A 72089-nucleotide genomic window follows, 5' to 3' on the forward strand; every position below is an offset into this window, starting at 1 on the left:
CTGCTCCCCCGGCATGCCAACTGGACACTATTCTTCCTGGGTTTTCCAGGGCGTCTACTTCCGTTCGTTTGGTTAACCCACTCCTCTTCCTCATACTGGGAGGGGCAGATGGCCACTGTGTGCCCCAACTCATAACAGCCAGGGCACCACTCATCTACAACATAGAGTGGGAAGGTGTCCTGCGGCTGCCACTGCTGTTGTTGCTACTGCACAACACGCGCAAACAAAAATGTTAAAAATGTTTAACAGCGACACGCTGCTGCTGTTTCCTGCAGCTTTTCCTTTCCATTTTCCACACACAACAACTACAAAAAATGTTCTTCAAAAAAATATTCACCCTCAGTACCGTTCCTAGCCTGCATCTGTGGAAGCGCTGTTATCCCATGTGTGGCAAGCTGGCCTGAGTGGTGACATCAAACCCGGAAGAAACACACACACAGCACTGCGAGTGAAATGTGAATGCGCTGGTTGCGGGTTTTAATAAATAAAAAGATTTAACAAAACAAAAACACTTAACAAATAGAATGGCACAATGGCCAAACGAACAGACACTAACAAACAGTGGACAAAAACAAACAGCGATTGTTTATATCTTTCGATTTTAATTCTTTTCTCCCCTCTCTCTCATACCTACTCACTGTACAACCAACCCTGTGTGCGTAAAAACTATCTACCTAGCTATGCTGAGATTCAATTACTAATTAATCCTTCACTTGAATCCCAGCACGTGGACTAATTTGTGCACTCCTCGTGCTCACATACTATTACATATTTTATCTGCATGTGAAGTGATTGTGCAACCTGTGCCTAAATACAACTTTATATTTAAAATCACTTGTTCCATTATATCTCGTGCACCAATACATATACACCAACATTAACACACCACACACAACATAAAACATTCATAGGGAGCACCCCACCCCACTTAGTTTGAAACTACTGTATCTTTATTCTGTTGTAAGTTACTTTAGCTTATGTGATGGGTTAGATTTGAGTCAGTCCAGAAACCAGATATTTATACACTTGGACCTACTCTAACTTTGTCAACTGTTATTTCATAAAAAAAACAAAAGTACTGCTTTAGTCTTTTAGCTTTTTAGAAGGCAAATCTTTGCCCCATTGAAATCTTTATTACGGTACTGTTTGGTCCTATTCTCAAAACTTTTAAGGAATGCTTTGGTCAGAACTGTTTTTTAAAAGTTTACAGTTCACAAAACTTTTTTTTTTTTTTTTTAGGAAAAGGGATTGCATAAACTATTTGGATGTGGTTATCTTAAAAAGAAGATGTTTATACTGTAAAATACAAATATATACAGCTGTGATTTCTCCTTATAGGGTTTTCATCTGTTTTGTCAAAGGTATTTTAAGCTTGTACCTTGGATGAATAATTTTTCACATCCAAGTCCAAATACACATGGACATAGGTCTTTATTTAACCCTTACAAAATATACAATGAATGCTATGGGTTCAGATTTATACAATTCTTCTCTTTTTTCAAAGACAAATCTTACAAGATGTCTTGTAAAATATATAGATTTTGAAATGCCTATTGCCTTTCCAATGTCTATCGTAAAAAAATCTATATCTAAAAAAACAGGATGCACAATCTCGATTATCATTTTAAATAAATTAATATTAAAACACTCATGGTCATTACCTCCCAAATTAATTGGAATCAAAGACTTCTAGTACCCAATGTTTCCGGTACATTTACAGAGCAAGGCAGTCAACACAGAGAATAGTACACAGATGAGGCAGAGCATGACATCAACTTATTTATTCAAGTTTATCCCGTTTCTACAGTGTCGATCATATTTCTGCATTATTAGTCTACAGAGAGCATTATACAAGTGTCTTATACAGCGTGTAAGTTCAACTGAATAGCACCTTGAGCTATTTTAGTTTTTATTTTTTCATTAACGAAATTCGAAAAACAGCACGTTATGTATGGACTGGCTAACTAAGCTCAAAACTAAAATAGGACTATAGTTGCCATGAATATGAAAGTGCTATGCTAGTCTTAAAAAGAATGAATTAAAAAAAAAAAAAAAAAACACACCATCTAAGATTTTTTTTTTCCCTGAAACGAATGAATGAAGCAACCCGCTCATATGATTCAAAGATAAATGAGTGAACCCACGTCGGGATCCTCAGTCCTCAAAGAAGTGTGAGGACTCCGAAGTTACCTGACCATTTCTGGTCTCGATGGTTTTGATGAACATAGCTGAGGGGTGCTGCTCTGGAGAGGTCCAGGCTTCGGGGCTGCACCAGGCCATCTACGTAAGCAGGGCACACAGGGGGTTTAGAAATCTGAGAGAAAAATTAAACAAGATATGTTTAGCAGGGTTTCCTTTTAGAAGCCTGAAGTTACACACAATGATTACTACACACTAAAATATAAGTAGTATTCACAATACACAATGTTATTCAATAGAGGAGTCTAATGTTAAAATGAGACTGTAGTAAATGTAAATGCTTTAGAAGTGGACTGATTAACTGCATTAATCTGTGCTTATAATGTTGCTTGGCACTAGTTTTGAGCTGTAATGCAAGCTGTTCAGTTTATTTTAAGAGATGAAGTGTTAAACAATTTGAATCAATTGTGTAGTATTGTTAGCATTGTTATTATTACAAAATATGTCTACATATCCAAAATCAAGCTTTTACTCTGCATTACTGACACCTCACAGAGTGGTGTTGTTCAATGCATGTTTTTGTACAGTAACAGTTTAACTAGAATTAATACAGGGATGCATGCTGTATATAAAATGGTGAAGTCACATTTAGTATTCTTACAGTCTCATGTATTACAACTTTTACAGACTTGTCATTCACTTTTTTAATAGTTTTTAATTTAATAGTGTTAAAAAGAGTACTTGCCAAGGCTTTAAATCTATTTAATTATTTCTTATTTTTGCTAGTATTTTTTACTTCAATTTGCAATATGTACGTATTTCATATCCTGAATTAATGTAGAAAACTAAATAAATGGAGGACTGTGACAGGGTGGCTGGGTGGACAGTGACTCGGAGACAGTTAAACTGCATTTAAAAACAGCTCACAAAGCAAAATAAAGGCTGTAACAAAACAATCACGTACCACAAAAAAAGAACAAACAAAAGAACCCTCACCCAAGCAGTGCTAGCCCGGTGAGGTGTTCAAACAAACATTTCAGGAGCATATGTCTCTCTCCCAGACTCTCTCTCCAAATTGAGTTTGTTAGCTCCCTTAAATACCATGTGGTTAGGGTTGATTGAGAACTAATAATTCAATCAACACCTGGCTACATTCTGCACATGTATTTGGCAAGGATAGGAATTAACCCTATCTCTGCCAACCACCACCACGAGCATACTCAAAACAAGCAGGGCTGGAATCTTAATTTCAGGCCCTGCCATATCTAACACACACTGTTTCATAGTTACACTTTATTTATACATTTACATGTGCAGGGCTTTTAGCACAATAACACCAGGTCAATATGAGGCTGAAAAAAAAGATGAAATCGTGAATTACATAGACCGGGATGCTACTTTGGTCTTTATTTTGTATTTTTATACAATAGAAAAAAAAAAAAAGTAATTGCAGGCTAGAATTTGAGTGAATGGCATTCATACTGTCTTCTTGGTACTGCCTTATCTCCCAGAAGCCACTGCAAGCAACAAGTAACTGCTCTGTCTGCTGTGAATCACAAGGGTATGTGGCTCTCTCATGATTGCAGCTACCAAGAAATGATGCAGGTAAAGCATGGGGCAAGTTGAAAACAGTTCCTCACATGAAGACAAATAATTCAGAAGAACAATTATGAATGTACCTAGCTGGTCAATAGCACTGAGTTGAGAGTCCTGGCGGGGCCCTTCTCGCTGGTGGGTTCCCAGTCTAAATCCATAACAAAAAAGGTGTATCAGCAACAGACTGTAAACAGTGAATTACCACAGCATGGACAACAGCATATCAAAATACATGCTCATATAGACGCTCAATAAAATAATGTCCATGCAAATGGGTAAGTGGTTCTGTAGAGCTATGTAAAAATTGAATTGTGAACAACATACTTACAAGCTCGTTTATATATACAAACACAAGAACTTGGCTTTTTCCTCACCAAGTTTAGATATTTTTTGTCACCAAATGAAATGTATTAGCCTGATGTGCCACCTAGCCCGCCTTTCTTCACCATATTATGTACCTGCTCTCCTCCCCTTCTAGGAGCTTCCTGTAGGTGGCGATCTCAATGTCCAAGGCCAGCTTGAGGTTCATGAGGTCCTGGTATTCGCGCACCTGCTTGGCCATGGCTTGCTTGGCACTCTTCAGGGCTGCCTCCAGCTCACTCACACGGTTCTTGGCATCTGACACTGCAAGCTGTCCCCGCTCCTCCGCCTCTCCAATGGCCATCTCAAGATTGGCTCGCTGGCAGACAGACACAAACAGGGTTGTTAAGAAAGTTTACACTTTTCCAGGGTTTAGGGCCACCATGGGGAGGAAGCAAGGTCTGAAGCGTTTAAAATTGTTGTTGAGGAATAAATTACCATCCTGTTTCATTACCACCTAAAAACAGTCAAGGGAAGGTGCGGTAAAACTGAAAGCCTGTTTTTAATAAATGAAATAAGGTTTGGTATTCATAAAACCTTTTTGTGTCTGTTTTTAACAGACCTGGGATAAATACAGCTATAAATAAGGTTTGCGAAAAGTAACTATTATTTGAAAATAATTAAATACAGATTGCAGAAAGTAATTATTATTTGAAAATATTTAAATATGAGTAATTGAAATACATTGAAATAATTTAAACTCCTCATAAATATGTAACTAACATACTGCAGCCTAATTATTATCCTGCATTCTAAGCAGGTTAAGCCGTGTTCTTGTTAACCACTCAGTTATCTATTTTGGAAACTGCTCTATTTTGATTAAATTTAATTAGATCAATTCATTGAAATAGTTGAATATTTTATTTCAATGGGTAAATATCTGAAAACAATGTCGTGGAATACTTCTATGGAATGGTAATATCTTAAAACAGGGGGGGTGAAATATCTTTACATATACATATACATACATACACACACACACATATATATATATATATATATATAATACAATTGAATATATACGGTGATACCAATATATATATATATAAATTATATATATATATTATAATTTATATAACTTACATATTATTTTAATATTTTCAAATAGTATTTGTTTTCTGCAAAACAAATTTAATATTTTCAAATTTAAAAACAAAATTGATTTATTCAAGCAAAAATATTTCAATATTTCAATTTGAAATAGTTGGTGTTTACAAACAAAATATCAAATACAACTATATTTGTCCCAGGTAATTTTTTTTAAAGAGGTTTTTACCTTTAAACACTCTTAACAGGTCTAACTATGACAAACTTGTTAAAGACGTCCTAATCCATCTGGTTTTAAAAGCGTTTTTACATATTAAAAAAGGTGGTTGGTTACTGTCCCTTTAAAAGTTCTTGGTGAAATGGTCAACTGAAAAGGTGTTGTATTGTTTAATCTAAATAACACCATCCAATTTGGTAAAGAAAATTTGCTGTAGGCTTGTGTTGTGAATGCTAAAACTACTTTGCAGAAACAAAAAAAGTGGACAATAAATATATGTTAAAGTGAAGTGCATAGAAGTCTTCTTGAAAAAAACTACAGTAACCAACAGTGTAAGACTGAAACTGCTTGACAGCGACTGACAGTTACTATTAACAAAGTACTCTGTGTAAAGTGGCTTCCCAGGAACAAGCAGTGCTTCCCAGTTCTTTTTCCAGGCAGGTGGGTTTGAAGTGGTGTTGGGGGTATTTTCAGGGTGTGGGTGTAGACAGCTCTTTCACACTCACTTGATTCTTCAAGCCCTCAGTCTCAGAGTTGAGTCTCTGGATGAGACGAATCATTTCTGCAATCTCGTTCTTCACTTCCTTCAAGTCCTGGTTGTACTTCCCAGCCTCGGCTGCCATGTTATCCACCTGGAGACAATGAAGGAAATGCCAGTTTACCAAATGACCAAAATCTGTAAAACAGACTTGAGATGGATAGTATGTGAGAATGTTCCAAGTGTATAGCTACCATGTAGAGCAAAAATAATTGAATCAGCACATAAAATGTAATAATATTTCCATTTTCGTGGGATAATTATCACATTTTAATGTAATCATTCTCGTGTAAATAGAAAATAGCATAACTACACTGTAAAAAAAATGAAATTACACCATAACGTAATTATCTTGTGAAAACAGTAATTATATATAATGTTTTTCCTTCTTTATGCAAGTCAAGGTTGTTATATTAGTAGAAAATACTAGTAGAGGCTACATATGCAACATATCTAAGAATTTTGCACACAGTGTGTCCGTGTGTGTATATATATATATATATATATATATAAAATATATATATAGATATATATATTAGATAATTTTATAATATTTTGCTGTACATGGCAGCTATACGCTTCTGTACTATTGCACTTGACCTCTCTGACATTGCTGACCTTGTTTTTGTACCACTGCTCAGCTTCGTCTCGGCCTCGCGCTGCGATCCCCTCATACTGGGCCTTCACCTCCTCCACGATTTGCTTCATATCCAGACCACGGTTGTTGTCCATCTCCACGGTAACCGCTGTGTTGTTAATCTGAGACTTCAGCTCGCGGATTTCCTAAACCAACACCGGAGGACCAACACATTCAGCATTTCAAATATCATGATTTAATTAATGACTCACTGATGTGGTTAGTCCAAGATTTTACTCTATTTTACTGTTTTCAGTGTCTCTTTTTATGTGTCCCTCTTTTTAATGAAAATAGTACACTAAGTAAAGGTTCATTATGAATAGAAAAGCATATAGTCGGATTTTGTGACAATCATTAAAAGTAAAGCAGTATACAACAGATTTTTAACAGGGCGACCACACAAAACTCAGGCCTGCACTGTTGATGCTATTCCATCATACAGACATTGTATAACACTATATCATGAACTACAGTCCTACAACACTATATCACGAGCTACAATCCTACAACACTGTATCATGAAACTTCAATCCAGGCAAATATATATAATATATATTATATATATATATATATATATATATATATATATATATATATATATATATATATATATATATAATGGGGATTGAGTTTATTCTTAATACAAGGCTGGTAAAGCGCAACTGACATGTATCTGGGTAACGGTTAACTGAGTGCTGACTATAGTGTTGTAGGATTGTAGTTTATGATTATTGTATGTTGTCATGATATTTTATTAGGATTGTACTGCATTAATAAGTGTTATCTGGATTGTAGTTTCATGATACAGTGTTATAAGGATTGTATGGTCATGATATAGTGTTTAGGATTGTAGTTCCTGATACAGTGTTATAAGGATTGTTAAGTTCAGATACAGTGTGTAAGATTGCATAAGGTTTAGGATTGCCAAATCCCCCCAGTACATCTGTCGTCAGCATTAACACAGTGCTTCCAACAGTTGTCACCTGTACAAAAATACAGTCCAAACAAACAAACGGATACAAGCTAGGGTATGTACTTCTGTGTATGTATTTTTTTTTGTTTTTTTCATGATATTTGTTATAGTGCATTGTCATTTGCAATGAACTGTGACATTAGTGTTATCAAGGATTGTAGTCTGCAATTTTGATACTGAATACTACTGTTTTATTTCTGGAAACTTGTTTTTTTTTATCTTTTGGTTTTGCTAAATTGCACTGACTTTTATGTTTTACACAGTTCTGTGCATGAATAACATTTATATTTCATTTTGCTGGTATAGTGCTGTACCAATAAAACCAATACAATACATCTAAATGGACGTGTACTTATTTTAAAAGTCCTTTTCAGCTATGAATTTTTTATATTGTTGTGGCAGGCTGGCGAGTGGATAGAGGCCCAGAGACAGACTGCAATTCAAAAAATATAACTATTTTATTATAAATAAACAAAAATAAAGTGCACAATTGTAGTTCATGATATAGTGTTATAGGATTGTAGTTCATGACCATAGTGTTATAGGATTGTAGTTCATGATAGCAGAGTGTTATAGGATTGCTAGTTGATCGTTAATCAACCTAATCATCTATCAACCCCAGCCACCTGAACATAATAAACCCAGGCAGGTAGGGGAAGTTAACCCCATCCCTGCCAGTGTTATAGGCCAGAGCTTTGCTCTGCCACACACCTCCCCCCATGTACAAAGTACACTGGCCGCAATCGGCCAACTCCCCTCTTTCCCCCCCCCCCACCCTCCTCCCCCGAGTCACAGTATTCCTTGGTGGGCTGTGATTTGTAGTCATCGATGGTGGGCGGGTTGGTTGTCGGAGCCCCCAGCCTTCTATGAGGTTAGGGGGCCCCGAATCTCCAATGTTAGCACTATACGGCCCCGTCGTAACTCTGGTGGGAGAGGTCTGCGAATCGGCCCGCTCCCTATAGGTTGTGGGAGGACGGCGGCCCGGCTCCCTCTGGTGGCGGAGGCGGCGGCCCCGGCTCCCTCTGGTGGCCGAGGCGGCGGCGGCCCGGCTCCCTCTGGTGGCGGAGTGGCCGGGCGGCGTCGCGGCTCCTCTGGTTGCGGGGATGGGCGGCGGGGCCCGGCGTCAGGCGACTCGCCGCCCGGTCTCCTCTCGTTGGCGGGAGGCGGACCCCTCCGTCTCGGGCCTCTATGGCACAGGCTCGACTCACGCCCTTCCTCGGGCTATGAGGTTGACGTGGCTCCTCCTCCCTCTCGGTTCTGCTGGAGCGTTGACGGTGTGCTAGTCTGCTCGTGCTAGGTTCTGAGACAGTGGCTCCTCCCTCTCGGGCTCAGTTCTCTGGCTCTGGGACTGGCTCTGGGAGCGGCGGCTGGCTCCTCCCTCTCGGGCTCTGGGAGCGGCGACGGATCCTCCTCCCTCTCGGGCTCTGAGAGCGGCAGCGGCGGCTCCTCCCTCTCGGGCTCTGAGAGCGGCGAGCGACGGCAGCTCCTCCTCCCTCTCTGGCTCTGGGAGCGACGGCGGATTCTCCTCCCTCTCTGGCTCTGGGAGCGACGGCAGCTCCTCCTCCCTCTCTGGCTCTGGGAGCGACGGCAGATCCTCCTCCCTCTCTTGCTCTGGGAGCGACGGCAGATCCTCCTCCCTCTCTGGCTCTGGGAGCGAGTGCAGATCCTCCTCCCTCTCTGGCAGATCCTCCTCCCTCTCTGGCTCTGGGAGCGACGGCAGATCCTCCTCCCTCTCTGGCTCTGGCTCCTCCTCTTCCGTCTCTGGCTCTGGGAGCGACGGCAGCTTCTCCTCCATCTCTGGCTCTGGGAGCGACATCAGATCCTCCTCCCTCTCTCTCTCTGAGAGCGACTGCTGATCCTCCTCCCTCTCTGGCTCTGGGAACGACGGCGGCTCCTCCTCCCTCTCTGGTTCTGGGAGCGACGGCAGCTCCTCACCCCTCTCTGGCTCTGGGAGCGACGGCAGCCCCCCACCCCTCTCTGGCTCTGGGAACGGCAGCAGCTCCTCACCCCTCTCTGGCTCTCGGGACGAGGCGGCTCCTCCTCCCTCTCTGGCTCTGGGGAAGGCGGCTCACCTCTCTCGCCCCTCTCGGGAAGGCCACACGGGCAACCTCTTACGTGAGGGGATGGCCGGTGGCTGTCACCGCCCCCCCTCTCTGGCTCTGGGAGCGACGGCAGCTCCTCCTCCCTCTCTGGCTCTGGGAGCGACGGCAGCTCCTCACCCCTCTCTGGCTCTGGGAGGACGGCAGCTCCTCGCCCCTCTCTGGCTCTTGGGAAGGCGGCTCACCCCTCTCTTGCTCTGGGACCGGTGGCTCACCCCTCTTTATTGGAGTGACTGGGGCATCTCCCATGTCTACCGCCAGGTAATTAACCACCATGAGGGCAACCTCTGGGAAGGAGGCCGGGTGGTGCTGTTCCTCCCACTGTTCCCACCTCTCCCCATCTCGACGCCACAGCGTGTTGATAACTATGGGGAGATCGTGGACGAGGTCTGCCTCAGGGTGCATCAACCAGTCCCAGATCTCCTGGGACGGTGGTGAAGGTGGTGGTGCTGGAGGTAGTGGGGTGGCCCCTGATTGAAAACTGCACCTCTTCCTGGGCCTGGTTGTAGGGGCATCCTGCCCAGTTGTGGCCGTCCTCCTCACACCGGCCACACCAGTTTGCCGGTGGCACATCTGGGCAGGACCGCCAACGATGGTCCTCCTTCCCACACCAGGAACACCAGGGGAAGAGGCTGGCCGGGTCCTCCAGTGGTGGCTGCAGCAGCTTACATTTCTTCAGCTATGCTTGTCCTGCCTTTTCCACTGTCTGCTCTTTTTTCCCATTTTTTTTTTTTTTTCTCAAAAAAAAAAAAAAAATAAATACTGCTCTGAGCCTCTAGGTGGCGCTATCCCACTTCTGACACCAAATGTGGCAGGCTGGTGAGTGGATAGAGGCCCAGAGACAGACTGCAATTCAAAAAAATAACTATTTTATTATAAATAAACAAAAATAAAGTGCACAAGGGCAAAATAACAGATACTCAAACACAAATAAAGCAAAAACAAAAACTCACAAAAATAAAGTTTCCAGGCTGGGCAATGCCTTCACTGGATTTAGAAAATTCAAAAACCACAAAACAAACACCAACCTGCTTCCTCAGCTCCCTCTCTCCAAATGAGAAGCAGAGGCCTCCTTTTATATCAGGTGGCTGGGCGCTGATTGATCGTTAATCAACCTAATCAACTAATCAACCCCAGCCACCTGAACATAATAAACCCAGGCAGGTAGGGGAAGTTAACCCCATCCCTGCCAATTTAAAGGGCAGAGCTTTGCTCTGCCACAATTGTATTTTTTTTTTTTGGTGTTCTCTGAAGAACAGGACAAAATGAAATAATCAAATCTGAGTCACATGCGTTTAACCGTCACCGAATTCTAAATTTTATAGGCTCGGATGTGAGTGCTGACTGTATATTATGAACTACAATCCTATAACACTATATGATGAACTACAATCCTATAAGACTATATGATGAACTACAATCCTATAACACTATATGATGAACTACAATCCTATAAGACTATATGATGAACTACAATCCTATAACACTATATGATGAACTACAATCCTATAAACACTATATGATGAACTACAATCCTATAACACTATATGATGAACTACAATCCTATAAGACTATATGATGAACTACAATCCTATAAGACTATATGATGAACTACAATCCTATAAGACTATATGATGAACTACAATCCTATAAGACTATATGATGAACTACAATCCTATAAGACTATATGATGAACTACAATCCTATAACACTATATGATGAACTACAATCCTATAAGACTATATGATGAACTACAATCCTATAAGACTACATCATGAAATACAATCCAGGAATTTGAACAGGCAACAAATCAGCTGACACCATACCTCATCATAGAGCTGTTTCAGGAAATCCAGCTCATCCATCAGGCTCTCCACAGTATTCTCCAGCTCCACCTTCTGGAGGTAGCCATCATCTACATCCTGAAAGACACAGGCAATATAGTTTCATTGTACATCAATGAGATAGGATAAAAGAAACAATACAAAAATACAACTGCTCCAATTCAGATTCACTAGTCTGATAAAATAAGAGCTTCATCAAGCGAATGTTTTTTACAAATTGAGTTATGATCAAGAGGCCTCCTGCTGCAGTTTCCTATTTTGAGACAGATCTATTACAGTGATGCATGATCCTGCAATAGTTTAATAGGTGAAGTCTGAAAAAGCCTAGTAACATCTAAACCACTAGGAACATAGAAATAGACCATTAGATTCTCGCCTATTAACTTAGATCCTCTTAGTAGTGGCACATGAAGGGATGAGGAAGGGAGGAGCCTTTTGTCGGGAAAAACGGCCTTTTGTCGTTCCCAGACTTTGAATTTGTTCCTTTGAAGACATAGCCAAACCCTAAAACCACAGTAAATTTGCAGGGTCATTTTGCAGTTCTCATGCTTTTCCTATGGTTATATAGTATACATTTATGACACACTTTGTTTATTACAAACTACTTATTACACAGTTTACGACTGAGAGTTTGAATGAATTAAATTTATTTCCCAGACGCTCACTGCCCTTGTGCATGTGGTGTTCCCATACGAGCAGGTGGCTGCACTGTACTGGAATTTAATGCAATAGGATGGAAAGCTCCTTACCTTCTTGCTGAGCACAAACTCATTCTCTAACTGAGTGCGCCTGTTGATCTCATCCTCAAACCTGTACATTTAAAAGGTAAATAAGTCTGTTGTAGTCTTATAGAGAAGAAGCAAACACTTGTATTAAACGTCAGTATCTTCCTAAACAAGCAACTAACAATTGTAAAACGACAATGATTACTACTAGTGCAATAAACAAACAACACATACTATTGATTGATGTAAAGTGTCTGTTAAAACCAGACAAGCTGACAAACATCTGTGTTATCCATGGAAAGCCTCTTCTAACAATGTTTAATGGAAACATTAAGGGCTGACTTTGCAAGGTCACTTGGGACTTCACCGCGCCTTTGTCACTCTTATACTGCAGTTACCAAAGTGAAACATGGCTTTGACAATGCTTTACCCCACATATCTGTGTGTTACCATGACCTGTTTTGACTCGATGTTTGGCTAGGTTTGCTTTACTCAAATTGTAAACCCTACTGCATTTAAACAAGCCAATCCCTCTGACCCACAGAGCGCACCCACTTGTTTTTGTTGTCCTCCACCAGTGCCTGAGTGCGAGCCAGCTCCTTCTCCAGTTTGTCCCTGTCATTGCGTAGCCTGTCTCTCTGGCTCATCAGGTTGTTGGCAAATGTGGCCACGACTTGGTCGATGTTGGACTTGTAGTTGCCCTTCTCCAACATGATCTTCAGTCTGGTCTCCAGAGCCTTGTTCTGCTGCTCCAGGTGACGCACCTGAGGGAAACAAAGCAACTCAGCAACTCTCTTTACCTGGTCACCAGACATTGATTTGGAAAGGTATGGAGCTATTTGGAAAGGACGTGTCACAAAGCCAGCTGAGATAGACAATAACAACTTCATTATAGTAAGGGTAGCATGGAATAGTTTACCAGTGGAGAAGAACGATGACAGTCGACCTCAGACACTGGTAATCGACTAATCGCACATCACGTGATAGTGAAGTAATTGCAAAGCCTGCATTTTCAGAAGGACGGAAGTGCAGTTGCATTTGCAATCAATTAACATTGTTTTTAAAAGCAGTTTTATAATAAAGAACAAAAACAGTATGTTCACAAAAAGAGCACCAGACATTATCAAATACACAATTTATAAATATATATTTGTAAAGATTAATCGACCTATTCGACTGTTTTTACCTCAACTCTTTGTTTAATTAGTAGTCGTTCTAATGTTAATGAATCGATGTAGTTATTGAACGGAATATGTGTAAACAAGGCCTTTTTTTTTGGCCCACGACTGACTTGAAAATATGTGTATTGATTGTTCTGGCATATTAGGCAATAAGCAATTTCTTACGGGGGCAGGGGCACTACAAGACAGGAATATTAATTGAGTACCTGGAGGGTGATAATTATTTGGGCAATATTAGGAGTAAAATAGGTTTCTAGAAGAGCCGATTGTGTCCCTGTACAATTATGCGTAGGACAGGTGTACTTTACTTCACTGAATGTATGGTATTAATGTTGGGTGGAATTTCATTTCTAGTATTGTATTTCAAACCTGGCTTGCCAGCCTGGCTTTACATTATTTATACAGGAAACATGGCATAAGTTTGAGATAAGATGACACACTTGATTCTTTATGTAGAATTGCAATATATATTATGCTCTGTGCATTCTATTGTAAGTCTCTTAAGCTAGGGCTATTTGTAAACTTAAATACAGTTGGCTACATCAACATGGCTCAAATAAATTCCAGTAGCGCACAAGGTTGATCATTGATGTCTATTTAGTTCTGGAAGCAAAAATGTTGTTCATTTTTCCTAATTATATATTTTTTGAGCTGATAACATTTTACAGGAAAACAATTAAGATAATAACCTTCTGAAATATGGGGCTCAAAGTATAATAACTGTTTCTGAAGCAAAACCTCCCACAATAATAACACCGTGTAACAATTTTTATTTTTGTAAATCTCGAAAAACTACTCATTTCTAAATCTTTTGTAGTCATTTTTGTATTACTTTAGTATAAATACATGTTAATTTGGATTCATATGTTGTTTTTTTTTCTGACTTTATGTGAACAAAAAGACACACATTTGCCCGTTTTCCCATTGGAAATGGTGATATTTTGAAATATCACTGTCCTGGTCACAAAAGCAAAGTTTGTGGGGAATAATAGCCATTTTCTATACTTTTGAGGCATAAGCAATTTGGAAATAACACTTACTACCCAGGAACAAAAATTGTGTTACATAGTGTAATCACTGTGGCCACATTGTCAAGTAGGGCACACCTGTCTGGAAATTAGGGCCCCTTTGAATGAGGAAATCCTAGTTTGGGTGGGCTGCACTGCACAGCACTGTAAATAACAATTATAGAATGTGGCAGACCATGACACCTTCAACAAACAGGGGCCACCCCTGTACCATTCACACAAAACCTACAGTAATATGAAATATTCCTAGTGTAAATAATTAACAGCAGTAAATGTTACAGTTGGTAATTTTGCAGTTTTCTTATGAGTTTCCCCATGGTTATACTATGCATTTACCACAGTTAACCATAGTTGGCTATGCTTTTTTTTTTTTTAAATATGCTTCACTATACTTCTCTGGGCTTTACAATACTTACCTATGCTTTATTAACCATGATAAACATTTGTAAGAGCCAGACAAACTTCTCTCTCTGTCCACGAGATGGCGCTGCAAGACCACAAACCATGCAGATTCTAAGGTGTGGCAGGCGTAGTGCGGATTTTCCCCTTTTTAATAAACACTGGCATTTCATGAAAATGTTAGAATCTGTTTTCTTTTGTTGTTTCTTGATGAGAAAGAGCAGAGCAGTTTATAATGTTGTTGTACAAAGTAGGAAATGCATGCCTTTGGATATAAACACGTTCTTCTCTGTTGGAATCAAATAACCCGATTGAGACAGTCAAGGTAAACAATCCCACAGTCAGCACATTCTGCAGGCTCCATCTCTACAAAGTGAGATGTTATTATGCAACTATACGTTTCCTTAAGGGAAGATGGGAGCGGCCAAGCCCTTGGACTTAGTTTGTTGTTAATCAGACAGTCAAATTTTAGGCAAATCCTTGTTATCTTTGTATATCTGACTGGCATGTATACCTATTTTACCCTACAACTATCACAGGGTAAAAGATGCAATATGCAGCACACACATCTGTGTAACCGTACTGTATCTCTTATAAGTGAATACTCTGTTATGCTAACAGAATACTAGAATACATTATAAACGATCCTCACACTCACGGAGTTCGTTGCCCCATTAAGACCAGACCCAGGACACGGAAAAGGATTTTGAAGCGCTGACGCGCACTTTTAATAAACACCAATCAAATAAATTAAACAAAACAAACAAATACCGAGCTCCTTCTTTGGAACACTAACTAAACATAAACAGGAACCTAACTATCACGCAGGACGGAAAAACCGTTTACCTGCCACAAACATTCAAAAACACACCCTCACACAATACCTCGCTACGACTGCTCACTCACACAGTCGGGCTCTTCTCTTAGCAGCCTCGAACAGACTGGCTGCCTCTCTTAAATACCCTGCACCTGTCTCCAATTTATGACCAGGTGCAGAGGATTAACTAAATCATTAAAACAATTACACAATTAAACCCCATAACACCCAAATGTGCATTCTCACAAGGTTTTTAGCAGGGAAGGATTTTAACCCCCTCCCTGGTACCTTACAACATAAACAAGATGTGTCTCTCAGTTAGTTTCAGTTACGATATTCAAGACAATAGAGGGTATTATGGTAGAGGTATTTAATTATTGTAATTATTGAGACCAAAATTACAGACAACAACATTCTACAAAAAGAAATAAAACCAAGTACAATACATGTGACAGAAGACAGATTAATCGTTGACCACCAATAACACAATAGTTAATGGTCCCTGTTGAGAGAACAGGGATGAGCGAGGCGTGAAATAACACAAGCCTGCACTTCTCTCCAACTCCGCAAGATGGTGCTGTAAGAACCCATACCTTGCAGATTATATCGTGAGATCCTCAAATGGGAAACTCTAAGAAGTTGTTTAAAATGAATGTACTTCCTACAAAACCTTTTTTAGCCACTTCAATTTACAAAATGTATGACTGACATGAGCACATTTGTGGCCTCAGGGGCCAAATAGGATAATTGTGATGCAGAGAGTAAAAACAGAATCAAATCTGCTGATGTTCCTCGAAGTGCTTTAACACAATGGGTGGTTGATGGCTGATTGTTCCAGCTGTGCGCTACCAATTCACATAACCCTAAAACTGTTCAAACAGTATTTGCGCTTTCAAGTAATCCCACTCTAATGTTGCAGTTTTGTGCAACTACAATAGGTGTCCTAAAATACCCCAGATTGAATGACAGGTAGAGCAGGTGTGCACGTAGCATTTGAATACCTTTCCCATAGACAAACAAGTATTTGATAACATCACAGTACCGAGGAAGTAATAGTGATAACAAGGATGAGTTTGAAGTGCAAGAACAACATATACAACACCTTCTTTGTGAAGTCAGAGCTGTATGGCTTTTTGACTTTTTTGCAATAGACACAGTATTAAAAAGGCTCTATGAATACGTTAACTATAGTAGCAACGTTGATAGTATAAATATTTAAGAGTGTTGGTTTATCGTGGGGTCACTGCGTTTAATATGTACACTGATGGATGGATGGATAGATAGATAGATAGATAGATAGATAGATAGATAGATAGATAGATAGATAGATAGATAGATAGATAGATAGATAGATAGATAGAGCTTTTTGCTTGACTTGCCTTATTAATGAAATCTGCAAATTTGTTGTTCAGTCCTTTTATCTCCTCCTTCTCCTGGGTTTTAATCTGGTGGAAACGGGGGTCTATTTCGGTGTTAGGGGGGTTGGAGAGCAGGATACCAGCAGAGGAGACTGGGGTAGACCACGAAGCACTGATTCCAGACGGTCTAGTCCTGATGCCTGGGAAGTTTGCGCTGTTGACTCGGGAAACACTCGTTTTGTTGCATGGAGAACTATAGGAACGGCTGCTGAAGGTCCTGGCACCAGAGTTTCTATTGTAGGCCATTTTGTGTCAGTCTGTGTGCTAGAGCAAAGACATACGCATCTACTGAAAGGATTCTGACAAAAGTGTGACTGTACCGTAGTGGCTGAAGACACCTGGTTATTTAAAGTCTTTTCAGCCACCCCTCCCATGAATTATTCATATTATCCTTCCCACAGATCCCCTCCCATAATACTCTCCAGTCGTGAGACTTCGTTGGCGGGGCTCCACCACGCCTGTTACAAGAAATTTAGCCAGGACGGTCTTCCTCCCCTTTGATGAAATATTGATCAGTACACTTTAAACGATTGGATACAAGTTCCGGCTTATATGGAATGTGTTATAGGATGTGTTTATTAAATTGCTTATACTGCATATGTTTATGGTATAAATATATATCAACATAACTTGAACATATTCTTCTGTCTTATGATTGAGAAAGATACAAATATGTGCGTGCGTGCGTGTATGTATAGTATAGCATACTATTATATGTATGTATGTATGTATAGTATAGTATAGTATAGTATAGTATTATATGTATGTATGTATGTATGTATAGTATTGTATAATCTTTAACATCATCATTAGTAACGCAGAGTGGTTTACCCTGGAACATGCTTTATGTTTTGTTTTGATTAACCTGTGTAACAAACTAATTCAAGACTGTAGTATTTTCCGAATTTACAGTATATTTGAATATGATTAAATGTTTGAAAGGCAACTTTAAACATGCGTTCTGACTGATTGAATACCCTTTCAATACATGGGTGGCAGCTCCTTGATTTTCTGAAGCCAGATGGTTTAACCGATAAAAAGGGGAGTTTGATTCTTATTCCTGGTATTTTTATTTTTTTTTTTATTTGTATTTTTATCTTTTGATAATCTATCCTTTTAGGTTTGCTTTTAATTTATTTATTTTTTTTTTTTTTTAAGATTTCCTTATGAATTGCTTATAAAAAGCGCTATCTAGGCGTGTACTTTTGCAATTTACACCATTCCTTCCTCCCTTGAGTTCGGCACTTTACAGGTCTATCAATCAAATATTACTACTACTACGACTACTACTACTACTACTACTAATAATAATAATAATAATAATAATAATAATAAATAATAATAATAATAATAATAATAATAATAATAATAACGTTTTATGGGAATGAAGTTTAAACGTGAAAGCAAAATGCGGTACTACTATTACCTACTGTCCTCCATCAGTGCGCTCAAAGTTTGACTAATATTTTTGGTAACTGTTGTCTTATCACCTGCACAGGTAAAGCGACCAACATTACATGTATGCTATACACAAGACTTTTAACATCCAACATCTGTGATCTCATCTCTACAGTCTGCTTTGGGGGCGTCTCCGACTCTCTGATTTGTTGAGTGCTGTCGCATATTCATCATGGTTACAGGTGTACAGGTGTATATAAGCGGTAGCAGAACGCTTAGGCAGCTCCACACCTGTGTAGGTAACCCTGATCTATCTTCATACTCTCCAGAGCTTTACCACTTTAAGAAAATTCATTCTTCCAAATTCAACATGTCCTTCACAGTGCGATCCTCAGTCGCCCCCCGCTCATTCTCCAGTATGAGCATCTCCTCCGGGATTTCAATCCAGAGTGCCCTTCGCTCCGGCGCCGCCAGCATGTTCACTGGGGCCGATGGAAGGGGTTCCCGGATCTCGGTGCCCATTATCCGGGCAGTTAGCAACAGTCTGAGCAGCTGTCTGGATCTCAACGCTGGGAGCTCTGCTCTTCTCTGCAATAATGAAAAGGAAACCATGCAGGGTCTCAATGGGCGCCTGGCTGGCTACCTTTCCAAGGTGCGAGGACTGGAGGAAGCCAACAGCAGACTGGAGGAGCAGATCAAGGAGGTCATGTCGAGGAGAGCACCCACCGAAAGGGACTGGAGCGCCTACGAGAAACCGCTGACAGACCTCAGGAAACAGGTACATATTTGATTGTGTCACCTACCAGCCCTGACTGCTACCTCCGTCCACGCTACAGTATAAAGTGGAAATTACAATTCCCGCTCTGAATATTTTTTCAGAAATATTTGTAAATGTATTTCATTTTTTTTACGCACAGATTGAGAGCTGAAACAGAATTAAATATTATTTGAAACTGGCACGCGGAATGTGCAGCTGTGCAGTTAAAGAAAACTAAGCAGACATTTGTTTATTTTTTTTTAATCAGAGGCAAGTAATATATTGATCGAGGTTTGTTTATGACACATTAATCAAAACATTTTTTTTTTAAAAAAAAAGCGTGAATTTTGCATTTCAGTGAGTAAGACTTGCATTTTTTACCATCACTTGTATTACCGTTAGTTATTTTCTTAAACCTTTAAATTAAAGTAATTGTTTCTTTTTTAAAAAAAAAAAAAAGTATATCAGTGTGTGTTAAAAATGGTGTGCAATCTGAAATGATCAGTTTTCACGCTGACGGACCCAAATTTTAGTGCCGTAAAATGAGCAATTTGCAGTATGTTTTATTTTTAAGAAGAAACGCTGCCACTGTTTTTTTTTGTTGTTGTTGTTTTTTTTAAAGAGGGAAGCGTGTTAGTATTACTGTTATGAGAAAAAATGAACTAGGGTAATATTAGAGGTGTTGATAAGGTAGGGAAAAGCCACTCCCTCGCATAGATACATCGGCAATCTGAGTTCTCAAAACATTTTCCTATCGTGAACAAGTACGAGGTTTAATACCTAATGAGACCTGTTTCCCTGCTATAGCAAATTTTGTTATGCATTTATTTATTTATGGATACACGCCGCTTCTATATTGTAAATCAACAGCATAAGAAACAAACACAGAACTACGTTATTATATTAAACATAAAATATACTGCTTTTTTATTCGTTTTTTGAACGTATGAAAAAAAAGCAAACAAACAAATAATTACATTCTTAAAACATTGTTTTTTCATAGTAGACCTACCACACAGAGTTAAACATCTGAAGTGTGGTTTCTGACAAATATCACACCTGGACAAAATGCAGTAGGCTACAGCTTTCTGCTTTTGTCAAATACAATAATACATAGTGGATAGTTAATAACAAACTATTGCCTTTGGGGGCAGTGTTATGTTACCATATAAGTATTACTGTACATACTTTGGATTATGTTTTATAAGACCAAAACATAAGCAAGACCCCACTTAAAAGAACAACTGTTGCATTGTTCCAATGCCTGTAGCTGGATGTAACTGGCCTCCTCTTCCCCTGCAGGTCAGCGACATGGCTCTGGACAATGCCAGGCTGGTCCTGCAGATTGACAATGCCAGGCTGGCAGCTGATGACTTCAAAGTAAAGTGAGTTTGATTTGAATCTTTTTGATCGATTTGTTTTACAAAACAACCTTTACGAGGCTGTGCTTCAGTAGGTGTGTAGTGAATGCAGGGTGAATTAAGCTTACAATATCAATTGGTACAGCTTGAGCAGATTCAGAGCTGGCTTGAGACACTGGGTTTGGCGTCTGTTAGACGCTGTGTAGATCGTCTAGTCACGGCATGTATTGCAGTCTTGAATGAATTATTTTTGCATTCAAACCCCAAATGCACTTTTTATTACCAGGATATATCATGTGAAAAATTAATCCTTACAAAATATATACTGTAAACATTATGGGTTACATTTATTTAAGTTTTTTTAGAGGATTGTGCAGCACCAATGAATCACCATGAATTACATAAACCACATATTCTTGGTTTAAAAAAGTTGTTGATGCAATCAGTGGTTGATTTATCCTGGTATAGGTTGATAAAACCAGGCCTTTAGCGTCTATAATCTCCCTGATGCATTTGCTCCCCCTGCAGGTGGGAGGCGGAACTGGCCATGAGGCAGGGGGTGGAGCAGGACATCGGTGGACTGCGCAAGATCATTGATGACACAAGCATTGGCCGCATGCAGTTGGAGAACCAGATTGAGTCCCTGAATGAGGAACTGACCTTCCTCAAGAGGAACCACGAGGAGGTAATGCTCTAAATATGACTCCTGTTTCAGTGCATTCAGAATTAGTTCCTTTTCATATCTGGATTCCTTATAGAATCCAAATGGATTGTTTTTCAGTATTCCAATTGCATTCATTAAACATTCTTTCAAGATAATTGGCATATTTTGTTTCCGTGGCAGGTTTTCTTAATGTCAAAACAAATCCTTCTGGTATCTATTCTGAATTCAGTTTGAATACAGTAGTAGTCCTTTTGAATGAATGCTGTTCAAATAGTTTTGTGGAGTTACACCAAAGTGTCCTCGGCTCACCGAGCACCAGCGACTCCTGTGGTCTGTCCTCCAACGCTGTAGCTCTGAGGTAGCTGCATGGTTTTTCTCAAAATATATTTTATTGTTACACCAGAGACAGTTTTGTAGCTTTTAGGATAACACAATTTTATCCTGTCTGAAGTGTTATGAACGAACTTATAAGGGACATTCATGTATTCAAATCAGTTACTAACCATTTCCTGTCGCTCTTGCCCCTCTCACAGGAAGTGGCCAGCATCCAAGCCCAGATCTTGGACTCCAGTGTCTCTGTGGAGGTGGACGCCCCCAAGGGTGTGGACCTCGGTGAGACGATCGCAGAGATCCGCAGCCAGTATGAGATGGCTGTGCAGAAGAGCCGCGAGGAAACTGAGGTCTGGTACAAGAACAAGGTAAGAGAGCACAAGACCTGGCTATGAAACTGGGGCCAAAATGGGAGAGACGGAGTCACTTGTAAAGATCCATATAAGTTTACCATGGTAAATTTAGGCCAGGGGTGGCCAAAGTTGGCCCTTCCAGTCATTGTCTTTGTTCCAACTCTGGTCTAAATTGTTTAATTGAACCAATTAAATTAAACCTCCATCCAAACATTAAAGTAGTTAATTGTCTCATATTTATCTTGCAATCTCGATATAATAATTTTTTTTTATTGTAAATTAGCCACCATAAATGTTACCAAAAATGCTTCTGATGAACCTTTGATCAAGGCATTTTATTGGAACTTTGCCAGTGCTTTCATCACGCTGGCGTTTGTGGTCATAGTTGAATTTCCCATCATTTGACCCTTCTGCATTAATACAATATGTTATGCTTTAACAATGGTAAAATGCAGTTTTACAGCAATTAGACAATGTTATCCAAGGTAAAAGAAAAAGTTTGTGTTAATAATATGAAAACACCATTGAAATGGCAGTGATTAAATGCATTACAGGTGGAAAAGAAATACAGAGTGTGTAGCCTGACAATTGTAACTGAATTATATAGAGTAGCATAATACAGTTCTAGTAAAGTTATTATTGTTAGAAAAAGCTGTAGAATACTTCAATGCTGTGTTTCTTTGTGAAGCTTACGAAATACATTGTAAAAGTGCTGCACGTATTCAGAGTTACCTCTGTTTGTGATGCAGTTTGAGGAGCTGTCCACAGAGGTCACCCAGAACACAGAGGCTCTGCAGTCAGCCAAGATCGAACTGAATGACCTACTCCGGCAGAAACAGGGGCTGGAGATCGAACTGCAGACATTGCATAACACGGTGCGATTTACCTACGTCTTACATTCTACTGATAGCTAAGAGACTGAGCAGATCAGAGTTAGTGGTGGTCTAACCCCTATTTCTTGATTTTTGTGTGCTTTTTTTAAAATAGTGTGACAATTTAAGATTTAAGAATCTAAAAGAAGATACATTATTAAACATAATTTGACTCGCACTTCAAAGTACTCAGTAAGCCTGTAACAACAAAATACAACCTTTCTGAGGAATACAGTGTTAGTAGAATTCTAAAATCTATTGGGCAGTCAAATAGTAGTGAAAAATTGTAAAAATTATGGGGAGGTAAAAATGGCTGCAGTTTTAAGTTCAAATCAAAAACAAACTGCAAATGATACAGAATTAGCAAAAAGATGCATGTAGGAGTTCACTGATTACCCCCCTGAGCTGTATACTGTGGCTCGTGGTGTGATCTCTCTCTAACCCTTGTTCTTCCAGAACTGCTCGCTGGAGGACACACTGCACGATGTAGAGAACCGCTACAACATGGAAGTGAGCAAGCTGAATGAGGCTATCAGGCGGCTAGAGGATGAGCTTGGGCAGGTGCGCACCACCACGGAACGCCAAGCCAACGACTACGCCATCCTGCTCAACATGAAGATGAAACTGGAGGCCGAGATTGCTACCTACCGGCGCCTCCTAGAGGGCGAGGAAGAGAGGTGAGAGGCAGGCAGTTCTCTAAGTCACAACCTAAGATACAGTCAACACATCACTAAAATGGAAGTACAGTTCTCAAGCTCTCTTTTTAAAGACTAAAGCAAATACATTTATTATTGCTATTTGCTATACTTGTTTCGAATACCTAGTTAGGAATGAACCACACTTCATGAAAGTAAGCTATTTAAACTGTAGCTTGCCCCATGTTTTTCATGTGGTTTCCTAGATGCGGATGCTGTAATTATGGGTACTGGAATTCACCCCTTCGCTAGTTTAAGTTCTAACAAGTACATTGTTGGAAAATGCTGGAATAGCTTTGGCATTAGCAGGTCATGAAAAGGAACAGAATCTAAGAAAGTTTTGTAAAGAGAAATGGCTGTTGGGCTCATCAAGGCTCTTCCCTTGTTTGCACACCATTCACTGCTACTTAGCGGATATAATTGAATAAGGTAGTGTTTTAGATCCCGCCAAGTCACTCGGTTGGCCATGCAGAAGGACAATCCATTCCTTGTTATCTGATAAACTGTCATATTTACATTGACAGAGTAGGGTTCTACAGAACTGTAGTCAATCATAGCCAGTAGCACACCACTACAGCCAAACTGCTAAACTCATAAACATTTTCATTGTCAGACAATGGTATAATGTTTTTACTGAAAGTCCATTGTGGTTGATTTGCCATTTTGCAGTACTCTTGGTGGTGGCTGCTGTCTGCACTCTGATCAAATGACATTCCATAATTTCCTTTCACTATTTCTTCGCCTACTGGATAATTCTTTGCACAAACTCTCATTTTGGTGTTTTTTCACTGTATTTCTGCTGAAATATTTACATATTTACAGTATTTAAATAAAAAATGTGATAAACATTTAAGCAGTAATGATCACAATTTTTGATTGTTGTATTACATGGCACATGTTTAAAGCAGATTTTTTTACATGTTCGTGTTAATCTTACTCTTTCACCTTAGAGATCACAGCGTCTTCTTGTCTATAACTGACAAGAAGTACCCAGATGTTTAGCCATTGCTGTTCTTTCCCTACTGGTATTCTGCTCCTATATCTTTTGGTTTTCTTGTAATGCAGGAAAAGCTTACATACTGTGGAAAAAACTAGAAGATATAATATCAACACTATGCCATCCCTTAGAAATGACAGCACTGTCGTTATACATTAGTTACACAGTCAGAGCACATGCTTCACCTTTTCTTGCAGAAGGCATGTTAATCAATCAGTCAATCTTTATTTTATATAGTGACTTTCATAGTGGACCACCATCACAAAGCGCTGTACAAGATGCAGTATCAACAAGAAAATCCACAATACTTTAAATACAAAGAAATACATAATACCTGATATACAGTAAAACAAAAAAAGGAAAAAAAAAACAAAACAATACATAATACATTAACTACAGTGGAAAGTGCATAATACGTGATAGTAGCATAATACATGAAATAGTACATTAAATACAGTGGAAAGTACATAATACATGACTGTAGCAAAATACATAAAATAGTACATTAAATACAGTGGAAAGTGCATAATACATGTAATAGTAGCAGCAACACAGCAGCTAATAGCAGATATCAGGCTTAAAGAGCATGGAAAGCAAGAGAGAACAGGTGGGTCTTGAGAGTTGATTTAAAGCGAGCGACGATGGGAGCATCACGCACCAAAGCTGGAAGAGAGTTCCAAAGAGTCAGAGATATGAAGCTAAACATCATTCCATTCAACCAAACATATTTTTTGTTTGTTTGTTGTTCTGCAGAGCTGAGCCACTGCTGCCAGTGAATGCGGGTGAGTGTCTTGAGAAAACGGTTTGTTTCTTTATTGAAGTAACAGTTGCTAACAAAACTGTTCCATTCATTTTCTCCACCATGCGCACCCATTAGTTATAGCAGTCTCAAATGTGAAGTTGTGAAAGAAAAGTGTTTTATCAAACTTGTATTTTCATTTTAAATCATGGTTACAGAAACCTCACGTTTTTGTGGTTCATTTCACCATGAGGGTACAATTATCCCACACCTTTACTGATTTCTTTCCTGTCAATAGTCATTCAGCTGCTTCCCCATGTGAATGACCTGCTTTCAGTGAGCCAAAAGACTGGGGTGAAGGAGGCAGTAACAGACTTCCTGGAAAGCAAGGCAAGCAAACTGGGATATTAGTGTTGTACCAGGGTGTCTGTTTTAAAATAAAATGCGTGTTTGCTATAACACTAATCCATTAAAAACCACATATTTGAGACCTACATTGCCACGGAAGTGCAAAATAGCTGAGATGTATGGAATTATTTTGTTAGCTACAATTAGTTTAAGAGATTTACATTTGATTTTATTCAGCCCAGTCAGAAAGCTGTGGATAAGTTAAGTGTCTGTTAAGTGCCTGTCAGTCAAATTTTATCTATATGAAAAGTTGTGTTATTCAAAAGTTTACATGCTTTATTATAAACTTAAATGGATATGACTAAATATCAACGTCAGGCAGTAGGATGTGCTTTTCTTCTTGGGGACTGTGGCAAAGTGGCAATTAGTAGCAGGTGCGATGCTGGTGCAGTAATCCCAAGAAACAAACAGACAACAAAGTACAGGTGAAATGGTTTGATTAATGGTTATTAATCCAATGGTCTGATGACCAACCAGCAAATAATAGAGCTGGCAATATACAACAGTGTATATTGCACAGTAGTGAAAAGGGTTGCAGTCCCATAAACAATAAGCACGGAACTAAACACACACAATTAGACACACACACATGATCAAAAGCGAGTGCTCTCAGTGCTTGTGGTGAAGTACAATATAATGCGTGCTATATTTGTGAACAAATGGTGATAACAGTGTTAACCGTGACTATAGTGCAGTGTTGATCTGGTTTTGTGCTGGCCCATGGTGACAGCTCCGGATTTGGCCGTCTGTTGATTTAACAAACAAGACAATTACTAACAACACGGAAAACACAAAATACTTTTACAATGCTTTCTCTGCATCTCACAAGGCCCTTCGTTTCTCAGTATGAACCAAGTGAAGGAAAAGATTTATGATCTCTATTGCTTACAGCTGCTATCTTGTGTACCTTCCGGGTCAATACTGTAGCGATCTCGGTTGCCGCAGGCAGGCGCATCACATAGGGCGAGGGAATCAACACAAAGACGGAGGGCGGGCGCGAACCTGAGACCTCTTGCACTAAAGCACAACGCCGATACCACTGTACAAAAGAGCCAGCTCCTTTGCAAGGAGTGTATATCAGGCTTATGTCATTGTATGTGATTACGTCACCTACCAGCCCTGCTGCTGCCTTCCCCCGTGCACGCTACAATACGTTCCTGCAACGAAGTCTCACCTTCTTCCAGGCTGACCGACTTCCCAACCCAGGAAATGAACTTTCAGCCCAGCCTATCCAAAGACTTCCCCTTTCGCTACTTAGCAACCTCACAGGTCGGGAGGGAGAATTCCAACCAGAACTCATTATATTTCTGTCACAGGGACCTTAAAGGTTTATTACTACAGACATGCATGTGAGAGGAAATTTTAGCAGCCACTCATCTAACAGAAAGGAACATTATCATGGATTCTGATTATGGGAACTATCACTTCTAATGTTTTTCAACTCTCGCTTACTTGGAGTCTCTAACCTGTGTTTTGAAGTTTCTGTGAAATGTATCTGGGAAAAAATAGCAGCAAAATGATATTGTATAATGCAGTTGTATGAAAATAATAGAGGCCATTATAAAGCCAGGGTCAAAAGCAGCACACTAGTATAAATTAGAGAACAATAATCCTGATCATTGCATGAACACGTGGGGACAATTTCACTGTCTGGGTGAAATGACAAAAGAATACCTGAAATACGCTACTTAAACCTTGAGTAGAACCTAATGGATAATGAAAATACTGCACAATTGAGACCTGCATAACCAATTGAGGTGCACAAGTGAGATTTATGGAATTAAACAACTACTTTAATATATACCCTATCCTGTTAGAAAACATTTCTGTCCATTCACCATCTTGGTAGCTGGCTAACTAGTTTTCCGCATATGGGATTCAATAATAAAGCTATGGGATAAATACATCTAAAGTACATATAGAACAAGATTTATGCTTCATTTAAAATTTATTCGGTTGACTACTATACATTTACCACTCAAAAACTCTTGACATCCCCAAATTGCACTATTCCACACACCCTACAATGGCCTCAACCATTGACACGAGAAGATGTTTGCCAACAACAGAACAGCATCTCCTTATGTCAGTGGTGGTCCTGGTATTCTTTCTGCCATGTAAATGAAATGCAATACTCACATTTCCTTTCCTTGTATTTGTTTCAGAGCCTCAACAGCACACTATTAGGAGGGTGGTGGTGATAAACCAGGAGCTTGTGGATGGGAAGGTTGTTTCTCAGAAAGAGGAGGAGATCGAGCAGTAAACTAACACAAGCCCTGCTCCTTCTATGATTAACCTCACATGGGTTTATTTATTTTTTTAATAAATGCTTTTTACTGCCTCTGCGCAAGGCTAATGTTATGCTTAAACGGTAGTGTTTGCCTTTTTTAAAATAACATAAGTTTGATATGGTCATGTTTCAGGTGTTTTTATTCATGTGTGCCGTGTTCTTAGCAATAAAGATGGGGTTCAACTGATACATGTCTGTCTTCCTTTCATTATTCTCTAAATAGTGCACAGCTCATGCTGTATTTTAAAGCCACAGCATCTCAAAAATGAAATTCCTTTGGGTGTGTTTACATTTACTACACTGTTTACTGCTTTGTGTGCAGTCCTGTTTGTTTACATTCCCCCAAGGTAGTTTTGAGTTTAGAGACATAAGCTTACTCCCCCTTACCACTGTAGCAGCTTATACTGTAAGCCAGACAGACCTGCTCTTGTGATTACTTGCAGCAATAGTAGGTTATGAATTACATATTCAAGCACAGAAGGCAAAACTAACTAGAATGCAGTCTTTTTCAGAACAAAAATCAAGTATTCCTGAAGTGAAAATGTAAGAGGAATGATATCTTTGACACAACGGTTTATACATCTCAAAGTGTGTGGTCTGTATCATTGGTGGAGTTTCCATGCGTGTTTTCTTTTACCTCGAGGCATCTGCTCGTGAAAAATGTCTTGTGTAAAATGTTTTTGGGTTTCCGTTCGCTCAGTTTATTTTACTCGAGTAAACCGGGCTTTTCACACAACGTCATGCAAGTGAAGGGGAAAGGTGGGGGGTTAATATGTAAATTAGCTTTGTGTAAAGTACTCGTGCTGTTTTTGAAGATTACTAGTGAAATTTTGTGAAAATGTGGTTTCCATGCACAGAGAACTGGTACACGAGTGAATCTAAACCAGCGGTGTCAAACTCAGTTCCTGGAGGGCTGCACTGTCTTCTGGCTTTCGTTCCAACAGAGCTCTCAGTTACCTAATTTTTATAACTGCACAAATTTAACACTTCTCTCAGGCCATAAAATGTTTCATAGGTAGTACATTGAATCGTGCCATGAAGTGAATTTTTAAATCCATCAACTGTAAAAGAATTTGAAAAATATTACATATGTCAAATTCAACATATAATTAGATCAATTCTGTTAATGGAGAGCTTAAGTTGGAATGAAAACCAGAAGACCCTGCGGCCCTCGAGGACTGGAGTATGATACCTCATGCCTGGTTGTTTAATAATGTGTTTTACTGCTCTTGTCCAAATTGTTTTTCAAATGTCATTAGTGGGGTGTCATGTCGTTAGTAGTGAATACTGTTTCAACTCATTTATCTTACGACTCATTAATTAAAAATTAACTCAGAGGTATAAAATGAAACTGACCAACAGGTACTGCAGAACACCATGGCTGAAAACCGGGGGATATATATATATATATATATATTTCCCTTTCATTCAGGCAATAAAGCATATAGGGGATCAGGTGATGCTGCGTATACTACCCTGGCTTAGAAACCCTACCAGTCCGGATGGCTGACAGCTGCTGAGGAAGCATTCACTACGCCTGGGCAAATATGGGTAGTGGGCACTTGAATGGGAGGTGGTGGATACTGATGAAACGGACTGAAGTGCACCATTAGTTTGTTCCCAAAATTTCCACTGCCTGCTGTATCCTGCACAAACTCTTGTCAACAACAAAATGAGGTGTTCAGGAATCAGTGGCTGCCTGCAAGACAGATGGGGAAGGTTATCAGTGTTGCCAAGTCTCTCTAGAAAGAAGTGGTACTGCCTTTCAAAACAAGCCCAAAACAACCACAACCCATGTTAAAGTGGGTGTTTATGCAAATTACAACTCTCATAAAAACAAGCCCAATTCCGCTTATTATAAGAGGACTTGGCAACTTTGAAGGTTACCTCAGCCGCCAGTTTCAATTGGACAGCAGCGATCTGAGGAAGTCTGTCCTGTCAGAGATCCTCTTCTTTCTTTTAAGTTCTGTTGGATTTACTGTTGTGCCAAATATTAATGATGCAAACAAATAAAACACAATCAATATGTTAATTTGCAATTTGATTTGGTCTGTTCTGAGAGGGCATCAACAACTCATTGGTATATATGTTGCACTGTTTTGGGCGATCGAGCTAGCTCATGACATCCAGTTCACCAACTATATTTCAGGAGTTCGGGACAAACACCAATCACAGAATGTTTTAGTACAAATATTTATTGTGGAAAATGCGGAGTATGTGATTTTACAGAGAAGTATGCTGTATGTACACATTCATTTGGCGTCAAATCTAACTTGGTTTGAGGGCTCGCTGCTTGGCCGACTGGACGAGACCCCATAAAGAACACTGGATATAGCCCACTTGAAGATTTAGCCAAACCTTTAACAAGGCTCGGCGGTGCGCAGAGGAGGAAAACAAAACCCAAGTTTGGGAAATAAACCTCTGGGAATCCATGGCTGATTCGATTGCCCTTCCCCCTGCAGGCTACTAACACTTAAGAGCACATTTTTGTAAAAGCATTTTGAGGATCCGTAATATTTGTTCTAATGTAAACTTGGAGGACCAATAACTTGATAAGGTTTTTGATAAGGGAGTCTGGAACTCCATGGCGAGAAGCTGCTACGATTCTGAAGGAATGACCGGTGAAATGCTCAGCTGCGAATCCGGACCTGGAAAGAATCTGGCTAAGGTGAAAGAAGAACCAACGTCGGGTGACGATTTCTGTTTATGTTAATAAACAGCGGGTCTGAGGGTGATGTGCGATTAAAGCCCTTTCAGGATTAGTGAAATTTGTGAGTTGCTGAGTGTAGAGCTGGATGCTCTGAAAATGAGTTTGTGGAAAAACTAGATGTCAGAAATTGAAATTTTGATGGAGAAAACTCTTATAGCTATATTGTTAAGGGACATAATATGGGATGATTCTACGGGCATTGAAAATGAAGGGAATGTTGAATGCAATGTGAACATTTTTAAAGCAATTCCAAGCTGACCGGTACAGTTGCAGTGAACGGGGAGCGATGCTGAGAAGAGTTGTTTCTTGAGCCTGCAGTATTAGGGAATGCAGTGGATGGCTCACATAAATGTCAGGTCTGAAAAGGGAGGTTGGCTTCACTAGCTAATGCTCTGAATCTCTGAATTTGGAAATGAGAAAAAGAATTAGCGATTACATTCGGGTGGCCAAGAATGTGTTGAGCTCTGAGAATGAATTGATGAGTAATTACCAGGTAATCCTTCTGAATAGTCTCATTATATGGTGAGAGAATGAATGACTTTAGCTAAATTGTCTGTGCGCAGAAGAATGGATTTTTGAGCCCAGGAAAATCCCCAAAAAGGAATGCAGCAACTGGGTACATTTTGTACAATGACAAGGAGTGATCGGGTATATGAATGGTGCACGTAGTGGCCAGAGAGGGGAGTGCAGAGGCCTGCTGGATGCCTGCAGTGAGAGGGGGGGGGGTTAACCTGAAAGGTTACAGTTGCTTGTTGGACATGGATTGCGGGAGCAGCTGCACCTAACTGTAAGAACAGTTTTGGATCCAAATGCTCAAAACTGCTGTAAGAGCATTGTAATAAGCGGAATTGGGATTGTTTTTTGGAGAGTCGCGGGGTGGAATTTGTGTAAACACCCATTCTGACATTGGTTGGGCTTGTTTTGTTGTGAGACTTGGCAACACTGGTGACGAGCTGTAAAGCAACGATCTGTGCTGACGTCATAGCACCTGCGATGGGAAGGATGCTGCAGAGTGGAGAGGAATAAAGTAAACAAATTCTCCTTATGTGCTGTAGATTTAAATGGGATGTTGTTGCTACGAAGATAATGCTGGAGCCTGGGGATCGTCCAGTCTGTGATGTCAGGAGTTGAGGAGGAAAGAGTGGCCAGGCGGGAGCTACGGCTGACAAGAGAAGCAGACATCTGGGTAGAGAAGTTTGGAGTGGTAAATAAGCTGACCAAAGCTGTTGTGGAATTGGCCTGAGAGGGGCTGGTTGAACTGACTGAGTGGATCTTGGCCCCGGGAAAACGGCAAACAGATCATCATCCGACGAAACTGAATAATCTAGAATTTTGACCATGATGCATACATTTATGATGAAATCGAAATGCAACTGAAAGGTAAGTAAAGAGGGTATTTATTTAATTAGCGAATGTGTAACTTGAATGTTTCAATTTGGTGACCCAGAGATTGGTAACTGACCCTCCTCCCGAACTTTAGGTAAGAACTTAATTTATTAACATGGAGGGCGGAAAAGTGTTGTCTTTGGACACAGCTGGGATAAAAAAAAACAAAAAAAACATTGGGAATTAATTCAGTTAGACATTTAAGCAGCTCATTTCCTCTTTGTGTTTAACTTCAGCGTAGTTTTTATAGCAAGGGTATTCTCAAACAGCTGCTTTAATACTATAACAAAGACATAACGCAGTTCATGGTAAGTGGTTTTATACAGAGCTGTAAACCCACAAGAGATATACAACATGACAGGACATACACAGAAAAAGAAAACAATAATAAAAAAAGCCGTCCGCATTATCACTAAGGTGAACTACACCACTAACCATAAAACATTAGGTTACTTACCATAACCCTGGTTCCCTGAAAGAAAAGATGACCACAAACGAACATTATGTATGGGATATGCCTGCTCATTGGGTAGGTATCGCTGAGCTCTCTATGGCAGAGCTGCCGATAGGCCCCTTCCTAGGAGCAGCATGTGAGATACTTCCTGTGCTCCAAATGAATGAGAACATGAAAGTACGTGTCCCATGAGTCCATGGTGGTGAACCAGTCGCCCAGCCAACAGCAGGGAGTCCTGGGACAGATCATGGAAGAGGGGCACTATGTGCACCGTATACCGTGCAGCGCTGTGTCTGTACACTAACACTGTGGTGCTGAGCACCGTGTGTTGTATGCATTGAGCACCTTGCGCACCGAGATACCGAAGTACGAAGTACCAAGTACCGGGAGGGCAGCTACGCAATTGTGCCTACCCTAACCGCACTGTCACACACACCTGGTCAGCACATGGTGTGTACCAGGGGGACACAAGGGCTGAAGCTGTGGTGGGCAAGTTGAAGCACAGCAAAAAAAACACGGTAGACAGATTGTGTACAACAATATATATGTATTCATGCCAACAGTCCCAATTTCCTAGCAAATGTCCTGCGTCCCGATGCATAGGAAGACAGTCACGATATTTACCCATAGAAAAAAAATGCATTTATTCTACACAGTAGAGTTAGTGAAAACCACACGCTGTGCTTTTCGTGCGGCTCACACATCTGCTGATCACTACCTTATACAAAGGTAAGAATGCTTCATTATGTCTATTTTTACTATCATGATGATCGTATCATGTTGAGTTGGGGTGGATACGTCTATTTTATGCTAATGAGTGCTTTTTGTGTATGACCCCTGTGCATCATGTGTATGACCCAACCCCCCACCCCCAGGAACAAGCATCCTGCTGAACTGTTTCCAAATGTTGGCAAGTATGTATATGTGCCATCTATATACAGCAGACACCTGCAATGTTAAATGACGGATATGAGGCTTTAGCTGTGCGCGTCGGTAGATTTATAAAATGACTGCAACAAAAGGTTTAATACTCATGATAAAGCTTCATCTAAGGCATTAAAGAATACAGCTGTACACTGAAGTGCTGTCTTAAATATAATGAAAACCTGTTAACCAATGTGTTATTCAGCCACAGTTGTTTTTACCTTTCCACTGGCTTTTAATAAACTCTCTAAGGACCAATTACAATTAAGGACTGGATAAACCAGCACAGGATAAACCAGAAAATTAGTCACATTACTAATTTTCTTTTACACAGTCAACAAGTCCTGTGTTTCTCAAATGCAGCCACCATGCTGACTTTATGTGCACAAGCTTTGTCAACCTTACAGTGTGTGCAGCTTACATTCAGTCCATCCCACTGTTATGGTTTAGGCTTGCACTCTGATTCATCCTATTGGCCAGCCGTAATGTCTATTGATATTTAATCTGTGCAGCCAAAAGTCTTGAGAAACACTGAACCAGTTCACTGATAAACTACTGCACGGAGGCAACCATTTTGTATTGATGTACAAATGGATGGATACTGGCAAATCAAGATAATCATATATAGCCTTGTAACAGAAGCCATTTAAAGTTTACTTTCAGTCTCCTGCACCGACTCTTCTTGCACCAAGAAACCAGATATCATCTCATTTCAGTATAAAAGTGGAGCTCTACTCTGCAGTATGAAATCGACTATGCAACTGGACTTTACACATGGCCTATAACTTAATTCTCTTTTTCTAACAATAATTTCCAGCCACCTGTTCCTATTCAAAAGATTGGGGGGACCCTTAAGCTCTGATTGTATCTGTCCATCTGCTTTCTTTTATCTTACACTCCCAGTCTATAGATGCTTTGGATTGCAAACAATAAATTCCTGATGTTATACAAATATGCTTTTCAGATACTATGTGATTATTACAAGATTATCAGGTCTGTCTGTATGTGATACTAGTAAATCAGTTGCTTTTGTTAATTAATGATGGTGACTAAGCGGCTTCTACAATTTACGTAGACTTGATGTTTTATATAATTGGTGAGGTAGATTTTGCTTGAACACATTGGAAAATTATTGAAAGAAGATGTGTATAGATGTGTATCCAGGGAGGCAACATTATTAAATTGAGCACTTGGATAGAAAACAAATTATTAAAAAAAAAAACAGTATGTGCTTTAAGATCACAAGATTTCAGATTTCACCATTTTCAAATGCATTGTATTTGTTACAGGATATTAAATGTGTTAGTGCTTTTACATTAACTGCTTCTTGCTAGTTCAGAAAAAATACCACCCAACATTAAATTATCAGGAACAAGTGAGCCATGCTAATTTCTACTGAATATGAACATTGTCACTAGGCTACCAGTACACATGCAAGTAGTGCCAGATCCATGTCCCTGGAGTTAATCAAGGCTCATTAACCCTACACAGCATCATAATGAATGGATGGAAGCAAATCTAAGACTAATAACGAATAAAACCCCCAAAGTCTGAATGCCATGATTCATTTAACAAAGGTATTAATTTACTTTCACTCAAATACTCTCAGGATCAGGTTAATAAACAGCTTAAAATGGAGAACTACATACCTGCTGTCCTTTCACAAGAGCATTTATGTTTTGTAGGCGTAGTTATTTCCACCCCCAAACCACGAAAACAAATTGAAGATTGGAAACAAAGTCCACGACACAGCACCTTTTTGTGGCAGCAGTATTATGTATTATAATGCAATGCTATTAAGATCATTTTTTACATACAAGTAGAAACCAAAACAAAAAACATAAGATAAACAAAGCATTTTTACACTACAGTCACAAGGTTACAGACCCATATTTGGACTGGCAACAGTCCATTTTGTTTATTCACTCCAACAAACTTGTGTAAATATTCATATTGTTTCAGTACAAAAACTCATTTAAAATGTTACAGCATACAGTGTGTAAAAAAGACATAGTACAAATGGTTTTAAGAAAGATTTATTTTGTCACCTTTTGACTCATCAATGGTACATACATTTCATCACTTGTCCGAGGCAGAGATGTGAGAGAGAAAGGGGATACTGCATTCTTATAGCGAACACTTAATTATCAGCAAGGATAAGCTGCAAGGCAAAACATCAAATGTCTAAAGATCACATTGTATCATTTTTTTTGTTTAAGGTTTTTATTTTCACGATGCAAAAGCAAGAACAGCTTTTTTTTTCCTTTAGTATTTTTCTTTTTTTCAAATTTCCACAACTTCTCCTACGAAATGGAATTTACTGGCCAACTGGAGGCTTTTGTACTGGACCAGAATAGTGTAGAGCGCTTGTGCTTGGTGACATGGCAGATCCAGCTGTTTGAGCGCTGTCTTCTTAACGAGATGCAAAAGTCTTCCCCCTGGATACCAAAGAAACACAGTAAGTCACACTTAAATACCCTACAGCCATATCAGTATTGGATTATTAGGGTTCCCCATTACTATGACTAACTATTACATGACATTTTACAGGTTAAATTACACCCTCTAATCTGCCTCACACTTTAAATGAAACCTCTAACGTAACCAGGAAATGAAGAACTAGGACATGTAGCTCTGGCTCTGTTGCTCTGCAGGATACCTGGCAATCACCAACTAATGTATTCAACTTCTATCTGCGAACATTACAGTACGATTCAAAGACAACATTTTGAATAAACAGCACATTTATATATATATATATATATATATATATATATATATATATATATATATATATATATATATATATATATATATAAAGCAGCCTTATTCTGAGAGATGAGTAAATTAATGATTTGAACATCAACAATAGTTCATATGCAATCTCTTCAAAAGAGAAAATGCCACTTTTTTCAAAACAGGTTATGCACTGTGAGAATTTTATGGTTCCAGGGAATCCCCCAGCACCTCCTGCAATCCCAGTACCCATGCACGCCTCCTGCAATCCCAGTACCCATGCACGCCTCCTGCAATCCCAGTACCCATGCACGCCTCCTGCAATCCCAGTACCCATGCACGCCTCCTGCAATCCCATTACCCATGCACGCCTCCTGCAATCCCAGTACCCATGCACGCCTCCTGCAATCCCAGTACCTATGCACGCCTCCTGCAATCCCAGTACCCATGCACGCCTCCTGCAATCCCAGTACCCATGCACGCCTCCTGCAATCCCAGTACCCATGCACGCCTCCAGTACAGTATGTGCCTGTACAGAAGTGGTCTGGTCTTAATGGATCCAACCACTTGCAGCCCAAAAAGATTAGGTAGGGGAAGAGGTGAATGAGCAATATGAATAACAGGGTGTACTAGGAACAGCTTGCTGTTAAAATACTGGCATTGTGCCGCATCAGCAGCAAAAAGGGTCAGTAAATTTATAGCTAAAAAAGATAAGCATCAAAGTGTTTAATGGTGTAAATTAAAAGGTTTTACATATTTAGAAAGGTTGTTACTTTACAAAAAATGCATCTCTAAAAACATTTCCTGTAAAAAAAATAAAAATAAAATAAAAACAACAACAACAATAATAATAATAATAATAATAATCATCATCATCAACAACTATAGGAAAATAAGATGATCTTCTTTTGAAACATCTTTGTTTCTGGCTGAGCAGTAACAGAATTTAAAAGGGGTCATCTATAACCTACTTATTTGTATTTGTAAATTGGCAGCATGTACAATTGGCTCACACAGTGATGTTGTGCCAAGCAGGTTTCAAGCCAACCTGACGCATGTGACCCCATGGTTAATTACAATCTACAGTAAAGCTACGTGTTTAAATTAAGCACATTTAGACTAACGCTTCCTCTGTGAAATGGTGGTATTAATGCAATGATATATATTTTCTGTTACAGATAATGAGAACATATCAACTGAAGTTTGAAGCTCTTTGTTTCTCAATTGTTGAACAAGCTATTGGTTGCACCACAGGGCATACAAAGGACTACACTGCCTTCCTTTGTGCAAGTTCACTAGGGCAGCAGGGAGAAGTGGGAAGTCTGTTTAATATGGACACATTTCAAAAGGGATTTTGAATGCTTCCCTAATTTGTATCTGCATACCTCCACCCATAGACACGCAATAAAAACTAGTTTGTGTTAACAATTTGAATAACGTTATTACCGTGCATTGCACCTGTGGATTATTTAACCTTGACCCTTTTTAAAATCAATTTATATGCCTGACGCTGGGCAAAATGGAGACACCTTTTAGACACACCTTCAAGACCGTTAGAAGTGCAAAACTGTAAAATCATTCAATGGATAGAAACATGTGTTCCAACAAATGTATTAAGAGAATGTGAACTATTTTCTGTGGGTTCCGTGTACATTGAGAGCAGCCTCTTAATAGAAACCATATGGTGCTTCCGCTTCAAATACTGCATGGGCTCTTACGTGATAGTCTTCATCTCCTTCTTCTCTGCGTCAGGACGGGCTCTGTTCAGTACTTTCAGAAAGTCTGAAGTCTTGGACCTCATGCGAGTGTGAATGTAAGCCTGGAAATGCAAGGCAAACGTTATTGAGGAAGCCGTAAATGAAGTTAGTCAAAACTAAATACTTTAATGTTAGTTAGACAGACAGTCTACAGTGATGGCCAAAAGTTTTGCATCATCCGGATAGAATTAACAAATTTTGCTTCATAAAGTCGAACGAAACTTGCTGAATAAAGTTATGTTAACATATTAATTACATACCACTTTGTAGTTTTCCATATACATAAACGACAAACCTGTCAAATTGAAAAATGAGACATTTTGAAATCTAATATGAAATACAGCACTATTACTGTGGCTTCCGGTACACTTTTGAGATTTTAATTTTGTAATTTTGATTACATGATGTTAAATAAAAGACCTAGAATTATTTTCATATAGTTTTTCTCAATCCTAAAATTATAAGTGATACAAAACTTTTGCCATCGCTGTACACTTATTTGAGCTTCGGTGTTTTACTCTCTCCCTGATAGAGGAAGAGAGTATGAAACACCTAGGGTATATAAATGCCTTGATATTTTTTTTTAAACAATCACTTGCTAAATGTGAATTACAAATAAATGCAACTGTAATTATAAGCACCCAGAACATTTTTGATCAAATTAATTTAATTACCACATGCCTAAAAAGTGAGTTTCACTTAAAAACAACAAGATACAAAATATACAAGAACATACAAAAGTTTATAAACGAGAGGAGGCCATTCAGCCCATCTTGCTCGTTTGGTTGTTAGTAGCTTATTGATCCCAGGATCTCATCAAGCAGCTTCTTGAAGGATCCCCGAGTATCAGCTTCAACATTACAGGGGAGTTGGTACCAGACCCTCACAATTCTGTGTGTAAAAAAGTGCCTATTTTCAGTTCTGAAAGCCCCTTTATCTAAATTTCCATTTGTGACCCCTAGTCCTTGTTTCTTTTTTCAGGTCGAAAAAGTCCCTTGAATCGACATTGTCAAGATATACAGTATATAACCAGAATATGTTTTCTGCAGTCATGTAATTTGGTCACCATACCAAGTTTCATCATAATCAATTCTCTAGTGTAAATTGTACTTGGGTCATTACACATACAGTAGTTGTCACTGCCTGACAACTACAAAGTTTGTATTAACCTATTTAAACAAGTTATTACAAATTAGCCAGTGTAAAATTATACATATTTCCATTGCTTCATGGTTGTCTCCTTAAGCTTAGTAATGTAATGTGATCAGGAGCACTGGTGTTCTTGTATCTTTTTTTAGGACACTGATATGACTGGAGTGGTACAACATTCAATGTGATAGTCACATTCAACATAGCAGAAACATGTTTTTGGGGGAACGCACATGACACCCAGCCATGCTGTATTCATAGTAAAGGAATAAGATTTAGGGTGCCACTAGACATATTTTTGAAGTGGGGCACAATACATTATTCCGGGATACCAAGATACTTTGTAAACAATGGGTCTGAGTGGGGTTAATTTGCAACAGTGCTGAACAATTTCACATATACATTGACAGACAATGTTCAGAAAGCGTGTAGAACAGGGCTTCTCAAATTCTGTCCTGGGGATCTCCTGTGGCTGCTGGTATTCATTCCAACCAAGCTCTCAATTACTTAACTAGACACTTAATTGAACTAATAATTTGCTTAATTAGACCATTTTACTTGTTTTCAGCTCTTAAAACAGTTGCAGTTCAAGTTACTTATAAAATGTTATAGCTAACTTGAAATCTGCAACTGTTCAAGAGGTGTCTGTGCTGTGTTTCAGAAAAGCGTGTCCTTTTAAATACACACGGTACGCTAGAAGTGCTTTTTAAACGCTATAGCATGTTTTTTATCAGCAAACTTTTCAAAACAAACAAAAACACAAAAACAAAACCTAGCCCTTCTTTGGGCACTAGCTAAACAGGCTCGCAGTTGTCCTGTCTAATGCAGGGCAGGGTAAGCTTGTTCCTCCATTTAAACAAAATCAGAAAATAACCAAATCCACATCAACAGCCACAACTTTCGTTGTCAAAACCATTACCTTTGTTTGTTACCACCCCTTCCCCCAATCACAGAACACACAAAAAGTATGACCTTTTTATTCCCTAAGCCAATCAGTCGCAGCTGATCAGCATTTATCCCATTAATTAGTCAATTAACCCAGAGTTACCTTTGCTAAGATGGCGTGTGTGTGGCCGGCCAACACCAGTGTCGTAAAGACTTACATCACCACAACATGAACACTGTATTTACAGCAGATTTATTTGGAACAGAGTTTAAACACACTTTGAACAATGACATTTGAGGTCCTTCATCAATAATTAAGGACCTCATATTGACCAGTCAGGTTAAAGGAATTTTACTAAAATTTAAACCAATACTGGGTGCAGTGAAATTATCCAGCCCTGCTGCTATCTATGAGGGGTAGTTAAACTACAGAGCAATTTTTATACATTCTAAACCATTTTATTCAACTGTTTTATTCAACATATTGGGTGCTCTTGACTTAGGAGTGGTAACATTCCCTCCCTACATATCAAGTGCTTCTCTAAGCACCCCCCACCCCTTACCTTGGAGCACTTTATGTGGTAGTGCAGGTAGTCCCTAAAGGTGTGGATGAGGTTGATGGTGTTGTCTCTGGCATTTGTACTGGTGTGGCGAGGGAACAGAACTAAAAGAGGAAGCACACAATTTTAAAAAAAACACAAAACATAAAAAAACAAAAAACACACATTTATTGATGCCTGCCTTTTAGGACTAGCTAACTCACACACTTTTCCACCACTAATTATTCAGTACAGGTTCACAAATATGTCTGTTACCTTACAAGAACTCGCTAGACTTTACACCACTGAAAATATATGTAAAAAGAAATCAATCAGCAAAAAGTCTGCGGTTGAAATAAGTTTCTTGCTCTGAATAGGAACCACATATGACTAGGATAGGGTTGGGACTTCAATTAACACAGCAGACGTTGAGGAAATCCACAAATCATCCTTTTAGATGGATAGTTTATTCTTTAAAAATAAAGCTAACTGGTTACCAGCTGCACTAGAACAGCACCCCAATGTGCAGCTGGAGTTTATTGTTACTCCCCGTGGCACGCAATCCCGTTCAATCCATGTTATAGTCAATACAGTATGAAACCCGATAGCCTGAGGCCATGGCTCCTTTCATGTCATGGCCATGGAGCTGTCAGCATGTGTGTATTACATAAACATTACACCTTCCAACAAGGGACATCAATAATTGATACCTTCCTTTTAAGACTAGCTAACTACCTGTGTGAAGCGAATCTGTTGTCTGAAGAAACCAGACAGATGGGAGAGAGAATAATAGTTTATCATCAAAAAAAAAAAAAAAAAAAAAAAAAAACATTTGTTTAACTATTGGTGGTCAAAAGACAGACAGACATCCACCTGAACATTGAATATGTGGCATATTCTAACATTACAATTCACATTTTAAACAAACATCAGACATTGCAAGACAAAGGGTTAATGGGCATAGACTGATGGTAAAAAAAGGAAGTGATCCTTCTCAGCTTTTCAATAGAATGAATGAAAAACACTGTTTGATCTTTTAACTACTAACAATCGTTTTAGGAATGACCACTTTGTGTTCCTTCTATTTAACTTCCATTTCAAATCGACTTCTCTTTTCAACTTGGGTGCTTACCTTAAGTTTAATCTTTCACTCAGAAAAATTAATTTGTCACTGATATATTTAGCTTTCTTTCTTTCTGTATTCTACTTAGTGGAGGACTACTATTTTTAATAATCACCATTATACAAAAGACAAAAGGGGAACTCTTCACACATTTGGTCTCGGAAGGACAAACAGGCATGTTTGTGGTACAAGATTCCATGCTATAAAACAAATACATTTTAAAATGTCAACATAGAAGGAAATCTTTCAGAAAACCTGTTTATGACACCTTTGATTATTCACACTGCAACAGAGTACTGTATACTTCCAAACATTAAAATCTTGCTGAAAGAAGCTCTGTACATGAAATGGTCAGTTTATTTGGAAATCTAGTTCTCTTTATAAACAGAACCTTAGTTTATCTGTAAAAAAAAGTTATGCCAGCAAATGAATTGCTCCTCTATACATTTTACTTAGTACTTCATCTATTAGATACAACTATCAAAAACAGCAACTTGGTACCGGTATGTAATATCAGTTATCTGAACAAATGCATTTTTCATTCATCACATCCTGATGACTTTTTAAAAGAAGTTTAATGCACCTAGTGTGTAACCATTAACCTGTCCCCTTGCAACACCCTGTCTCTAGAGGGTGGAAGAAATACAAAATTCACATAGAACAAAACTGATATTTCCTACATTCATGGAAATGGTATACAAAGTGAATCTAAACAAGAATACATTAGTTAAGATAACCAATATTTCAAACCCATACCAAGTTTTATACAGTACAGTGTTCACAAAGTTCCATACCAAAGGTGATGTACCCAATGTTGTCTCCGACAGCAGCGTCAGTGTCCTTCAGCTCAAGGGGAGGCTCTCTGTGACTGAACAGGACCTGAGGAGCTGTGTGGCTGGCACGCCTACCCTCCTTAAACTCCTTTATTAGGGAAACAAACAAAAACATTTCTACAGTAATATAGGCCCACTGTGCAAAGGAAAACCGGCAACACAAATAATTTAAATTCACTTCATTGTGTACACAATGGTTATCTTTACACTGTATTTGTAACTTTACAAAAATATTTAGTGGCTACTTGCATCTTCATCTTTGCTTGACTGGTATCTGAACTACTGTATTCTGTTTTATTGTTCAGCTTTCTTGCAATACTGTATGCTACGAAACATTTGTATGTCATTTTGGTTTGCTATGAAACTTACAAAGGGAATCATAAAATGCAGCCATATGTAAAGCCAATTTTGCTGGAGGATTTTCAAAACAATGAAATATGAAGCTGGCATCTAAAATTTAGAGGTTGAAAAGCAGTGGCCGAGAATTAACAAAAGAATATAAGCTCCCTGAACAAGGATGCTCAATTGTAATTGTTAGGTACTCATGTCAACCACTCCATGCTACCAGAACTGAAACTACAGTATATTTAAATAAGCAGCTGGCAAGGACTTGTTCTTGTGTTATCAGATTTCTGATGCTACCAGTCAGATTGATTTGCACTGTAAACTGATCGTGCTTGGCATGCTACATCAAAGTGCAGAAAAACACTGCTTCCATAAATTCATAAATCAGCCTGGCAGCTAGACATAAGAGGAACTGGGAACTAAACCAGAGAGGTGAGGAAATGTTTTTTTTTTTTTTTAATTTGTAACTTGCTCTAGTGTTTGTGGAGCAGCAAGATGCCAACTACAACTGAAAAAAAAGACAAGAATGAAACAGCCAATAACAAACTGAGGTTCTGGGGTTGAACAACACAAATAAAGGTGTTCAAGATGATCCATTCTAGGCTTTACTCATCAGGTAATGGATCAAAATCAAATCTCAACGACGAAGGAGATTTGAGATTTGAAAGGAGGTGGGCCAAATTAAGCTTGCAGTAAAACCTTGAATGGCTCAATTTGTGTGCATCTCTTGTTTCAGTCCTACACAGCTGTAAAACACCATTGAAAACAGCGCTGGAACATCTCAAATCTGCCGTACCTGCATGAACACCTTCCCAATTATTACATCATCATCATCCTTGAACACTGTGCTGAAAACCACGGTTACCCTGTCCTTCTTCGCTTCAAGATACCTGCCAGGAATAGATTGTTAGCTTTACTGAAACAGCCACTGAGCTTTAAGAATAATTACCAAATGTTTATGCCAATTTAGGCAAATCCCACTGTATAGTGACCCTGAAGGGACACATACATGTGGGGACAAGCTGTAATTTCAACAGTTGTGTACTGATTATTCTATTTACCAGACTAGAAATGTGCTGTAAACAGCAGTTCTACAGAAAATGACTACAGTTTCACAGTTGTGTTCTGTATTGCTGTACATCCAATTTGTTTGTTAAACTGTTTGTCATCATTTTGTGAAACAAAATAGTATTTTTGTTTCTTATAAGGTATTCATATTTAAAAAGTGTTAAACTGTGCAAGTATATAATAACTATACAATAAAACTGCCTCTCGTGTCATACTAACATTTCCAAGCACCCACACATGCAGAAACTTAACAGTTATTAAGCAGGAGGTACACCAGCAAAACAATGATTAATTGAACACAGTCTCTCATTTAAAGGCACAAAAATGCAGTTCAAATAAAATAAAACCTTACAGCATTCTATACATTTATGTACAATCCAAAAGATTCAACTAAAAGATCAGACTATAAAATGCAGGCAAAAACCTATTATCCTGCTGATCTGATTGTGTTAGACTGCCTCCACTGTACACATACATTGTCTCATCCTCTCTGTAGTGGACGACGGCCCTCTTCTCGCCCTCCCGGCCCTCCTCCTGGAATTTGAAGTACTTCTCAAACACAGAGGCAAAGCAGTTGCGTTTCAGAATGCCAGCCTGGTGGATCACTTCTTCTTTATTTGCAGGGATATTGTCCAGGTCATACAGAAGAGAAACGTTGTAACCTAAAAATAAAATGGGGGGGGGGGGGGTAGCGATAAATCCAACTTAACTGTAGATTGTGCTGCTAAAAAAGACAACGCAACGCAATAGAATGGATCTTATTTTGTTTATTGTAAACCTCTTGTATGACTCTTGATGCATTGTCTTATTTACAAGGGGGTCCTGGAGGATAGAATACACATAATTAATACACTTGGGCTTAAAACTGCCTAGTCAAGGTTGATAACAACTGCAGTAATTAAGATGTATTTATTAATACCAGCGTAACAAAGGTGTGCAGAGGTATCACAATTAAATATATACCTCCTTTCAGCTGGAAATGTAGATGCTCCCATGAAGTATTAAAGTTAACAGAATAAAATGACGTGAAATACAGCTGTGCTGTCTAAGCACTTACAAAATTATATTATATTAATATATACATTTCACCCAGATGTTTCATTGGCATTTAAAATTATTTTTAAACAAACATTCAGAGAATGGCTCCAAGTCACAAGCTCTTACCTGCTTCAGGCGACACCATGAAATTCCCATAGACTCTCTTCAGCAGCTGTTAGTCAAAAAACAATATCAGAATTAGATTTTGCATGCCAAACAAATCAAGTCATTGTCATCTTAGAAAATCTACTGGAGCCATGAGAGCTTAGAAACTGGGCTGAGGAATAAAGATGGGCTAGAGAAGCAAAATGAAACTGACAGACAGAATGTTTGACTGATGAAAGTGCTTTATTATTTTATATGAACATTTTACATTAAGCTTTGATACGTTACAGACTGACATGCCCAAGTTATTCAGTCATGTGTCTATCCCCCCCCACAGTATGTGCTACATACTGTAGGCGTGTCTCTTTTTGCCCAACCATTATGTAAATTAATTTGCATCATATTTATATATGATTTGCATCAATAAGGAGTGGTGAAATCTAGGGCTCAGAACAGAGGAAGACAATTTGAATTTCCAGTTGGGGGATTAAAGTGGTATGGAAATGATGAGATCATTCATGTTCCTAGTCGAATAGAATATTAAATAAAACATGCACAGGATTTGGGATTTAACCTGCCTACACCTGTGACTAGTTAGAGTAAAAAACACATATTTGCATGTCATGAATTAATTTATAATTATTTATTTATTTGATATATATAAGAAGCAAGAACCAAAAAATAACAACATAAAAGGGGGACTAGCAATAATGTTAACACTACTCTAACAAGAGGTAAGAAATAGTTTTATCATTGGTTTACAACATCTGCTTCCATTACAGGCCTTTGTAGCTAAGTGTATTTGCTCTATCCTGAGTAAACACTGCAAAGCTGTTTATGATAGGGATTAACAAAATCTGCAAACAACCAATTTAAGGATGACCACAGACCACCTTCAAAAAACAAAAAAAAAAAAAAACATCCTTTATACAAAGCATGTTTAACTATGGGCCAGTCCAGCTTAAACTTTCTACCAGACATGACTCAGACTGAACTTCCTGTTTCATGCACAAACCACAGTCGTCATTCTCTTCCATAAAAGGCATCTTTGTGAAACAGCAGCGACCTTCCATGCAGAAGTAATGCATTAAAAACAAGTGAGAGCCAACCCTCTTTGTAGTGCCAAAGAGCTCTCTCTGAAGTTTCTGATGGGCTGGGAACTACATCTGAAAACAAGTCAACTGGTGACTACAGGGATGGGTATCACAGAATGTTGCAGTAACCATTGCTGAAGCAGAGGGTAAAATGATATGGGGGAACCTTAATTCAGTGGGACTGATTTGATCAACACATAGCAGAATTATTATTATTTTATTTTTTTATTATTATTTCTTAGCAGATGTCCCTATCCAGGGCAACTTACAGTTGTTACAAAGTATCACTTTACACAGCATCACCTTACAGATAAGAACACTTACAACAGTAAAATCAGTAGAATATAAGACAAAATTCAAGTAAGAGCATAATAAAGAATACAGTAAATAATTGCATTTAAGAGCGAATTCTACTAAGAACAGTGTAAACTTATAGGAATGATATTTGCTTACAAGAGTAAATTCCATTAACAGCATGTAGCAAGTATGATAAATGGATAACAGCGATTTTAAATAACAGCAATTACAAAAAGCGTGGATCTGGATAAGTTTAACAGTAAAATCAACTACAAGCCACACAAAATAGTTAGAATTAAGAGTAGTCGTAGTAGAATACAGCAAAATATGGGGCAATTCTGTTCAAGAACAAGAAAATGCAAGTACTGATACAATTGGGTGTCATCTAGCCCAGTATAGTCCAAGGTTGTGAGGTTTACAGAAATTACATCGGTTTTTAAAAACAGCATTTTACTAGGGATGCAAGTCAGTTATAACCAGCTAGTTTTTATGTGTTTTTTTTTTTTTTTTTTTAAATCAACTCTTTCAGCTGTCTGGATGTCTAACTGGTTTTACTGAAATTAAAGTTTAAAACAAAAAAAACTGTCAAGAGAATGGGACATTATACATTAGGGATGGGCTGGTATAAAATTTGTTAAGATAACTGTAAAAACCATTGTATAATGTCATTTTTTTTGTAATCTGTTTTTAAACTGCATTTAAAGAAATACACTGTGGTCAAGTCATTTTTTAACAACAACAAAAAAAAAAAAAAAAAAAAACCCGAAAAACTAAAGTTTTAAAACAGATCTTAATGTTAAATTGCTGTAGTTAAATTTCTACAACAAGACTTGAGAAAAAGTTTCCATTAATTTGAAAAACAAAATATTACAGCAGAATGTCTGCATTTAATTATACCACAATAATGAACTGGTCTGGCTTTGAAATCTCCATTTGCAAATGAAAAAGCTGCTATACATTTTACACCGAATCAAATTACAAATGCAGGGGATTGTTTTAATAAATTTGCACATACCTAACATACATAATGGAATATTGAACATGTAAATAAATACATATCTTAATGCATTTACAGCAAGTTATTTTAACAAAAAAATGGAGGAGAAATACCATTGTAAATTGCTTTAATTCACAAAATCTAAAGAAAACACACTTCCTTTAGGATTTATCTTTGGCATTTTATATTTTTTATGCCAAAAAGCTGAAAAGGGGGTGTGTGTGTGTGTGTGTGTGTGTGTATATATATATTATATATATAGATATATATATATATATATATATATATATTAATAGATAATATGAATTTTTACAACTTTAAACTTAAAATGGTACAAGTTGTTCAATAATATATATTCAATATATATATATATATATGGGTCATACTACCATAGTATGCATTATTCTATTAATAAGATCCATCATTTGCTCACAACAACGTTGAGCTGCAGTTTGTTTGTTAAACAAATTCTAACGTATAAAATAACTTTGTTCCGCTGACAGTAAACAGAATATTGCTTAAAATCTTGCTTGCAAAATTACAAAGATTTAAACAAACAAAAAAAAAAAACTGCTGCAAACGGTCGGAACGCCTTTTAAAGAAAGTTGAAGTTAACTACTTCTGTATTTGTGTTGCAAACAAAGTAGACACTTTGTTTGCACTGCGCTATCTAGAGTTCATCCAATGTGATTTTTGTAATTACTGCTGCTGTTTGTGAGCCTCCAGGCCAGGATGTCATTTAAAATCTGAATTCGTTCATTCATAAATAGTTGAATGACTTTTGCTGATATATTAATTCTCAGTTCATGCATATTTTGATGATGAAAAGCACATATGACAATACCTGGCGCTCCACTTTAATGAAAGCAACAGCCAGAGCTAAATTTACTCTGCTTATCCAGGGATTTTGCTTCAAGCACTAGCAGTAACCTGTACTCATTTGCTAGCTCTTGTTGGAAATGAGTCCTTCCCCTTCCATTATTAGTACCAAGTAGATCAATTATGCTGGGAAGACACTTTACACAGTAACATGCAGTTCTCATATATAAGGCTCTGTGAAAACTGCGATTTTACGGGTTGCACGAAAATTGTGAAATTAGCCCAACACCACAATTTTTACAATATTCTGAAGAAATAAAAGTAATTTCATAATTTGTATCATACAAATAAAAAAAATAAAAAATCACATTAACAGAACTGTACAGCTCTGCCATGTGCCTGTGTGTAATATTTGCCGTGCACACAGTGCTGCGCAGTGATGATGTCATGTGACTATATGCAATCTAAGCAGGAAAAAGGCTAAAAAAATCTCCACTCCGATGGACCTCTTCTGAGGGCAACTAAGATAGCGAAAGGGGAAGTCTTTGGATGGGCTGGCCTGACAGTTCAAACAGTGGGTCGGGAAGTCGTCAGCCTGGAAGAAGGCGAGACTCCGTTGCAGGAATGTATTGACCCAGAACGTAAACGAGGTAGCAGCTGTAAGCAATAGAGACAGCTGCAAACGCTTACCAAGGGGTCATGCGCGATAGCATAAAGGGGCCGGAGAATCGTAAATCTTTTCCTTCTCTTGGTTTATATTGAGAAACTGGAAGGACCGTGTGAGACGCAGAGAAAGCGTTATAAAAGTATTTCATGACTGTTTGTTTGTTTTTCGTGTTGTTTGTAATCGTCTTGTTTGTTAAATCACCAGAACACGAATCCGGAGCTGTCGCCATGGGTCAGCACAAAACCGGATCAACACTGCACTGTACTACAGTCAAAGTTAACAATGTTATCACCACTTGTTCACAAATATAGCACATATTATACTGTACTTCACCACAAGCACTGTCAGCACTCGCTTTGGACTTGTGATCGTGTGTGTGTGTTTAGTACTGTGCTTATTGTTTATGGGACTGCAACCCTTTTCATTACTATGCAATACACATTGTTGTGTTATTGTACCCTGCTTGAGTAACTTTGATGTTAATTTTGATGTCAGTGCATTTACCTGTATATTTGCGGTTATAAAAAAAAAAAAAATTATCTGTACACGTAATTTATTTTATATTTCTGTGCACATTCCATGAAATACAATACATTACCCGAGACAATTTAAAGAAAATTTCACAGGGTTTTCACAGGGCCTTACTCACACACTAGGACTAGGACTGCTGAACCAAACACTTCCCTTGTGGATGTGTACACACCTCGTCTGCTCCATGGTCTTGCAGCTCCTTGTAGAACTTCAGAGAAATGCTGACCATCACCTTTGATTTTTCTCCATTGGGGTTGGAGATGTGGTAGAGGACACCATCGAAATCTGCAGGATAAGAAGTCAAAAAAATTAACAAAAAAAATAAATAAATCTGCTCCATCAGAGATTTGACATTAAAGCTATCAAGACAATTAAGGCACCATCACACATGCAAGTTTTCAGAGAGGAATTGTATGGTATAAAACTAGCAAGAATAATAAATTGCACAGATCTTTCCAGCAATAACATAAAAAAAAAAATTATTCCACTCTGGAAAACTACCTTTGCTTAAAAAGAGGATTCCTAACGTAACTTAAACATACCAAAGAAAAATGGTGCTGTTTAAAAAAAATCAAGAAATATAACTAGAAATGGGAGTTTTTGATAACAAAACCAAAACAGATTGAATGGTCTGTAAACCCAAAGAAATATGGAAATGTTCCATTAAAATGTATCACCTAGAATTTTAGAAGTTACAGTTCATATAAGGAAATCAGTCAATTGAAATAAATTCATTAGGCCCTAATCTATGGATTTCACATGACTGGGAATACAGATAAGCATCTGTTGGTCACAGATCCCTTTAAAAAAAAAAAAAAAAAAAAGGTAGGGACGTGGATCAGAAAACCAGTCAGTATCTGGTGTGACCACCATTTGCCTCATGCAGCGCGACACACCTCCTTCGCATAGAGTTGATCAGGCTGTTGATTGTGGCCTGTGGAATGTTGTCCCACTCCTCTTCAATGGCTGTGTGAAGTTGCTTGATATTGATAGGAACTGGAACACGCTGTTGTACATGTCGAGCCAGAGCATCCCAAACATGCTCAATGGGTGACATGTCTGGTGAGTATGCAGGCCATGGAAGAACTGGGACATTTTCAGCTTCCAGGAATTGTGTACAGATCCTTGCGACATGGGGCCGTGCATTATCATGCTGAAACATGAGGTGATGGTGGCAGATGAATGGCACGACAATGGGCCTCAGGATCTCATAATGGTATCTCTGTGCATTCAAATTGCCATTGATAAAATGCAATTGTGTTCGTTGTCCTTAGCTTATGTCTGCCCATACCATAACCCCACCGCCACCATGGGGCACTCTGTTCACAACATTGACATCAGCAAACCGCTTGCCCACAAGACGCCATACATGCTGTCTGCCATCTGCCTGGTACAACTGAAACCGGGATTCACCCATTAACACTTCTTTAGTGTGCCAGTGGCCATCGAAGGTGAGCATTTGCCCACTGAAGTCGGTTACGATGCCGAACTGCAGTCAGGTCAAGACCCTGGTGAGGACGACGAGCACGCAGATGAGCTTCCCTGAGATGGTTTCTGACAGTTTGTGCAGAAATTCTTCGGTTGTGCAAACCCACAGTTTCATCAGCTGTCCGAATGGCTGGTCTCAGACGATCCCGCAGTTGAAGAAGCCGGATGTGGAGGTCCTGGGCTGGCATGGTTACATGTGGTCTGCGGTTGTGAGAGGGGTTGGACATACTGCCAAATTCTCTAAAACGATGTTGGAGGTGGCTTATGGTAGAGAAAAGAACATTCAATTCTCTGGCAACAGCTCTGGTGGACATTCCTGCAGTCAGCATGCAAACTGCACACTCCCTCAAAACTTGAGACATCTGTGGCATTGTGTGTGTGACAAAACTGCACATTTTAGAGTGGCCTTTTATTGTCCCCAGCACAAGGTGCACCTGTGTAATGATCATGCTGTTTAATCAGCTTCTTGACATGCCACACCTGTCAGGTGGATGGATTATCTTGGCAAAGGAGAAATGCTCACTAACAGGGATGTAAACAGATTTGTGCACAAAATTTGAAATAAGCTTTTTGTGCATATGGAAAATTTCTGGGATGTTTTATTTCAACTCATGAAACATGGGACCAACACTTTACATGCTGCGTTTATATTTTTGTTCAGTGTAATTTCTAGAAGTTTTTCAAAAACAAAGAATACTAGAAAAAATCTTTTGCAGCAGAAGTTTTGCTTTTGTGGATGAGGGAAAAAAAAAAAATGAACAAGAAATAGACTTATTGCACCACGACTATGATATTTGTCAGTGAGCTTTTGGCATGATTCTTTAGTGATTTTTTTGACCACTCTTCAACGCAAATTTGTTTCAGTTCATTCAAATTCCAAGGACTTCTTTTGTGCACAGCCGCCTTCAACTCATACCGAACAGTCTCAATTGGATTTAGATCGGAGCTTTGACTAGGCCATTCCAGAACCTTGACTTTTCTATTTTTTAACCATTCTGAAGTAGATTGTGATGTGTGCTTTGGATCGTTGTCGTGTTGGAACGTCCAGTTGTTTCAGGTAATCGAACAATATCTTTTGGTATGCTATGGAATCCATTTTACCATGTATTGGAACTAAATTTTCTGTGCCATTAAAAGGAAAAACAGCCGCATAGAAGGATATTACCACCTCCATGCTTGACAGTAGGTATGGTGTTCTTTTCTTTGTATGCCTCACCAGACTTTCTCCAAAGGTAATGACTATCAGCGTGACCAAATAGCTTGATTTTTATTTAAACACGCCACAAAACAACTCATATCCATCATTCAAATGCCGTTTCGCAAACTTAAAGCGATTATCCTTGTGATTTTTTCCAAAGAGTGCCTTTTTCCTTGATTAACTGTTACATTACCGTAACTTGTCCCATTAGCTTTGTTTTGGCTGCATTTTTTCTAGGCTGCTCTCTTAGCTGCACTCGGTACTGTAAGTTACAAGCAAGCACCATACATTTAAAATAAAAATACCAGTACATTTTATTAATCACATTAAATAAATGAAAAAAGTGATGTTAACATGCTACATTTATACACACACCATAGAGGCTAGAAAAAGCGTTTGTTTTTTTTTGTTTGTTTTAACCCGAGTCAGTAACTATTGCATTCAATTTATTTATTTTTTTTTTTTTGGGGGGGGGGGGTAACGTTAACGATTTAATAAATGTAACAACAAGATAACAAAATGTGAATCTTGGTGAGCCGAGTACAGTAGCTTGTAATTCAAGTTTGCAACTGTTTAAAAAAAATCATAGTCTTCAATATAAATGAATATATTTTGGCTGTTGTAATGTTCATTTTATCCTGTTTCACTGGAGCACACAGAGGCGGGATTTGGTCACAAGCAACATAGTTGCTAGTAGTAAATTGGTTAGACAGTTGCCACTAGAGCTGCTGACTAGGGATGGGACAGTAAAGTTTGCACAGTATGATAACTGTTAAAAAAAAAAAAAAAAAAAAAAAAAAACACAGTGATAACCTTAATATCACAGTATACAGTACATCATGCAAGTTATAAAATAAAGGATTAAATACAGACTAATATAAATCACTTAAATTACTGTCATTCACAAAAATAAAACCAACAAATCACACTAAATAAATAATTTAAACAAATATAATACACAAAATCTGTGATAAATGTATAATTTTACAGTAGTTAATGTTAATCAATTACACTGACTTAATCCAGACAAACGTAAATATAGCACGTTGAAAATATGTACTGTGATGCAAGGTTTGGAGAAGACATTTCTCCAAAAGCTGCGTGTGAAAGACAGCAGCAAAGAGCAGCTGGCGCAGCAAGCTCTGGGTAACGGAACGTAGCAATTGAAACGTGTATTCTGTGTTGTTGACATATTCTTTCAAAGCCATTATTAAAATACAGTACCAGTTCACAAAAAGATGTTCCTCAGACACTCGCTAAGGTTGCAAGTACCACCGCTTGATTTAGAAGCGTGTTTTCAGTTGAAAAAATGCATTAACCGTTGTATAAAGGAATTACAATAATTGCGGTGTAGAATAAAAGGAATGGTATTAATACTGTAATGTACCTAAACCACGGTAAACCGAAAAACCGGTATACTGACTTCGGCAGCTGTCCTTCTGTTTGTACCTTTTATTTTGTGTTTATTAAAAACGCGCAGCTGCAGCTTCCTTGCCTGCCAATACCATCTGGGCCAGCAACAGTACCCTGTCACACCGACCCATCTCTACTGCTGACCCGCTTTCGAGATCAATTATTATTAATAATAAAAAATAACTGCGGAAGTATTTTCCTTCTCTCATGATACAAGTAAAATTCCACAATTTTTCCAAGACTTTCATAATGGAGACATGGTTTCTCAAGCCATGGAAAACAGTTTGGAATTCGTCCATACTTTTTTCCCCAGACTAGCGTACGAACCCTGACAAGGAGTGCACCGGCAACACAATCACTCTAAGGTGCTTCATTTTGCACCAAGCCCTGGAGCAGAAACATTTTGATAAGAGACACAAAAGTCGGCTGGCAAACGCCCCTCAACCTTCAACTAGCGCCCAATGGCACACAGAATAAAAGACAATGCCAGGTTGCTAAATGCAATAAAAACAGAACTTTTGAAGTCTGCGCCCGTTGTGAAAAAGCAGTCTGTGGTAAATGCACTAGTACAATTGAAAAGTGTGTTTTCTACATAGATTGTACTTAAGAAAGCTGCAATAGAACTCTGAACAGACAGAGCCTTGCACTCTGTTTCACTCAAAGTATTTTCACGTTGCATAAGTTATGTTATATTTTTGTTTTATGCTGTTTTTACAGCTAGTTATTTAAGTTTTATAATTTTCTATGTGCATAAAGCGTTCTACACCTGTTTACACAGACGTTTATTGCGTAAAGTTTATTTTATTAGTTTTTCATATTTATGTGTATGTGCTCTTTTTGAAAAAAAATAAGAACAAAGTTTAATTCAATTTATCAATGTAAATACGACGCTTCTGCTCTGAAAATGTTATGTAATGTTTTCATAAATAAAAAAATATTAAGTTGTATCCGACTGTTTGTTTTTCACTTTCACATCGAAGCCGTTTTAAAATGGAGCCGCACATTTTGCAGGTGCGGCAGTTGTATGTAGTCCGCAATCTCTGCGGTTCTACTGTTAACATGTGTGTCAATGAACTCCATGACTTAAGCTTATGAGATATGAAACATAAGACAGACAGAGTTTAGATCTTACACTGCAGCACAGAACCGCAAACAAGTTTACATCCTTGCCACCCATTCGGAACTGATAACATACAGAGATTGTGCTGTGTGTAGAGTGTAGGGCTACCACGGGCAGCCAGGAGTGCAGTGCAATGGACATTCCTCTATGACTACGGGCTGCAATTGCTTTAGGGAAGTTGGGGTTGGAAATCTACAGCCTGCTCTCCAGAATAGCCTGCTGGCAGAATCCTCACTTGAGACTGTTCTTTCTGCCTTCCCAGCTCTTCTTTCTGCCTTCCCTCTTAATAAAATGTATGGAATAAAACTTACCAGCAAACGTGACTTCTACAGTATCAGGCTTGTTCCTGAAAATGACAAAAAATGTTACATGAGTTAACCTATGACTCAGGACAACAGTGAACACAATTTCTGGTGAACGGTTCCTGAGATGTAGGTTTCGATAGCTCTCAGGCCTGTGCTGTCATGTGTACACATTTTTACCAGAAAAGTAAAACTTATGAATTGCTGAACAATTCAGTTATTTATTTATTTATTTTTTTAATATATTACATGAACTGAAACTGGCAATGTATATTGCTTGTGTGTTCCTGGCCCAATTCTTAAAATTAGGTTAAACCAATCATCCTGGGAAGTTGTGATCCTCCTCAGAATTTTCAGGCCCTCAAACTACATGAAATGTGGCACACAGATTTGTACTTGGAACAGTTAAACCAAAAATAAAAATTTCCAAAATCAAAGTCCTCCCTGGCACTGAAGAAGCTTGTAATAAAGTCCCAGAAAAATTAGTAGATTCTTACTTAAACTTCTGTGATTATGCCCAAGATAAAAGGCTGGTGTACTGTATGTTTGACTCAATTTGCCCATCAAACATGACATTTACTTATTAAAATGAATTTAGCTTTCGAACACGCAAACACAGGCCAAAATAAAAATGTATTCTAACTGTAATATATATATATATATATATATATATATATATATATATATATATATATATACACACACACACACACACACACAGCTCTGGAAAAAATTAAGAGACCACTGCAAAATTATCAGTTTCTCTGGTTTTACTATTTATAGGTATGTGTTTGGGTAAAATGAACATTTTTGTTTTATTCTATAAACTACTGACAACATTTCTCCCAAATTCCAAATAAAAATATTGTCATTTAGAGCATTTATTTGCAGAAAATGACAACTGGTCAAAATAACAAAAAAGATGCAGTGTTGTCAGACCTCGAATAATGCAAAGAAAATAAGTTCAGATTCATTTTTAAACAACACAATACTAATATTTTAACTTGGGAAGAGTTCAGAAATCAATATTTGGTGGAATAACCCTTATTTTCAAGCACAGCTTTCATGCGTCTTGGCATGCTCTCCACCAGTCTATATATATACACACACACACACACACACACACACACACACACACACACACACACACACACACACACACACACAGTACTGTGCAAAAATTTTAGGCAAGTGTGAAAAAATGCTGTAAAGTAAGAATGCTTTCAAAAATAGACATGTTAATAGATTATATCAATTAACTAAATGCAAAGTCAGTGAGCAGAAGAAAAATCTAAATCAAATCCATATTTGGTGTGAACACCCTTTGCCTCCAAAACAGCATCAATTCTTCTAGGTACACTTGCACAAACTCAGGGATTTTGTAGGCATATAGTCAGGTGTATGATTAAACAATTATACCAAACAGGTGCTAATGGTCATAAATTCAATATGTAGGTTGAAACACAATCATTAACTGAAACAGAAACAGCTGTGTAGGAGGAATAAAACTGAAGACAGTTTACTGTCAAAAGTCATACACCATGGCAAGACTGAGCACAGCAACAAGACACAAGGTAGTTATACTGCATCAGCAAGGTCTCTCCCAGGCAGAAATCTCAAGGCAGACAGGGGTTTCCAGATGTGCTGTCCAAGCTCTTTTGAAGAAGCACAAAGAAACGGGCAACGTTGAGGACCGTAGACGCAGTGGTCGGCCAAGGAAACTTACTGCAGCAGATGAAAGACACATCATGCTTACTTCGCAATCAGAAGATGTCCAGCAATGCCATCAGCTCAGAATTGGCAGAAAACAGTGGGACCCTGGTACACCCATCTACTGTCCGGAGAAGTCTGGTCAGATGGGGCCTTCATGGAAGACTTGCGGCCAAAAAGCCATACCTCCGACGTGGAAACAAGGCCAAGCGACTCAACTATGCACGAAAACACAGGAACTGGGGGTGCAGAAAAATGGCAGCAGGTGCTCTGGACCGATGAGTCAAAATTTGAAATATTTGGCTGTAGCAGAAGGCAGTTTGTTCGCCGAAGGGCTGGAGAGCGGTACACGAATGAGTGTCTGCAGGCAACAGTGAAGCATGGTGGAGGTTCCTTGCAAGTTTGGGGCTGCATTTCTGCAAATGGAGTTGGGGATTTGGTCAGAATTAATGGTCTCCTCAATGCTGAGAAGTACAAGCAGATACTTATCCATCATGCAATACCATCAGGGAGGCATCTGATTGGCCCCAAATTTATTCTGCAGCATGACAACGACCCCAAACATACAGCGAAAGTCATTAAGAACTATCTTCAGCGTAAAGAAGAACAAGGAGTCCTGGAAGTGATGGTATGGCCCCCACAGAGCCCTGATCTCAACATCATCGAGTCTGTCTGGGATTACATGAAGAGAGAGAAGCAACTGAGGCTGCCTAAATCCACAGAACAACTGTGGTTAGTTCTCCAAGATGTTTGGGCCAACCTACCTGCCGAGTTCCTTCAAAAACTGTGTGCAAGTGTACCTAGAAGAATTGATGCTGTTTTGAAGGCAAAGGGTGGTGACACCAAATATTGATTTGATTTAGATTTTATATCTGTTCACTCACTTTGCATTTAGTTAATTGATAAATATAATCTATTAACATGTCTATTTTTTAAAGCATTCTTACTTTACAGCATTTTTTCACACCTGCCTAAAACTTTTGCACAGTACTGTGTGTGTATATATATATATATATATATATATATATATATATATATATATATATATATATATTATATATATATATATATAAGGTATGTCACATCTTTTGATTATCAATAGCGGAAGTGCTGTCTTAAGCCACTGCCTCTGTTGGCTGGCTTAATGACCCAAAGAAAGGCAGGATGTAGCTTTATCATCATCTTTTGCAATTATGTTTTACCCCTGCATATTCATGTATGTGAATTATTATATAAGGTTTATGTGGCAACGCTGCTAAAACTTCAATTTATTTTAACAGATTAAAAATCTAACTCTAGCTGGGATACAATAAATTAAAATTTATCCACATACAAAACTTGTCCAACCGTACTCTACTTCTCACTTACATAAACAGTTTTTACTGTGATTAGTAAGCACTGGTGAATCGTAGTAAAAAATAGAACACAAAAATGTTGCGTCAATGGTTTTCGAGGCAGGTCCACTGATACATATATGTGATAAGCCTTACTTAACTCCTTTTGAAATCACGTATCAATTTTAATAAGAAAAAGAAAAAAAGGAAATGGAAATATAATATTTGTCAATTTTGTTATATTTGCGACAACACTACAGGATAACCTGCAGAAGAAACTTTCTAAATAAAGGCTATCCATTGTGGCAGTTTCTTGTACCCCAATTTGGAGACAGCTGTGTTTGCACACTTGCAGTGTGCTTGGTTTTGTGGTTGGGTTGGCATATTTCCTGGGGAAATACATTTTAAATGCAATCTTATTGAACAATAAAAATTATGTAACTGGGACATGTATTTCAAAGTATACATAAAAAACACCTGAAAGTACGTGTTGATCACCTTTATGATACTCCAGATGTTCTGGATAATAAACCCTTCTCAAAAAGGTAGACTAGTTAATCCAAAATTACAACACTGGACGCAAAATGCAAAACTAAGAGATCATTTTAAACAGCACGAAGATACATTTTTAAATATGAGCTTGAATTCTATCGTGTCGTGGCCTCTTTCGCGATCGGTTTACGCCCCGCTCACAACAGTACTCAACTATTCAATGCTGAGAACATGCCAATGCAGTCCCCTGCCTGAACTTGGAAGTTGGAGATGATGAGGAACGCGGAAGCAAATTAAAAAAAAAAAAAAAAAGGGGCGGGGGCTGGTGGAAAGGATGAAGAAAGGTTTATCACAAAAAAGTAAAATTAGCCTTGATAAAGAGGAATGTTTTGCAACGTATTAAAGTGTAAAACAAACAAATAACTAATTAGTCAAACTTAGAATAAACCGTTATCTAGTAGTACTGAAAACTGTTCAGTGCATGTCTCTCAATGCGGAAGTAACTACTTCCCAGTCTGCAAGATTAGTGCAGTCATTTAAATGCTTTGATTGTTCCTGATGTTACTTTATAATTAAACAGCTGGAATGTATTAGAATCACCCAATTAAAACCACATGTCCTACGCTTGAATCGGAGTTGGCAGCACGGTACATGCTGTTACATTTCATACATAATCTGTACTTCAATCCTTACCTACCAAGTTTTACCTCAAATTCACATGAGCCCATTCTTTGACACGACAAAACAGATCGGGGATTTTTAATGCTGTGGTTTAATAATGCCGGATGTGCACCTTTATGTATTGTACTTCTATACTCGACAATATATTCACGCCGCCTACTTCTACAGTTCAAAATATTCCATTCAGCATTTCGATTATGGATAGTCACCAGACCCTCCGTAAATACATCTATCATTTTATATAAATACGGTATTGGTAACGTACCTTCACCAGCCCCAAAATACCTGAACATACAGGTGCCGAAGCACTATGCAAACGTTATCCAGTAGGTCATAGCCATATCGTAATGTCCTTATATTGACATATAATATAATATATATATATATATATATATATATATATATATATATATCCTTATACGCACTCTCGAATTTATATCTCCTCGATAATCCTGTTGTTGATCTCCTTACCCGTTGGACGCACTCTCGGTTTCAGAGCCAAAGCTCCTCGACAATCCTGTTGTTTCGTCTCGAGCAGAATCATGGTCGACGCACCTGGATATGTCGGGCTTGTAAAATAAAAAGTAATCAAGTAAAAATATATAACTTTGATTTAGTAGGCAGTAATATTTTTATATTTATAAAAAAATATATATTTTTTTTCTCTCTCCTGCAAGGCGGTTCTGCCCAGCCGCTTCCGTCTGCTTATACTTCCGCTCCCTGTCAAGGCCGTATGGAGGCTGTTCACTGTACTGCCTGTATCCGTGTACAATGTAATAGTAAGGGGATCTCAGGCGTCGTTTGGGGAGTAGGGGTACAGCGGTCCCCCAAATGCAGTTTCTGTGAGCAGTTAAAAGGCTTCGGGACATCGAAAGTGCAGCAACTAGCCTGACATTAATGTAACGTTAATAAAATATTGTCTTTTTTCTTGCCAAAAGCTGCAGTGCTACTGTTTTAAAATTGTTCTGCCTACAAAAACATCATAGCAACAGCCGCTCCCATGTTAATTTGCATTTGTTGAAATTCAAAATTAACGATAGATACTGTTATGTACGTTTTGTTCCAAAAAGCAAAATAGAAAGATATGTTTTACTAATAATTATGTTAAAGTGTTTATAAAGTGTTTTCGGAATTTATAAGTAAACGTATTCCCAGTCATGTGAAATCCATAGATTAGGGCCTAATAAATTTATTTCGATTGACTGATTTCCTTATATGAACTGAGACAGTAAAATCTTTGAAATTGTTGCATGTTGCATTTATATTTTTATTCAGTGTTTAAACTATAACTGTATATATATATATATAATATAATATATATGATATTATTATATATATATATATATTATAATATACTAGTTTTTGGATATCAATCAGCCTATATCAGATAAAACACCAACAATAAGAACCTATTTTACATTTGCAAAGTCATTTTGCAGCTTACTATGTTTTCCTAAGATTACAAGTTTTCAAATATATTTATTTTAATGACTCAAACTGTGTTTTCTACACACCTCACAGCTACACTTTACCAGAATAGCCATAAACCTGTTTAAACAGTAAAATACAGTTTGAACAACAACATAGAATATTGCCTGATAGCAAGACCAAAGCAATAACACACAACAGGGTGTTCAAATATGGTCCAATATTCTCATGCCTATGGATGTTGTTCCGCACCATTCAGAGCCCACCTTATCCCACCACTCACAAAGTGAATTGGTTGTCAAGAGCATTAGTCAGAATGCTTAAAAAATGTTCTAAGCTGTGCTGTTGTGGGGACACATCTGCACCATTTGTAACACTTGTTAGCCGCTGAGGTTGCATCCTCTATTCATGCCATTTTATAATTGGCAACATAGTGTTAACATTGATTTTATCCATGCTTTAACATGTTTTCACTATCTTTGACTAATACTTCTGTAAACATTGAAGGTAACACTAAAGAAAGAACTGTAGTACCGGTAGTTTCCTTTAGTGTTTCTAAATGTACAACTATGAATGTTTTATAGTTATGATTGAAACATCAAGATAGGGTGACAACTGGAAAGTACAAACCCTGCTGAACCAGGGCTATTCACATATGAATTCCAACTGACCCAATTCTCAACCATAACCCATATTTGCAAATATTTTGATGTGCAACAAGACACAATCCCAGCCTGTTTTGCGCTCAGACTGGTGAATTCACCAGCCCCCAGTATAACCCTAACATTTTAAGGTATTCACAGCCTTCATGTTCAGCCTGCATATTGTTTATTCTGCAGTTTGAGATTTGAAACCGAACTCTCACGTCCTTCGCTTTGGACACTCATTAGGCAACTTACACCATCAGCACAAGTTGGAGAGATTGAGTTCTGCCAGCCCGAAATCCTAACTGGGGCTTGGCAGAACTCAATCCTAACTGGGAAATGAATGAGTCTGATTTCAAATCACTTTCAAGTCAATCCCAATGGCAGATGGAAACGTTGCTTTTACTTTAATTTGTGATATGCTGGTACCTAATCACTTCAAGTGTTGTAGTTCCAACTCACTCCAGTGGTCTACCTCAGTGGTGTCTGATCATGGTCCTGGAGGGCTGTTCAATTCCAGGTTTAACAGGTAAAATGAAGTAATTGCCTACATCAGGGTCAGGGTGGAGTATTAATTGGTTCAAGCCATTTGAAACTGGACTGGAACAAAGACAAGGACTGGAAGAGCCAAATTTGGTGATCTATAGCAAAGTGTCATGAGTGACCATAAAACCTTTCCTCCTTGTACAAGATGTGAGCACGTTTAAACAGTAACTCCTGCTAGAAAGTGGGCCTCTCAAATTCTTATCTCTAAGTAGTAGGTAAAAACTGCTGAATTTTAGCTGAAGGGGTCAAGTTTGTTAAACACTCTTTAAGATAAGGTGAAAAGCAAGTTTTACTGTTAAAGAAGAAATATATTTTAGATCAGGTGGCACTAATTGACAGAGCAGGTGTTCGTTCTTTCTCTCTCTCTCTCTCTCTCTCTCTCTCTCTCTCTCTCTCTCTCTCTCTATATATATATATATATTGTGAGGTATCAGGGAGAAGGGCAGATTCCTCCCTGTCTAAAAACAAATGCAAACTCACATTTCGTTTTGTTTAATTGAGTGCTATTTTGCTTAATTTCATTGTTTAGTTGTATTGTTCGTTTATTGTTGATTGTTTAATTGTATTATTTGTAGTGTTCGTTTATTGTTTAATTATCAAACGCACCCGGTAAGTATTGTAAATTAATGCCAGGTGCAGGGGTTTAAAAGGAGAACAGGCAGTCTGTTCAGGCCTGTGATGGAAAAAAAAAGCAGGAAGGTGTGTGCCTGGTTTCTGAGCAGTCACCAGAGGTACTGTGTGGTTTTTTGTAAGGACGGGGAAACAGCTTAGCTATCCTATGTTATACAGGGTGTTCCTGTGAATTTAGTTAGCTTTCCAAAATGTTGTTAAGTTTTTGTTTTATGTCTGATTTTCATTTGTGTGTGTAGCATGTTGATTGCTGAAGTGTAATGCTGGCTCCAGGGATCAGCTCATTTTGCCTCCCCAGCGCATCAGCACACACAACGTCTGCGATGTTGGCTCCGAGGATCAACCCAGTGCGGTCTCCCCGGTGCATGAGCAGAAATAAATGAAGTATGTGTATCGTGACAAAAGAAACCAGGAAGCAACTGTTGTGTATTACAGTGTATTTGACATATTAGCATATCTTTAATTAACTTAAACAAAACAGCGATGAACCAAAATATTCACAGTACAATAAAGTGGAATCGCGTTAATAAAGCGAATTGTTTGAGGTTTACTTTACTAATATACAGTTGGTGTTTCCAACACGTCCAACAATACAATTTGGTTGGCTTATTTCGATGCTCTCCAAGCCTTTATGTAAAAGAAATAAACAGTCTGAATGTGGGGGGGAAAAAAAAATCAGCTTATTTGACATATACTCCCTGGCGACTGCAAGTCAACACCTAATGCTGCCATCTAGAGCCGTGGGAAGTACATTCGACACCAGAGTTAAGGTTTGGCTAGAGATCCCTCATGTGTATTGTTGTTCAAATGAAACAATTTGTTTACGTCAAGATTCAGATAATATAGTAAATATACGAAGGGTTTCTAATCATAACAAACTTTGTATTTAGTGCACCCGTGTGTAAATGTATTTGCCATAATGTTTTGAAGGGTAATTTCATTAAATGGTTGAGGAAGTTGAGTGATTGTGATGCCAGTATTTTGAACTGATTTTGTGGTTGAAGGGATCTCAGAGTGGTGCCTCAGATATCATTTTTCAGGCAGGTGACCACCTTGTCGGTACATTGTACTGTACCTACGTATACCCCTTATACCAAGACCAAAATGCCTGCTGATTGGAATCTTATGAGGACTTTCTCTTTATTAGGCTTCCTTTACTTGTATGCTATTCAGCAGCTCACTAGCGCTACATGCTGGATTTTTGAAGAATTGCATTGTGGAAAGTAATACTAAAGACATTGAGAAAGTATTATAGTACCAGTAGTTTTCTCTAGTGTTTCCAAATTTACAACTACAGTATTGAGTGTTTGTTTTATAGTTATGGATCAAGGTAGGGAAACATCTGTAAAGTACAAACCCTGCTGAACCAGGGCTAATCACATATAAATTCCAACCCACTTCTGAACCCTAACCCTTATTTGCAACGAGACACAATCGCAGCCTGTTTTGTGTACATTAATGTGATTGACCTACATCTGATGTTAAACTTGCTAGAAGAATTAGTAAGACAACTCCATTTGTCTATACAGTATGTGTTTAAATATAGACAGGCTGGCGATCTGAAATTGTCTTTTCTATGAATCCATGAAAAAGACCTAGGAGTTTTTGTTGACTCAGAAATGTCTTCATCTACACAATGTGGGGAAGCTATAAAAAAGGCTAACAAGATGCTCTGATACATTGTGAAAAGTATTGAATTTAAATCAAGGGAAGTAATGTTAAAACTGTACAATGCACTAGTAAGACCTCATCTTGAATATTGTGTGCAGTTCTGGTCACCTCGCTATAAAAAAGATATTGCTGCTCTAGAAAGAGTGCAAAGAAGAGCGACCAGAATTATTCCGGGCTTAAAAGGCATGTCATATTCAGACAGGCTAAAAGAATTGAATCTGTTCAGTCTTGAACAAAGAAGACTATGTGGCGACCTAATTCAAGCATTCAAAATTCTAAAAGGTATTGACATGTCGACCCAAGGGACTTTTTCAGCCTGAAAAAAGAAACAAGGACCAGGGGTCACAAATGGAGTTTAGAAAAAGCATTCAGAACAGAAAATAGGAGACACTTTTTTACACAGAGAATTGTGAGGGTCTGGAATCAACTCCCCAGTAATGTTGTTGAAGCTGACACCCTGGGATCCTTCAAGAAGCTGCTTGATGAGATTTTGGGATCAATAAGCTACTAACAACCAAACGAGCAAGATGGGCTGAATGGCCCCCTCTCGTTTGTAAACTTTCTTATGTTCTTATTAACCCCACCCCCTCCATCAGTCAATCATAAACTATTTGAAGTTGACAAACTGCGTACAACAAGGGCTCACAATTGTTAATAATGTAAGAGGTCCAAGTGTGAGATATTGCTGTGGGGTTTTTGTAGCAGGTCATGTTTGAAATATTTTATTTTCTAGTTTTGAAAACAGTACAGGTTGAGACTGTCCCATTTCCATCTGCACTACCCGTCTCAATCCCATCTGGTTCCATTATCAAACTGGGGCTGCAGCCAGTCTGCAATGTGCAATCTACAATCTACTATGCAACCTGCAGCTGGACATGATAGAAAAATGTATCATGTTTTTTAATAATTGCTATTTATAAATTAAATCGCCAGCCTCTGGTATTTCCCTGACAGTATAATATATTTACAGCCTTCATATTGTATTTTCTGGAGTTTGAGATTTGAAACCGAACTTTCACATCCTTCACTTTGAATACTCATTAGGTAACTTACACCATCAGTGCAAGTTGGAGAGATCGAGTTCTGCCAGCCCGCGATCCTAACTGGGGCTGATGGAAATGAATGAGTCTGATTTCAAAATGCTTTCAAGTCAATCCCAATGGCAGATGGAAACGTGGCTTTTACTTTAATATGCTGGTACCTAATCACTTCAAGCATTGTAGCTTAAACTCACTCCATTGGTCTACCTCAGTGGTGTCCAGTCATAGCCCTGGAGGGCTGTTCAATTCCATGTTTAACAGGTAAAATTAAATAATTGCCTACATTGGGATCTGGATGATGGGCTGACAAGAGGCCCAGTCAAAATTGATTAGATCTTGACCTGCTGCTGGTGGAAATGGACAAGTCTGATTTGAAATTGCTTTGAAGTAAATGTCAATGGCAGATGGAAATGTGACCTTTTTTTTAATTTATTTTTTTTTGTGCAGCAACTGGGATTCACTACTATAAAAAATACCTCTAAGACTGTGGCCTCTGGTCCTGGTCTCTGTGATGCATTGTAAATAAAACTCCTTAAATGTTTTAAAAATGAAGTGTTCTTTGCTGGACTCTTTCCAAAGCTTCAATATACTTTTATTAATACAGGGACCAGAACTGAACTGTACAAACTCATCATACCCTCCCCTTACTCTGCACGTTTGATTATATAACCAAGCATTTTCAATTGCCTCCCCACACTGCCTGGTTACTGACAGCGATACGTCTACCACAATGGTAGGTCTTTCTCATGGCGGGCCTGTAAAATACAACAAGGTACTCTATATTAATATTCCTGGAAGTAATTGATCTTATAGCCAATCAGAAGGCAACAGATACTATTTTATCACCTGGCCTCCCCCCTCCGCTCTCTGTTTTCTCCACCTTACAGCAGGTTTTGTCTCCAGGGGGGTTGCTTGTTGAGTGCTCCCTGAGTGCCTTGCTTTGGCTAGATACAAATAACATGTAGTACTTTATTGTATATCCCACTGTCTGACATGGAGTACTGAAGTTGGTTTCCAGGTTTGGCACAAAGGCTTTTTGCTTTAAAAAAAAATACCAGCTTAAAAACGGCAAGACATTATTTGAATAGTAAATATGCCCGATGATTCTCTCTAAAATCATTTGCCTATGAAAGACAGGGTGTTTGCATTAGCCAAAAACCTAAATGCAATGATCTCATACACAAATAAGGTGAGTCACAGTGAATTCTAAACAGAGTTGGAAGACTGAATCAGTGAGACAAAGCTTACCTTATTGTTTTTTTTCAATCATACCATTGCTGTATTTTACAATACATCACTGTCAGGAACTGTCTAAGGTGATCCAAATGCAGTTTTAATGTCCAAGATATACAATATAAAAAAATAATTTTTATATATAATTTAATATACCCAGGGGAGGAGGCAGTGTGCATACCCAAACTAAGACAGATGTGCCTGGACAGCATGTCCCTACAGGACATGTCCAACACCCTGATGGACAAGGCACCCAAACTCGCCCTCACGGACTTCAGCAACAACCAAGAGTGATACAGCCGCTGCAGGCCCGAGAAACTGGTCAGGGTACTCAGACCTCATACAGTATCATTACATGTAGCCATACCCCCCCCTCCTTACCCCTCAGAAAACTAAGATTTGGGGTAATTATTGTTATGGTATGTGGGTTGTTTCTTTTTGCTTCGGAGTTCTTATAAAATTTTTATTTTTTATTTTTAGTTTTTACAGTCAATCTGAGTGCTTATTGCATTAACTAAAATACTGTTAGTTTTTTATACGTTTTTGTTAAGGAGCTTTCACCTGAGCTCAGGAGCTGCTTTTCCATTCTAGCTCTATGTATGTCATACACTAGATCAGCCAAAGTATCTTTAAATTAGTAAGAGCCAGCACCATCTAAGCATCTGCTAATTTGGATCAAGTTTCCTTTTGTATTTCTGGCAATACATTGCTGTGGACTAGACAGTGCTGGTGCTTGCTAATATAAAAACACTGACTGATCTAGCCTAGATTACATACAGTGTAGCAACTAGAAATAAATAGCAGCTCCTAAACTCAACATAGACCTTGTGAAAGGGTGGAAGCCCTGCCGTTGTAAATAATGTGGTTGTGGCATTTTTAATGTAAGTTTGGCAGAGATGAGTTTAAGTCTATCTCTGCCAACAGTCACGAGTGACTGCTAATTGGAGAATGGCCACATGTATAAAATGGAAGCTAAATCCTTTGTTTGGTGAAGGAGTGTAGGGCGAGTTGATGAAACCGTATTTGTACTGTGAACTGTTTATTTTGGCTCCTGTGCCTTATTTCTTTTCGATTTCTATTTTGTAAATAAAAGTGCAAATTTACTCTTTAAAACTGCTGCTTCTGTCTCTGGGTTTGCTTTTCTGCCGCTGACCAGCCTTGACTGGAAGGCTACCCTGCTGACCTATAAAACAAATTGCAATAAGAGTTACTGTGACAAAATATATATTTTTTTTTATTTAAAGCGAATTACTCCTACCATTTCATGGCTGACGCAACACAATGCCAGTAAAGTATAAATGCCTGTTTTGAATGAAAACAGTTTCTTATACATTTTGTCATCACATTCTTGTATATGTTTCAAAGTTAAGGACACTTACTGGAAATTAATAGTTGATCTTAACAGTTTGAAAGAGGCAAAGTGGGAAGGAAACTGTATTTCAAACCCATAGGGACTACCCTGTCCAAGTATTGACTTCCCTTATAAACAGTTTATTGTGGTAACCATCGTAACAGCACAAGTCAAACACAGTGAGCTCAAAGCCCATGGGCAAGCCCTGCAAAATCATGTCTGGTAAACTTCCAAATGACCAAAAAAGCACTGCTATTGGGGAAACATTTTACCACCATTTTACCCCCCTTTGCTTGCCTAGCAGCACAACAAGCAGGTACAGTTTGCCTGGCTGGGAGGCAAACAGGTTAACAATAGGTTCCCTTCCCTATCCCCAGCTGCCATCTGCATCCTGTTGCATTTAACAGCAATTAAGCTTGGGCATATGACTTAGAATAAACATTGAGGCAGGTGATTTAGTTCCTTGAGTCAACAGGTTATTATTGCTGCTCAAACAATGTATTTTATTTTTTTGTTGTCTTGGTGTCTTTTCTACGATCTGTCTATGCTTGGTTTTGTTTCGATTAGTTTTCCAGTCCTTTGAAAAGAGGTGAGGAAAAGTCTGCTTTAAATCATTTTGGGTAAATGACGCCTGATAATATCACACACTCTGAAATTTATTTGACATGCAGTCGATTATTCCATTCCATGTAACTCAGTGATGGGCTGTTCTGGTTGATACAACTCATACACCAGTAGTTCAGTGTTTTGTGTTATTGTGTATATTGATGCATGCAGATTGGATCATATTGCGTTTGAATTGAGATGCACATGAGCTCTAAATGTTCTATTTCTATAATGAGTATAAAATTATACAGTAAAATGATACAATATACTGTAAGAGCAAACATAGTTAACCTGAACCAATAATTTAAACTCAGTTCAGAAACTGGAGATAGACTTAGGAGACACGTCTTCAAACAAAGAGTGGTGAGGGTATGGCCTCGGCTGCCTAGTCATGTTGTTGAAGCAGAATCACTTGGATCCTATAAGACCCAATTTGACAAAGTTCTGAGATCAGCTTCTAGGAACCAGACCAGTTTAGATGGGTCGAATGGCCTCTTCTTGTTAGTTAATTTTCTTATGTTCTAATGATGTCTATCCAGCACTGAGCTCTCAGCACCCTCTTGTGGTAATATTGTTACTAGCAAGCCTTGCAAAGAAAAACTGTGGACTTAGATGAACTATTGCGTTCTTCTTGTTTTTCAGATTTTCTTTGTATCACTTTCTAACAGTATAGATGCTACACAAGAGTGTAACTATTAACCACCCCCACTTTTTCTCTTTCTTGTTCATCTACTTATATTTAGATTTATATGACTAATTAGATAACAATTACTAATTTGTTTGAAATTACCATACTGTATATCCTCAGATTAATGCCACCCTTAAATAAACGCTGTTCTCAGTTACCAGATTTGAATAGATGCTGTGCTGTAATAAAGACCACACTCAACGAGAAACAAATAAGCAGGAAACAGATTTACCACTCTAGAAAACTGTGCTATTTCCAATATATGCCACCTTCGAAAAGAAAGTTGCTGCCTTTGAAAACCGAACTACTTCCAATAAACTCTGCCCTCGAAGAAGCGCCACCCTTGAACAAACGCTGCAGTGTAAAAGATATACAGTATATTTTCATTAATCCAAAATCAACTATTTTCTGAGTAAATGTTGAGCTATCTAACTGGAATTAGTAATACTGTGTCTCTATTGGATTCCAGCACTATTGCATGTTTAACAGTTATGGATGACTATCTTTATAAAATGTCTTTGTTAAAGCTTAACATTTCATCTGATTTGAGAAATGATTGGGACGCTTGTGGGTAGATGAACCGTTTTCAACTATTTTATCTTTGCTTTAGATCTGCTTGCACATCAAATAAAAACGTATCTTTTTCAAAGCCTTAAGCCCCTTTCACACTGACACTCCTCCCCGGGTATAGTGTGAAACCACGTGCCTGTCGTACCCGTGTTGACACGGGTCGCAGCTACTCACCTCAGGATGTGGGTCAACATGCTTTGACCTGGGTTGAGCAAGACAAAATGCAAGATGGTAAGCTGATAAAATAACAAACAGCCACGTCTGCATGAAGGTTTCACTTCCGCAAGGAACATTTCTCTTTATTCTGTTTAGCCATATTTATTTTGACTGAGACACACCATAAGCCAGGTTACAGCATGAAGAAACATTTGCTCTAAACAATATTTGGGCTGATGGTTCAATCCAGAGAAGCTTGGATAGAAGCGTCTGTAACAAGCTGCTTCCAGGGTATTGATACACACAATGTGCACTTGTGTCTGTCACCCAGGTCAACCCTTCTTTATCAAAAGCAACGTGAAAGCGTGGTCCTCACCCGGATAGTTTCCGACCCGGGTAGAGCATGCAGTGTGAAAGGAGCTTTAGTCACTGTTTATCTTCTAACAATATGACAAACAACATTCAAACAGAGCAATAACAATAACATGTAAACTGCATGAAGATTTAACTACAGTTTAGCATCTTTTGAGCAATGTTATAACTGCATCTATAGTGGTATAACCCTTAGTCAAAGTTTAACTGCAGTCTGCAGGTTATAAAATTAAATTAATTTATTTCTTGAAATGATATTCAAAGTGAAACAAAACAAGACTACATTCATTTGTAACGAACAAAATAATTTCATAAACCTTACCTGCAATGCACTTTCATTCACTATAGGTTTACATTTATAGCAAATATCTTTAACCTGACTTCTGGTACTACAGTAGGTTGAAGAGAGTGCTCGTTTTGGATGTCTTACCTTCCAGGAAGTATGTTACTGCTTTACTTCCTAGGTCATTTCACCCCAACAAGGTCTTTGGGGTCAAAGTATCTTACTGGCTGCAAAGCATGTCAGTCTTTAAGGGAAGCAACTGATTGGTTACTAGCAGGAAAGAAGTGGTGGAGGGAACAATATCACTTTCCAGGTGACCAAGGAGGTGCAAGACAATCTGATACATGTTTATTAATACAAGTTTTTCTTTCAAAACTATAGAGTGAATGTATGTGCATGGCGGGGAAATTGATGGGAGTTATTTTGTTAGCTACAAACACTTTGATATATGTGATATCTCAGACCTGTTAAAAGGTGCTATTTAAGTAAAAATTTGTTACGTAACAAGATGAAATTCTTCTAGTGTAAGTTACTTTATAATGGTACTGGATAAACAGCCAGTTGCACCCTCACCTTTCCAGATTCCACGTGGGCAGAAGAAGCAGACAAAGTTATAAAACTGTGTTTAATTACTATTTCATCACCACAAGCAATCATAACCCAGCACAGTACTCAACCACCTACCATTCTGCTCCCTGGGTGTGTCCCACAATACTCTTCCGGGTTCTTCCCTGTCTGTGCCTCAGAAGGAACCTCTGTATTTAAATTAAATTTAACCACAGAGCTATTAACCTGTAATCACCTTTTAACAATTAATATCATATTTGTTAATGTTGTTTCTCAATGAATTACTGTAGTCAACAAAGCTATTATTTTGTCATTAGCATTTTAATATTGACTGAAATACTGATAATAAAACATAAAAACTAGAAAACAGTATGTGGCAAAGTGGTTGATAGTGTGCAGGTGCAGGTAATTAAAGAACAGACAGACAATTGTAATCCAGGTGAGAAGGTTTGTTTTATTTATTTTTATGTCCAGTGCTGGACTGCAAAACAAACAGTAAATAATAATACTGGTAAGTAATACAGCAACATGTATTACTTACTGTGGCAGGCTGGCGAGTGGATAGAGGCCCAGAGACAGACTGCAGTTCAAAAAAATAACTATTTTATTATAAATAAACAAAAATAAAGTGCACAAGGGCAAAATAACAGATACTCAAACACAAATAAAGCAAAAACAAAACTCACAAAAATAAAGTTTCCAGGCTGGGCAATGCCTTCACTGGATTTAGAAAATTCAAAAAACCACAAAACAAACACCAACCTGCTTCCTCAGCTCCCTCTCCCCAAATGAGAAGCTGAGGCCTCCTTTTATATCAGGTGGCTGGGCGCTGATTGATCGTTAATCAACCTAATCAACTAATCAACCCCAGCCACCTGAACATAATAAACCCAGGCAGGCAGGGGAAGTTAACCCCATCCCTGCCAATTTAAAAGGGCAGAGCTTTGCTCTGCCACACTTACATTTATAATCTCTGGGCTGGTCCTGGAATAATAGTCCTGTCATTGTATCCTAACATTAAACACAAAACATACACAAGTCAGTTTAGTGCGTGAATTAGTGATTGTGGTAAAATACAGTTTACAGTGATACAAGTGAAGTTCTGTCCCGGGTTTGTGCTGGCCTCTGGTGACAACACCGGAATGTGTCAGCCATTTAGTGATTTACAAACACAGACGATTACTAACAGACACAAACAAACAAAATACTCAAGAATATTCTTAAAAC

The 72089-nt window shown here is 38.5% G+C and overlaps 3 protein-coding genes across 6 annotated transcripts; 1 reads left to right on the forward strand and 2 right to left on the reverse strand.

The window, feature by feature from the left end:
* Positions 1–1773: 1773 nt before the first annotated feature.
* LOC121322052 (keratin, type II cytoskeletal 8-like) lies at positions 1774–17321 on the reverse strand. 2 transcript variants are annotated; one of them, XM_041261520.1, is made up of 9 exons: positions 16980–17321; positions 12731–12939; positions 12200–12260; positions 11433–11528; positions 6516–6680; positions 5866–5991; positions 4194–4414; positions 3819–3883; positions 1774–2314 (listed from the first exon to the last, which is right to left on the reverse strand). In XM_041261520.1, exons 1-9 carry the CDS (start codon positions 17262–17264, stop codon positions 2307–2309), a joined length of 1236 nt encoding a protein of 411 aa, XP_041117454.1. In that variant the 5' UTR covers positions 17265–17321; the 3' UTR covers positions 1774–2306. The 2 variants fall into 2 exon arrangements, with proteins under 2 accessions (XP_041117454.1, XP_041117455.1); XM_041261521.1 differs by lacking the exon at positions 16980–17321 and adding an exon at positions 14801–15398.
* A 1381-nt stretch (positions 17322–18702) lies between these two features.
* On the forward strand, positions 18703–28071 carry LOC121322051 (keratin, type I cytoskeletal 18-like). 3 transcript variants are annotated; one of them, XM_041261516.1, is made up of 9 exons: positions 18703–19194; positions 20476–20558; positions 21063–21219; positions 21732–21896; positions 22631–22756; positions 23210–23430; positions 25199–25227; positions 25483–25574; positions 27758–28071. In XM_041261516.1, the coding sequence occupies exons 1-9, from the start codon at positions 18787–18789 to the stop codon at positions 27791–27793; spliced, it is 1317 nt and encodes a 438-aa protein (XP_041117450.1). In that variant the 5' UTR covers positions 18703–18786; the 3' UTR covers positions 27794–28071. The 3 variants fall into 3 exon arrangements, with proteins under 3 accessions (XP_041117450.1, XP_041117452.1, XP_041117453.1); XM_041261518.1 differs by lacking the exon at positions 25483–25574; XM_041261519.1 differs by lacking the exons at positions 25199–25227; positions 25483–25574.
* Positions 28072–35650: 7579 nt separating this feature from the next.
* Positions 35651–59621, reverse strand: LOC121321930 (actin-related protein 2/3 complex subunit 2-B-like). The gene is given in 11 exon segments (XM_041261321.1): positions 35651–35794; positions 37811–37911; positions 40447–40547; positions 42340–42466; positions 43520–43613; positions 44267–44453; positions 44956–45001; positions 49512–49624; positions 54870–54904; positions 59549–59567; positions 59570–59621. Coding segments are annotated over 11 exon segments (900 nt in total). The 3' UTR covers positions 35651–35769.
* Positions 59622–72089: the final 12468 nt, after the last annotated feature.

The sequence above is a fragment of the Polyodon spathula genome, chromosome 10 (genome assembly GCF_017654505.1).
Source record: "Polyodon spathula isolate WHYD16114869_AA chromosome 10, ASM1765450v1, whole genome shotgun sequence".
Lineage (NCBI taxonomy): Eukaryota > Metazoa > Chordata > Actinopteri > Acipenseriformes > Polyodontidae > Polyodon > Polyodon spathula.

Excerpts from the sequence above, each read along its gene's own strand:
- LOC121322052 (XM_041261520.1), bottom strand. The coding sequence starts at position 17,264 with ATGGCCTACAATAGAAACTCTGGTGCCAGGACCTTCAGCAGCCGTTCC. Across the intron at positions 5,992-6,515 it reads AGCAGTGGTACAAAAACAAG|GTGGATAACATGGCAGCCGA; the intron begins GTCAGCAATGTC and ends CATTGTCTCCAG. Across the intron at positions 3,884-4,193 it reads CTAGAAGGGGAGGAGAGCAG|ACTGGGAACCCACCAGCGAG; the intron begins GTACATAATATG and ends TTATGGATTTAG.
- LOC121322051 (XM_041261516.1), top strand. The coding sequence starts at position 18,787 with ATGTCCTTCACAGTGCGATCCTCAGTCGCCCCCCGCTCATTCTCCAGT. Across the intron at positions 19,195-20,475 it reads TGACAGACCTCAGGAAACAG|GTCAGCGACATGGCTCTGGA; the intron begins GTACATATTTGA and ends CTTCCCCTGCAG. Across the intron at positions 25,228-25,482 it reads ACTGCTGCCAGTGAATGCGG|TCATTCAGCTGCTTCCCCAT; the intron begins GTGAGTGTCTTG and ends TCCTGTCAATAG.